Source organism: Procambarus clarkii, chromosome 54 (assembly GCF_040958095.1).
Source record: "Procambarus clarkii isolate CNS0578487 chromosome 54, FALCON_Pclarkii_2.0, whole genome shotgun sequence".
NCBI lineage: Eukaryota > Metazoa > Arthropoda > Malacostraca > Decapoda > Cambaridae > Procambarus > Procambarus clarkii.
This window is the reverse complement of record NC_091203.1, coordinates 22,370,312-22,442,400: the sequence shown is the minus strand read 5'-3', so window position 1 is coordinate 22,442,400 and position 72,089 is coordinate 22,370,312. Positions and strand designations below refer to the sequence as shown.

Sequence of the window (72,089 nt, the reverse complement as noted above, 5' to 3'; positions counted from 1 at the left end):
TTGGCTTCTAGCTGCGAAAATCGCGCTATTTTTGGCCGGTAGCGGCAAAAAAACCGCCAGCTGCGAAAATCGCATGGTTTTTGGCCGCTAGCGGCGACAATCGTGCGATTTTTGGCCGCTAGCGGCGAAATTTGCATGATTTTTGGCCACTAGCGTCTTAAATCGCGCGATGTTTGGCTGGTAGCAGCTTAAATAGTGCGATTTTTGCCCGCCAGCTGTGAAAATCGCACGGTTTTTTGGCCGCTAGTGGCGAAAATCACGCGGTTTTTTGGCCGGTAGCGGCGAAAATCGCGCTATTTTTGCCCGCCAACTGCAAAAATTGCATACTTTCTGGCCGCTAGTGGCGAAAATCACGCGGTTTTTGGCCAGTAGCGGCGAAAATAGCCCTTTTTTTGGCAGGTAGCGGTGAAATTCGTGCGATTTTTGCCCGCCAGCTGCAAAAATCCCATGGTTTCTGGCCGCTAGCGTCGAAAATAGTGCGGTTTTCTACCGTTAGCGCCCGATTTTTGGCCGCTAGCGGCGAAAATCGCACGGTTTTTGGCCGCTAGCGGCGAAAATCGCGCTATTTTTGGCCGGTAGCGGCGAAAATTGCGATTTTTGCCCGCCAGCTGCGAAAATCGCGCGGTTTTTGGCCGGTAGCGGCGAAAATCGCGCTATTTTTGCCCGCCAGCTGCAAAAATCGCATAGTTTCTGGCCGCTAGCGGCAAAAATCGTGCGATTTTTGTCCGCTAGCGGCGAAATTCGCACGATTTTTGGCCGCTAGCGGCGAAATTTGCACGATTTTTGGCCGGTAGCGGCTTAAATCGCGCGATTTTTGGCCGGTAGCGGCGAAATTCGCACGGTTTTTGGCCGCTAGCGGCGAAAAACGCGCTATTTTTGGCCGGTACCGGCAAAAATCGCGATTTTTTCCCGCCAGCTGCAAAAATCGCATGATTTTTGGCCGATAGCGGTGAAAATCGCGCTGTTTTTGGCCGGTAGCGGCGAAAATCGCGCTATTTTTGCCCGCCAGCTGCGAAAATCGCATGGTTTTTGGCTGCTAGCGGCGACAATCACGCGGTTTTTGGCCGTTAGCGGCGAAAATCACGCGATTTTTGCCCGCCAGCTGCGGAAATCGCATGGTTTTTGGCCGCTAGCGGCAAAAATCGCGCGGTTTTTGGCAGGTAGCGGCGAAATTCGCGCGATTTTTGCCCGCCAGCTGCAAAAATCGCATAGTTTCTGGCTGCTGGCGGCGAAAATCGCTCGGTTTTTGGCCGCTAGCAGCGAAATTCGCACGGTTTTTGGCCGCTAGCGGCTTAAATCGCGCGATTTTTGCCCGCCAGCTGTGATAATCGCACGGTTTTGGGCCGCTAGCGGCGAAATTCACGCGGTTTTTGGCCGGTAGCGGCGAAAATCACGCGATTTTTGCCCGCTAGCTGCGAAAATCGCATAGTTTTTGGCTGCTAGCGGCGAAAATCGGTCGATTTTTGGCAGGTAGCGGCGAAATTCGCGCAATTTTTGCCCGCCAGCTGCAAAAAATCTCATGGTTTCTGGCCGCTAGCGTCGAAAATAGAAATCGCCCGATTTTTGGCTGCTAGCGGCGAAAATCGCGCTATTTTTGGCCGGTAGCGGCGAAAATCGCATGGTTTTTGGCCGCTAGCGGCGAAAATCGCGCGGTTTTTTGGCCGGTAGCAGCGAAAATCGCGTTATTTTTGCCCACCAGCTGCAAAAATCGCATAGTTTCTGGCCGCTAGCGGCGAAAATCACGCGATTTTTGGCCGGTAGCGGCGGAAATCGCGCGATTTTTGCCCGCCAGCTGCAAAAATAGCACGGTTTTTGGCCGCTAGCGGCAAAAAAAAGGGGCTATTTTCGCCGCTAGCGGCCAAAAATCGCGCGATTTTTGCCGCTAGCGGCCAAAAAATGTGCAAATTTCGTTACAAGCGGCCAAAAATCGTGCGAATTTCGCCGCTAGCAGTCAAAAATCGTGCGAATTTCGCCGCTACTGGCCAAAAACCGCGCGATTTTCGCCACTAGCGGCCAAAAACCGTGCGATTTTCGCAGCTGACGGGCAAAAATCGCGCGATTTTTGCCGCTATCGGCCAAAAATCTAACGATTTTCGCCGAGAGCGGCCAGAAACAGCGCGATTTTCGCATCTAGCGGCCAAAAATGGGGCTATTTTGGCCGCTAGCGGCGAAAATCGCCCGATTTTTTCCCTCCACCGGCGAAATTCGCTCGATTTTTGCCCGCTACCGGCAAAAATCGCGCGATTTTTGGCCGGTAGCGGCGAAATTCGCACGATTTTTGGCCGCTAGCGGCGAAAATAGCCCCTTTTTTGGCCGCTAGCGGCAAAAATAGCCCCTTTTTTGGCCGCTAGCAGCGAAAATCGCCCGATTTTTTCCCTCCAGCGGCGAAAATCGCGCGATTTTTTGCCGCTACCTGCGAAAATCGCGCGATTTTTGCCCACTAACGGCGAAAATCGCTCGTTTTTGGGCGCTAGCGGCGAAAATAGCCCCTTTTTTGGACGCTAGCGGCGAAAGTCGGTCGATTTTTGCCGCTAGCGGCCAAAAACCGCGCGATTTTCGCTGCTAGCGACCAAAACCCGTGCGATTTTCGCCGCTAGCGGGCAAAAATTGGGTGAATTTTGCCGCTGGAGGAAAAAAAATCGGGTGATTTTCGCCGCTAGCAGCAAAAATCGCCAGATGTTTGGCCGCTAGTGGCGAAAATCGCGCGGTTTTTGGCCGGTAGCGGCGAAAATCGCCCGATTTTTGCCAGCCAGATGCAAAAATCGCACGGTTTTGGGCCGCTAGCGGCGAAAATCACCCGATTTTTGGCCGCTATCGGCGAAAATCGCACGGTTTTTGGTCGCTAGCAGCGAAAATCGCGCGGTTTTTGGCCGCTAGCGGCAAAAATCGACCAATTACTGAAAAATGCCAATTACTGAAAACGGCGATGGGTCATATTTTGCCCAAACCCCCCTGCAGTTTTGAAAATGTCCGAAATTTGACTCCTGAGCATGATTTTTGAGCCGAATTCTGACTCTCTGCACCTATTTTCAGTTTCAAATTACAACTTTTCATACCGAAAATATGCCAATTACTGAAAACGGCGATGTGTCATATTTTGCCCAAACCCCCCTGCAGTTTTTAAAATGTCTGAAATTTGACTCCTGAGCATGATTTTTGAGCTGAATTTTGACTCTCTGCACCTATTTTCAGTTTCAAATTACGACGTATCATACCGAAAATATGCCAAATTACTGAAAACGGCGATGGGTCATATTTTGCCCAAACCACCCTGCAGTTTTCCAAATGTCTGAAATGTTGGAAATTTGACTCCTGAGCGTGATTTTTGAGCTGAATTTTGACTCTCTGCACCTATTTTCAGTTTCAAGTTACGACGTTGCATACCGAAAATATGCCAATTACTGTAAACGGCGAGGTTATCTTCTTGAGGTTATCTTGAGATGATTTCGGGGCTTTAGTGTCCCCGCGGCCCGGTCCTCGACCAGGCCTCCACCCCCAGGAAGCAGCCCGTGACAGCTGACTAACTCCCAGGTACCTATTTACTGCTAGGTAACAGGGGCATTCAGGGTGAAAGAAACTTTTGCCCATTTGTTTCTGCCTCGAGCGGGAATCGAACCCGCGCCGCAGAATTACGAGTCCTGCGCGCTATCCACCAGGCTACGAGGCGATGGGTCATATTTTGCCCAAACCCCCCTGCAGTTTTCGAAATGTCTGCAATGTCAGAAATTTGACTCCTGAGCGTGATTTTTTATCCGAATTCTGACTCTCTGCACCTATTTTCAGTTTCAAATTACGACTTTTTATACCGAAAATATGCCAATTACTGAAAACTGCGATGGGTCATATTTTGCCCAAACCCCCATGCAGTTTTCAAAATGTCGGAAATTTGACTCCTGAGCGTGATTTTTGAGCTGAATTCTGACTCTCTGCACCTATTTTCAGTTTCAAATTACGACGTTTCATACCGAAAATATGTCAATTACTGAAAACGGCGATGGGTCATATTTTGCCCAAACCCCCCTGCAGTTTTCAAAATGTCTGAAATGTCGGAAATTTGACTCCTGAGCGTGATTTTCAGCGTGGAGCGTGAAAAATCGCGCGATTTTCGCAGGTAAAGGCCAAAAATTGCGCGATTTTTGCCCCTAGCGGCCAAAAATCGTGCGAATTTCGTTGCAAGCGGCCAAAAATCGTGCGAATTTCGCCGCTACTGGCCAAAAACCGCGCGATTTTCGCCACTAGCGGGCAAAAACCGTGCGATTTTCGCAGCTGGCGGGCAAAAATCGCGCGATTTTTGCCGCTACCGGCCAAAAAATCTAGCGATTTTCGCCGAGAGCGGCCAGAAACAGCGCTTTTTTCGCATCTAGCGGCCAAAAATCGGGCGATTTTGACCGCTAGGGCAAAAATCGCCCGATTTTTGGCCGCTAGCTTCGAAAATCGCACGGTTTTTGGCCGCTAGCGGCGAAAATCGCGCTATTTTTGGCCGGTAGCGGCGAAAATTGCGATTTTTGCCCGCCAGCTGCGAAAATTGCATGGTTTTTGGCCGCTAGCGGCGAAAATCGCGCGGTTTTTGGCCGGTAGCGGCGAAAATCGCGCTATTTTTGGCCGGTAGCGGCGAAAATCGCGATTTTTGCCCGCCAGCTGCGAAAATCGCATGGTTTTTGGCCGCTAACGGCGAAAATCGCGCGGTTTTTGGCCGGTAGCGGCGAAAATCGCGCTATTTTTGCCCGCCAGCTGCAAAAATTGCATAGTTTCTGGCCGCTAGCGGCGAAAATCGCGCGATTTTTGGCCGCTAGCGGTGAAATTCGCACGACTTTTGGCCGCTAGCGGCTTAAATCGCGCGATTTTTGGCCAGTAGCGGCTTAAATCGCGCGATTTTTGCCCGCCAGCTGTGAAAATCGCACGGTTTTGGGCCGCTAGCGGCGAAATTCACGCGGTTTTTGGCCGGTAGCGGCGAAAATCACGCGATTTTTGCCCGCTAGCTGCGAAAATCGCATAGTTTTTTGGCCGCTAGCGGCGAAAATCGGTCGATTTTTGGCAGGTAGCGGCGAAATTCGCGCGATTTTTGCCCGCCAGCTGCAAAAATCTCATGGTTTCTGGCCGCTAGCGTCGAAAATAGAAATCGCCCGATTTTTGGCCGCTAGCGGCGAAAATCGCGCTATTTTTGGCCGGTAGCGGCGAAAATCGCGATTTTTGCCCGCCAGCTGCGAAAATCGCATGGTTTTTGGCCGCTAGCGGCGAAAATCGCGCGGTTTTTGGCCGGTAGCAGCGAAAATCGCGTTATTTTTGCCCACCAGCTGCAAAAATCGCATAGTTTCTGGCCGCTAGCGGCGAAAATCACGCGATTTTTGGCCGGTAGCGGCGGAAATCGCGCGATTTTTGCCCGCCAGCTGCAAAAATAGCACGGTTTTTGGCCGCTAGCGGCCAAAAAAGGGGCTATTTTCGCCACTAGCGGCCAAAAATCGCGCGATTTTTGCCGCTAGCGGCCAAAAATCGTGCAAATTTCGTTGCAAGTGGCCAAAAATCGTGCGAATTTCGCCGCTAGCAGTCAAAAATCGTGCGAATTTCGCCGCTACTGGTCAAAAACCGCGCGATTTTCGCCACTAGCGGCCAAAAACCGTGCGATTTTCGCAGCTAACGGGCAAAAATCGCGCGATTTTTGCCGCTACCGGCCAAAAATCTAACGATTTTCGCCGAGAGCGGCCAGAAACAGCGCGATTTTCGCATCTAGCGGCCAAAAATTGAGCTATTTTGGCCGCTAGCGGCGAAAATCGCCCGATTTTTTCCCTCCACCGGCGAAATTCGCTCGATTTTTGCCCGCTACCGGCAAAAATCGCGCGATTTTTGGCCGGTAGCGGCGAAATTCGCACGATTTTTGGCCGCTAGCGGCGAAAATAGCCCCTTTTTTGGCCGCTAGCGGCGAAAATCGCCCGATTTTTTCCCTCCAGCGGCGAAAATCGCGCGATTTTTTGCCGCTACCTGCGAAAATCGCGCGATTTTTGCCCACTAACGGCGAAAATCGCTCGTTTTTGGGCGCTAGCGGCGAAAATAGCCCCTTTTTTGGACGCTAGCGGCGAAAGTCGGTCGATTTTTGCCGCTAGCGGCCAAAAACCGCGCGATTTTCGCTGCTAGCGACCAAAAACCGTGCGATTTTCGCCGCTAGCGGCCAAAAATCGCACGATTTTCGCCGCTAGCGGGCAAAAATTGGGTGAATTTTGCCGCTGGAGGAAAAAAATCGGGTGATTTTCGCCGCTAGCAGCAAAAATCGCCAGATGTTTGGCCGCTAGTGGCGAAAATCGCGCGGTTTTTGGCCGGTAGCGGCGAAAATCGCCCGATTTATGCCAGCCAGATGCGAAAATCGCACGGTTTTTGGCCGCTAGCGGCGAAAATCACCAGATTTTTGGCCGCTATCGGCGAAAATCGCACGGTTTTTGGTCGCTAGCAGCGAAAATCGCGCGGTTTTTGGCCGCTAGCGGCAAGAATCGACCAATTACTGAAAAATGCCAATTACTGAAAACGGCGATGGGTCATATTTTGCCCAAACCCCCCTGCAGTTTTCAAAATGTCTGAAATGTCGGAAATTTGACTCCTGAGCGTGATTTTCAGCGTGGAGCGTGAAAAATCGCGCGATTTTCGCAGGTAAAGGCCAAAAATTGCGCGATTTTTGCCCCTAGCGGCCAAAAATCGTGCGAATTTCGTTGCAAGCGGCCAAAAATCGTGCGAATTTCGCCGCTACTGGCCAAAAACCGCGCGATTTTCGCCACTAGCGGGCAAAAACCGTGCGATTTTCGCAGCTGGCGGGCAAAAATCGCGCGATTTTTGCCGCTACCGGCCAAAAAATCTAGCGATTTTCGCCGAGAGCGGCCAGAAACAGCGCTTTTTTCGCATCTAGCGGCCAAAAATCGGGCGATTTTGACCGCTAGGGCAAAAATCGCCCGATTTTTGGCCGCTAGCTTCGAAAATCGCACGGTTTTTGGCCGCTAGCGGCGAAAATCGCGCTATTTTTGGCCGGTAGCGGCGAAAATTGCGATTTTTGCCCGCCAGCTGCGAAAATTGCATGGTTTTTGGCCGCTAGCGGCGAAAATCGCGCGGTTTTTTGGCCGGTAGCGGCGAAAATCGCGCTATTTTTGGCCGGTAGCGGCGAAAATCGCGATTTTTGCCCGCCAGCTGCGAAAATCGCATGGTTTTTGGCCGCTAACGGCGAAAATCGCGCGGTTTTTGGCCGGTAGCGGCGAAAATCGCGCTATTTTTGCCCGCCAGCTGCAAAAATTGCATAGTTTCTGGCCGCTAGCGGCGAAAATCGCGCGATTTTTGGCCGCTAGCGGTGAAATTCGCACGACTTTTAGCCGCTAGCGGCTTAAATCGCGCGATTTTTGGCCAGCAGCGGCTTAAATCGCGCGATTTTTGCCCGCCAGCTGTGAAAATCGCACGGTTTTGGGCCGCTAGCGGCGAAATTCACGCGGTTTTTGGCCGGTAGCGGCGAAAATCACGCGATTTTTGCCCGCTAGCTGCGAAAATCGCATAGTTTTTGGCCGCTAGCGGCGAAAATCGGTCGATTTTTGGCAGGTAGCGGCGAAATTCGCGCGATTTTTGCCCGCCAGCTGCAAAAATCTCATGGTTTCTGGCCGCTAGCGTCGAAAATAGAAATCGCCCGATTTTTGGCCGCTAGCGGCGAAAATCGCGCTATTTTTGGCCGGTAGCGGCGAAAATCGCGATTTTTGCCCGCCAGCTGCGAAAATCGCATGGTTTTTTGGCCGCTAGCGGCGAAAATCGCGCGGTTTTTGGCCGGTAGCAGCGAAAATCGCGTTATTTTTGCCCACCAGCTGCAAAAATCGCATAGTTTCTGGCCGCTAGCGGCGAAAATCACGCGATTTTTGGCCGGTAGCGGCGGAAATCGCGCGATTTTTGCCCGCCAGCTGCAAAAATAGCACGGTTTTTGGCCGCTAGCGGCCAAAAAAGGGGCTATTTTCGCCACTAGCGGCCAAAAATCGCGCGATTTTTGCCGCTAGCGGCCAAAAATCGTGCAAATTTCGTTGCAAGTGGCCAAAAATCGTGCGAATTTCGCCGCTAGCAGTCAAAAATCGTGCGAATTTCGCCGCTACTGGTCAAAAACCGCGCGATTTTCGCCACTAGCGGCCAAAAACCGTGCGATTTTCGCAGCTAACGGGCAAAAATCGCGCGATTTTTGCCGCTACCGGCCAACAATCTAGCGATTTTCGCCGAGAGCGGCCAGAAACAGCGCGATTTTCGCATCTAGCGGCCAAAAATGGGGCTATTTTGGCCGCTAGCGGCGAAAATCGCCCGATTTTTTCCCTCCACCGGCGAAATTCGCTCGATTTTTGCCGGCTACCGGCAAAAATCGCGCGATTTTTGGCCGGTAGCGGCGAAATTCGCACGATTTTTGGCCGCTAGCGGCGAAAATAGCCCCTTTTTTGGCCGCTAGCGGCGAAAATCGCCCGATTTTTTCCCTCCAGCGGCGAAAATCGCGCGATTTTTTGCCGCTACCTGCGAAAATCGCGCGATTTTTGCCCACTAACGGCGAAAATCGCTCGTTTTTTGGGCGCTAGCGGCGAAAATAGCCCCTTTTTTGGACGCTAGCGGCGAAAGTCGGTCGATTTTTGCCGCTGGCGGCCAAAAACCGCGCGATTTTCGCTGCTAGCGACCAAAACCCGTGCGATTTTCGCCGCTAGCGGCCAAAAATCGCACGATTTTCGCCGCTAGCGGGCAAAAATTGGGTGAATTTTGCCGCTGGAGGAAAAAAATCGGGTGATTTTCGCCGCTAGCAGCAAAAATCGCCAGATGTTTGGCCGCTAGTGGCGAAAATCGCGCGGTTTTTGGCCGGTAGCGGCGAAAATCGCCCGATTTATGCCAGCCAGATGCGAAAATCGCACGGTTTTTGGCCGCTAGCGGCGAAAATCACCAGATTTTTGGCCGCTATCGGCGAAAATCGCACGGTTTTTGGTCGCTAGCAGCGAAAATCGCGCGGTTTTTGGCCGCTAGCGGCAAGAATCGACCAATTACTGAAAAATGCCAATTACTGAAAACGGCGATGGGTCATATTTTGCCCAAACCCCCCTGCAGTTTTCAAAATGTCCGAAATTTGACTCCTGAGCATGATTTTTGAGCCGAATTCTGACTCTCTGCACCTATTTTCAGTTTCAAATTACAACTTTTCATACCGAAAATATGCCAATTACTGAAAACGGCGATGTGTCATATTTTGCCCAAACCCCCCTGCAGTTTTTAAAATGTCTGAAATGTCGGAAATTTGACTCCTGAGCATGATTTTTGAGCTGAATTTTGACTCTCTGCACCTATTTTCAGTTTCAAATTACGACGTATCATACCGAAAATATGCCAATTACTGAAAACGGCGATGGGTCATATTTTGCCCAAACCACCCTGCAGTTTTCCAAATGTCTGAAATGTCGGAAATTTGACTCCTGAGCGTGATTTTTGAGCTGAATTTTGACTCTCTGCACCTATTTTCAGTTTCAAGTTACGACGTTGCATACCGAAAATATGCCAATTACTGTAAACGGCGATGGGTCATATTTTGCCCAAACCCCCCTGCAGTTTTCGAAATGTCTGAAATGTCAGAAATTTGACTCCTGAGCGTGATTTTTTATCCGAATTCTGACTCTCTGCACCTATTTTCAGTTTCAAATTACGACTTTTTATACCGAAAATATGCCAATTACTGAAAACTGCGATGGGTCATATTTTGCCCAAACCCCCATGCAGTTTTCAAAATGTCGGAAATTTGACTCCTGAGCGTGATTTTTGAGCTGAATTCTGACTCTCTGCACCTATTTTCAGTTTCAAATTACGACGTTTCATACCGAAAATATGGCAATAACTGAAAACGGCGATGGGTCATATTTTGCCCAAACCCCCCTGCAGTTTTCAAAATGTCTGAAATGTCGGAAATTTGACTCCTGAGCGTGATTTTCAGCGTGGAGCGTGAAAAATCGCGCGATTTTCGCAGCTGGCTGCCAAAAATCGCGCGATTTTCGCAGGTAAAGGCCAAAAATTGCGCGATTTTTGCCCCTAGCGGCCAAAAATCATGCGAATTTCGTTGCAAGCGGCCAAAAATCGTGCGAATTTCGCCGCTAGTGGTCAATAATCGTGCTAATTTCGCCGCTACTGGCCAAAAACCGCGCGATTTTCGCCACTAGCGCCCAAAAACCGTGCGATTTTCGCAGCTGGCGGGCAAAGTAAGTAAGTAATTATCAAAAGAAGGCACCAAACCGGGAACGCTATGTAGCACAGCTGGCGGGCAAAAATCGCGCGATTTTTGCCGCTACCGGCCAAAAAATCTAGCGATTTTCGCCGAGAGCGGCCAGAAACAGCGCTTTTTTCGCATCTAGCGGCCAAAAATCGGGCGATTTTGGCCGCTAGCGGCGAAAATCGCCCGATTTTTTCCCTCCACCGGCGAAATTCGCCCGATTTTTGCCCGCTACCGGCAAAAATCGCGCGATTTTTGGCTGCTAGCGGCGAAATTTGCACGATTTTTGGCCGCTAGCGGTGAAAATAGCCCCTTTTTTGGCCGCTAGCGGCGAAAATCGGTCGATTTTTTGGCAGGTAGCGGCGAAATTCGCGCGATTTTTGCCCGTCAGCTGCAAAAATCGGATTGTTTCTGGCCGCTAACGTCGAAAATAGCGCGGTTTTCGGCCGTTAGCGGCAAAAATCGCCCGATTTTTGGCCGCTAGCGGCGAAAATCGCACGGTTTTTGGCCGCTAGCGGCGAAAATCGCGCTATTTTTGGCCGGTAGCGGCAAAAATCGCGATTTTTGCCCGCCAGCTGCGAAAATCGCATGGTTTTTGGCCGCTAGCGGCGAAAATCGCGCGGTTTTTGGCCGATAGCGGCGAAAATCGCGTTATTTTTGCCCTCCAGTTGCAAAAATCGCATTGTTTCTGGCCGCTAGCGGCGAAAATCGCGCGATTTTTGGCCGCTAGCGGCGAAATTCGCACGATTTTTGGCCGGTAGCGGCGAAATTTGCACGATTTTTGGCCGCTAGCGGCTTAAATCGCGCGATTTTTGCCCGCCAGCTGTGAAAATCGCACGGTTTTTGGCTGCTAGCGGCGAAAATCACGCGGTTTTCGGCCGTTAGCGCCCGATTTTTGGCCGCTAGCGGCGAAAATCGCGCTATTTTTGGCCGGTAGCGGCGAAAGTCGCGATTTTTTCCCGCCAGCTGCGAAAATCTTATGGTTTTTGGCCGCTAGCGGCGAAAATCGCGCGGTTTTTGGCCGGTAGCAGCGAAATTCGCACGATTTTTGGCCACTAGCGGCGAAATTTGCACGATTTTTGGCCGCTAGCGGCGAAAATCGCCCCATTTTTGGCAGCTAGCGGCGAAAATAGCCCTTTTTTTGGCCGCTAGCGGCGAAAATCGGTCGATTTTTGGCAAGTAGTGGCGAAATTCGCAAAATTTTTGCCCGCCAGCTGCAAAAATTGCATGGTTTCTGGCCGCTAGCGTCGAAAATAGCGCGGTTTTTGGCCGCTAGCGGCGAAAATCGTGCTATTTTTGGCCGGTAGCGGCGAAAATTGCGATTTTTGCCCGCCAGCTGCGAAAATCGCATGGTTTTTGGCCGCTAGCGGCGAAAATCGCGCGGTTTTTGGCCGCTAGCGGCGAAAATCGCGCTATTTTTGCCCGCCAGCTGCAAAAATTGCATAGTTTCTGGCCGCTAGCGGCGAAAATCGCGCGATTTTTGGCCGCTAGCGACGAAATTCGCACGACTTTTGGCCGCTAGCGGCTTAAATCGCGCGATTTTTGGCCAGTAGCGGCTTAAATCGCGCGATTTTTGCCCGCCAGCTGTGAAAATCGCACGGTTTTTGGCCGCTAGCGGCGAAATTCACGGGGTTTTAGCGGCGAAAATCACGCGATTTTTGCCCGCTAGCTGCGAAAATCGCATGGTTTTTGGCTGCTAGCGAAGAAAATCGGTCGATTTTCGGCAGGTAGCGGCGAAATTCGCGCGATTTTTGCCCGCCAGCTGCAAAAATCTCATGGTTTCTGGCCGCTAGCGTCGAAAATAGCGCGGTTTTCGGCCGTTAGCGGCAAAAATCGCCCGATTTTTGGCCGCTAGCGGCGAAAATCGCGCTATTTTTGGCCGGTAGCGGCGAAAATCGCGATTTTTGCCCGCCAGCTGCGAAAATCGCATGGTTTTTGGCCGCTAGCGGCGAAAAACGCGCGGTTTTTGGCCGGTAGCGGCGAAAATCGCGTTATTTTTGCCCACCAGCTGCAAAAATCGCATAGTTTCTGGCCGCTAGCGTCGAAAATCACGCGATTTTTGTCCGGTAGCGGCGGAAATCGCGCGATTTTTGCCCGCCAGCTGCAAAAATAGCACGGTTTTTGGCCGCTAGCGGCCAAAAAAAAGGGGCTATTTTCGCCGCTAGCGGCCAAAAATCGCGCGATTTTCGCAGCTGGCTGCCAAAAATTGCGCGATTTTCGCAGGTAAAGGCCAAAAATTGCGCGATTTTTGCCGCTAGCGGCCAAAAATCGTGCGAATTTCGTTGCAAGCGGCCAAAAATCGTGCGAATTTCGCCGTTAGCGGTAAAAAATCGTGCGAATTTCGCCGCTACTGGCCAAAAACCGCGCGATTTTCGCCACTAGCGGCCAAAAACCGCGCGATTTTCGCCACTAGCGGCCAAAAAACCGCGCGATTTTCGCCACTAGCGGCCAAAAACCGTGCGATTTTGGCCGCTAGCGGCCAAAAATCGGGCGATTTTTTCCCTCCACCGGCGAAATTCGCCCGATTTTTGCCCGCTACCGGCAAAAATCGCGCGATTTTTGGCCGGTAGCAGCGAAATTCGCACGATTTTTGGCCGCTAGCGGCGAAAATAGCCCCTTTTTTGGCCGCTAGCGGCGAAAATAGCCCCTTTTTTTGCCGCTACCTGCGAAAATCGCGCGATTTTTGCCCACTAACGGCGAAAATCGCTCGTTTTTGGGCGCTAGCGGCTAAAATAGCCCCTTTTTTGGACGCTAGCGGCGAAAGTCGGTCGATTTTTGCCGCTAGCGGCCAAAAACCGCGCGATTTTCGCTGCTAGCGACCAAAAACCGTGCGATTTTCGCCGCTAGCGGCCAAAAATCGCACGATTTTCGCCGCTAGCGGGCAAAAATTGGGTGAATTTTGCCGCTGGAGGAAAAAAATCGGGTGATTTTCGCCGCTAGCAGCAAAAATCGCCAGATGTTTGGCCGCTAGTGGCGAAAATCGCGCGGTTTTTGGCCGGTAGCGGCGAAAATCGCCCGATTTATGCCAGCCAGATGCGAAAATCGCACGGTTTTTGGCCGCTAGCGGCGAAAATCACCCGATTTTTGGCCGCTATCGGCGAAAATCGCACGGTTTTTGGTCGCTAGCAGCGAAAATCGCGCGGTTTTTGGCCGCTAGCGGCAAGAATCGACCAATTACTGAAAAATGCCAATTACTGAAAACGGCGATGGGTCATATTTTGCCCAAACCCCCCTGCAGTTTTCAAAATGTCCGAAATTTGACTCCTGAGCATGATTTTTGAGCCGAATTCTGACTCTCTGCACCTATTTTCAATTTCAAATTACAACTTTTCATACCGAAAATATGCCAATTACTGAAAACGGCGATGTGTCATATTTTGCCCAAACCCCCCTGCAGTTTTTAAAATGTCTGAAATGTCGGAAATTTGACTCCTGAGCATGATTTTTTAGCTGAATTTTGACTCTCTGCACCTATTTTCAGTTTCAAATTACGACGTATCATACCGAAAATATGCCAATTACTGAAAACGGCGATGGGTCATATTTTGCCCAAACCACCCTGCAGTTTTCCAAATGTCTGAAATGTCGGAAATTTGACTCCTGAGCGTGATTTTTGAGCTGAATTTTGACTCTCTGCACCTATTTTCAGTTTCAAGTTACGACGTTGCATACCGAAAATATGCCAATTACTGTAAACGGCGATGGGTCATATTTTGCCCAAACCCCCCTGCAGTTTTCGAAATGTCTGAAATGTCAGAAATTTGACTCCTGAGCGTGATTTTTTATCCGAATTCTGACTCTCTGCACCTATTTTCAGTTTCAAATTACGACTTTTTATACCGAAAATATGCCAATTACTGAAAACTGCGATGGGTCATATTTTGCCCAAACCCCCATGCAGTTTTCAAAATGTCGGAAATTTGACTCCTGAGCGTGATTTTTGAGCTGAATTCTGACTCTCTGCACCTATTTTCAGTTTCAAATTACGACGTTTCATACCGAAAATATGTCAATTACTGAAAACGGCGATGGGTCATATTTTGCCCAAACCCCCCTGCAGTTTTCAAAATGTCTGAAATGTCGGAAATTTGACTCCTGAGCGTGATTTTCAGCGTGGAGCGTGAAAAATCGCGCGATTTTCGCAGCTGGCTGCCAAAAATCGCGCGATTTTCGCAGGTAAAGGCCAAAAATTGCGCGATTTTTGCCCCTAGCGGCCAAAAATCATGCGAATTTCGTTGCAAGTGGCCAAAAATCGTGCGAATTTCGCCGCTAGCGGTCAATAATCGTGCGAATTTCGCCACTACTGGCCAAAAACCGCGCGATTTTCGCCACTAGCGGCCAAAAACCGTGCGATTTTCGCAGCTGGCGGGCAAAGTAAGTAAGTAATTATCAAAAGAAGGCACCAAACCGGGAAGGCTATGTAGCACAGCTGGCGGGCAAAAATCGCGCGATTTTTGCCGCTACCGGCCAAAAAATCTAGCGATTTTCGCCGAGAGCGGCCAGAAACAGCGCTTTTTTCGCATCTAGCGGCCAAAAATCGGGCGATTTTGGCCGCTAGCGGCGAAAATCGCCCGATTTTTTCCCTCCACCGGCGAAATTCGCCCGATTTTTGCCCGCTACCGGCAAAAATCGCGCGATTTTTGGCTGCTAGCGGCGAAATTTGCACGATTTTTGGCCGCTAGCGGTGAAAATAGCCCCTTTTTTGGCCGCTAGCGGCGAAAATCGGTCGATTTTTTGGCAGGTAGCGGCGAAATTCGCGCGATTTTTGCCCGTCAGCTGCAAAAATCGGATTGTTTCTGGCCGCTAACGTCGAAAATAGCGCGGTTTTCGGCCGTTAGCGGCAAAAATCGCCCGATTTTTGGCCGCTAGCGGCGAAAATCGCACGGTTTTTGGCCGCTAGCGGCGAAAATCGCGCTATTTTTGGCCGGTAGCGGCAAAAATCGCGATTTTTGCCCGCCAGCTGCGAAAATCGCATGGTTTTTGGCCGCTAGCGGCGAAAATCGCGCGGTTTTTGGCCGGTAGCGGCGAAAATCGCGTTATTTTTGCCCTCCAGCTGCAAAAATCGCATTGTTTCTGGCCGCTAGCGGCGAAAATCGCGCGATTTTTGGCCGCTAGCGGCGAAATTCGCACGATTTTTGGCCGGTAGCGGCGAAATTTGCACGATTTTTGGCCGCTAGCGGCTTAAATCGCGCGATTTTTGCCCGCCAGCTGTGAAAATCGCACGGTTTTTGGCTGCTAGCGGCGAAAATCACGCGGTTTTCGGCCGTTAGCGCCCGATTTTTGGCCGCTAGCGGCGAAAATCGCGCTATTTTTGGCCGGTAGCGGCGAAAGTCGCGATTTTTTCCCGCCAGCTGCGAAAATCTTATGGTTTTTGGCCGCTAGCGGCGAAAATCGCGCGGTTTTTTGGCCGGTAGCAGCGAAATTCGCACGATTTTTGGCCACTAGCGGCGAAATTTGCACGATTTTTGGCCGCTAGCGGCGAAAATCGCCCCATTTTTGGCCGCTAGCGGCGAAAATAGCCCTTTTTTTTGGCCGCTAGCGGCGAAAATCGGTCGATTTTTGGCAAGTAGTGGCGAAATTCGCACGATTTTTGCCCGCCAGCTGCAAAAATTGCATGGTTTCTGGCCGCTAGCGTCGAAAATAGCGCGGTTTTTTGGCCGCTAGCGGCGAAAATCGCGCTATTTTTGGCCGGTAGCGGCGAAAATTGCGATTTTTGCCCGCCAGCTGCGAAAATCGCATGGTTTTTGGCCGCTAGCGGCGAAAATCGCGCAGTTTTTGGCCGCTAGCGGCGAAAATCGCGCTATTTTTGCCCGCCAGCTGCAAAAATTGCATAGTTTCTGGCCGCTAGCGGCGAAAATCGCGCGATTTTTGGCCGCTAGCGACGAAATTCGCACGACTTTTGGCCGCTAGCGGCTTAAATCGCGCGATTTTTGGCCAGTAGCGGCTTAAATCGCGCGATTTTTGCCCGCCAGCTGTGAAAATCGCACGGTTTTTGGCCGCTAGCGGCGAAATTCACGGGGTTTTTGGCCAGTAGCGGCGAAAACCACGCGATTTTTGCCCGCTAGCTGCGAAAATCGCATGGTTTTTGGCTGCTAGCGGCGAAAATCGGTCGATTTTCGGCAGGTAGCGGCGAAATTCGCGCGATTTTTGCCCGCCAGCTGCAAAAATCTCATGGTTTCTGGCCGCTAGCGTCGAAAATAGCGCGGTTTTCGGCCGTTAGCGGCAAAAATCGCCCGATTTTTGGCCGCTAGCGGCGAAAATCGCGCTATTTTTGGCCGGTAGCGGCGAAAATCGCGATTTTTGCCCGCCAGCTGCGAAAATCGCATGGTTTTTGGCCGCTAGCGGCGAAAATCGCGCGGTTTTTGGCCGGTAGCGGCGAAAATCGCGTTATTTTTGCCCACCAGCTGCAAAAATCGCATAGTTTCTGGCCGCTAGCGTCGAAAATCACGCGATTTTTGTCCGGTAGCGGCGGAAATCGCGCGATTTTTGCCCGCCAGCTGCAAAAATAGCACGGTTTTTGGCCGCTAGCGGCCAAAAAAAAGGGGCTATTTTCGCCGCTAGCGGCCAAAAATCGCGCGATTTTCGCAGCTGGGTGCCAAAAATTGCGCGATTTTCGCAGGTAAAGGCCAAAAATTGCGCGATTTTTGCCGCTAGCGGCCAAAAATCGTGCGAATTTCGTTGCAAGCGGCCAAAAATCGTGTGAATTTCGCCGTTAGCGGTAAAAAATCGTGCGAATTTCGCCGCTACTGGCCAAAAACCGCGCGATTTTCGCCACTAGCGGCCAAAAACCGCGCGATTTTCGCCACTAGCGGCCAAAAACCGCGCGATTTTCGCCACTAGCGGCCAAAAACCGTGCGATTTTGGCCGCTAGCGGCCAAAAATCGGGCGATTTTTTCCCTCCACCGGCGAAATTCGCCCGATTTTTGCCCGCTACCGGCAAAAATCGCGCGATTTTTGGCCGGTAGCAGCGAAATTCGCACGATTTTTGGCCGCTAGCGGCGAAAATAGCCCCTTTTTTGGCCGCTAGCGGCGAAAATAGCCCCTTTTTTGGCCGCTAGCGGCGAAAATAGCCCCTTTTTTTGCCGCTACCTGCGAAAATCGCGCGATTTTTGCCCACTAACGGCGAAAATCGCTCGTTTTTGGGCGCTAGCGGCGAAAATAGCCCCTTTTTTGGACGCTAGCGGCGAAAGTCGGTCGATTTTTGCCGCTAGCGGCCAAAAACCTCGCAATTTTCGCTGCTAGCGACCAAAAACCGTGCGATTTTCGCCGCTAGCGGCCAAAAATCGCACGATTTTCGCCGCTAGCGGGCAAAAATTGGGCGAATTTCGCCGCTGGAGGGAAAAAATCGGGTGATTTTCGCCGCTAGCAGCAAAAATCGCCAGATTTTTGGCCGCTAGTGGCGAAAATCGCGCGGTTTTTGGCCGGTAGCGGCGAAAATCGCCCGATTTTTGCCAGCCAGATGCGAAAATCGCACGGTTTTTGGCCGCTAGCGGCGAAAATTGCCCGATTTTTGGCCGCTAGCGGCGAAAATCGCGCGGTTTTTGGCCGCTAGCGGCAAAAATCGACCAATTACTGAAAAATGCCAATTACTGAAAATGGCGATGGGTCATATTTTGCAAAAACCCCCCTACAGTTTTCAAAAAGTCCGAAATGTCGGAAATTTGACTCCTGAGCATGATTTTTGAGCCGAATTCTGACTCTCTGCACCTATTTTCAGTTCCAAATTACGACTTTTCATACCGAAAATATGCCAATTACTGAAAACGGCTTTGTGTCATATTTTGCCCAAACCCCCCTGCAGTTTTTAAAATGTCGGAAATGTCAGAAATTTGACTCCTGAGCATGATTTTTGAGCTGAATTTTGACTCTCTGCACCTATTTTCAGTTTCAAATTACGACGTATCATACCGAAAATATGCCAATTACTGTAAACGGCGATGGGTCATATTTTGCCCAAACCCCCCTGCAGTTTTCAAAATGTCTGAAATGTCGGAAATTTGACTCCTGAGCGTGATTTTTTATCCGAATTCTGACTCTCTGCACCTATTTTCAGTTTCAAATAACGACTTTTTATACCGAAAATATGCCAATTACTGAAAACTGCATTGGGTCATATTTTGCCCAAACCCCGCTGCAGTTTTCAAAATGTCTGAAATGTCGTAAATTTGACTCCTGAGCGTGATTTTTTATCCGAATTCTGACTCTGCACCTATTTTCAGTTTCAAATTACGACTTTTTATACCGAAAATATGCCAATTACAGAAAACGGCGATGGGTCATATTTTGCCCAAACCCCCCTGCAGTTTTCAAAATGTCTGAAATGTCGGAAATTTGACTCCTGAGCGTGATTTTTTATCCGAATTCTGACTCTGCACCTATTTTCAGTTTCAAATTACGACGTTTCATACCGAAAATATGCCAATTACTGAAAACGGCTATGGGTCATATTTTGCCCAAACCCCCCTGCAGTTTACAAAATGTCTGAAATGTCGGAAATTTGACTCCTGAGCGTGATTTTTGAGCCGAATTCTGACTCTCTGCACCTATTTTCAGTTTCAAATTACGACGTTTCATACCGAAATATGCCAATTACTGAAAACGGCGATGGGTCATATTTTGCCCAAACCCCCCTGCAGTTTTCAAAATGTCTGAAATGTCGGAAATTTGACTCCTGAGCGTGATTTTTGAGCCGAATTCTGACTCTGCGCCTATTTTCAGATTCAAATTACGACGTTTCATACCGAAAATATGCCAATTACTGAAAACGGCGATGGGTCATATTTTGCCCAAACCCCCCTGCAGTTTACAAAATGTCTGAAATGTCGGAAATTTGACTCCTGAGCGTGATTTTTGAGCCGAATTCTGACTCTCTGCACCTATTTTCAGTTTCAAATTACGACGTTTCATACCGAAAATATGCCAATTACTGAAAACGGCGATGGGTCATATTTTGCCCAAACCCCCCTGCAGTTTTCAAAATGTCCGAAATGTCGGAAATTTGACTCCTGAGCGTGATTTTTGAGCCGAATTCTGACTCTCTGCGCCTATTTTCAGATTCAAATTACGACGTTTCATACCGAAAATATGCCAATTACTGTAAACGGCGATGGGTCATATTTTGCCCAAACCCCCCTGCAGTTTTCAAAATGTCTGAAATGTCGGAAATTTGACTCCTGAGCGTGATTTTTGAGCCGAATTCTGACTCTCTGCACCTATTTTCAGTTTCAAATTACGACGTTTCATACCGAAAATATGCCAATTACTGAAAACGGCTATGGGTCATATTTTGCCCAAACCCCCCTGCAGTTTACAAAATGTCTGAAATGTCGGAAATTTGACTCCTGAGCGTGATTTTTGAGCCGAATTCTGACTCTCTGCACCTAAGAACAAAGGTAACTGCAGAAGGCCTATTGGCCCATTCGAGGCAGCTCCTATTCTATAACCACCCAATCCCACTCATATACTTGTCCAATCCGCGCTTGAAACAATCGAGGGACCCCACCTCCACCACGTTACGCGGCAATTGGTTCCACAAATCAACAACCCTGTTACTGAACCAGTATTTACCCAAGTCTTTCCTAAATCTAAACTTATCCAATTTATACCCATTGTTTCGTGTTCTGTCCTGTGTTGATACTTTTAATACCCTATTAATATCCCCCTTGTTATGTCCATTCACCCACTTGTAAACCTCTATCATGTCGCCCCTAACTCTTCGCCTTTCCAGTGAATGCAACTTAAGCTTTGTTAATCTTTCTTCATATGAAAGATTTCTAATTTGGGGAATTAACTTAGTCATCCTACGCTGGACACGTTCAAGTGAATTTATATCCATTCTATAATATGGCGACCAAAACTGAACTGCATAATCTAAATGGGGCCTAACTAGAGCAAGATATAGCTTGAGAACCACACCAGGTGTCTTGTTACTAACGCTGCGATTAATAAATCCAAGTGTCCGATTTGCCTTATTACGAACATTTATGCATTGATCCTTTTGTTTTAAATTCTTACTAATCATAACTCCCAGATCCCTTTCGCAATCCGACTTCGCAATCACAACACCATCTAGCTCGTATCTTGTAACTCTATCATCATTACCTAACCTCAGAACTTTACATTTATCAGCATTAAACTGCATCTGCCAATCCTTTGACCATTTCAAAACCCTATCTAGATCAACTTGAAGTGATAGTGAGTCCTCCTCCGAATTAATTTCCCTACCGATTTTCGTATCATCGGCAAATTTGCAAATGTTGCTACTCAAACCTGAATCTAAATCATTTATATATATTATAAACAACAGAGGTCCCAGGACAGAGCCTTGAGGCACTCCACTTACAACATTTTCCCACTCTGACTTGATTCCATTTATACTAACTCTCTGTTTCCTTTGGTATAGCCATGCCCTAATCCAGCTTAATATAGCACCCCCAATACCATGAGACTCTATCTTTTTAATCAGTCTTTCATGTGGCACTGTATCAAAAGCTTTGCTAAAGTCAAGGTATACAACATCGCAATCCTTACCACTATCAACTGCCTCAACAATGCTAGAATAAAAAGATAAATTTGTTAAACATGAACGGCCATTTATAAAACCATGTTGAGACTCAATTATTAATTTATGTTTTTCAAGATGAAGACGAATTTTATTTGCTATTATAGATTCGAGTAACTTTCCCACAATAGACGTTAGGCTAATTGGTCGATAGTTAGACGCAAGTGATCTATCTCCTTTCTTAAAAACTGGTATCACATTAGCAACTTTCCAAAACTCTGGCACTCTGCCTGACTCTATTGATTTATTAAATATGGTTGACAGTGGGTCACAAAGCTCCTCTTTGCATTCTTTAAGCACCCTGGCAAACACTTCATCCGGCCCTGGGGATTTGTTTGGTTTGAGTTTTACTATTTGTTTAAGAACATCCTCCCTGGTAACTGCTAAACTCGTCAACCTGTCCTCGTCCCCACCCACAGAGACTTGTTCAGCTGAAGGCATATTGTTAAGTTCCTCTTAACAATATTGTTAAGTTCCACCTATTTTCAGTTTCAAATTACGACGTTTCATACCGAAAATATGTCAATTACTGAAAACGGCGATGGGTCATATTTTGCCCAAACCCCCCTGCAGTTTTCAAAATGTCTGAAATGTCGGAAATTTGACTCCTGAGCGTGATTTTTGAGCCGAATTCTGACTCTCTGCGCCTATTTTCAGATTCAAATTACGACGTTTCATACCGAAAATATGCCAATTACTGTAAACGGTGATGGGTCATATTTTGCCCAAACCCCCCTGCAGTTTTCAAAATGTCTGAAATGTCGGAAATTTGACTCCTGAGCGTGATTTTTGAGCCGAATTCTGACTCTCTGCGCCTATTTTCAGATTCAAATTACGACGTTTCATACCGAAAATATGCTAATTATTGTAAACGGCGATGGGTCATATTTTGCCCAAACCCCCCTGCAGTTTTCAAAATGTCTGAAATGTCGGAAATTTGACTCCTGATCGTGATTTTTGAGCCGAATTCTGACTCTCTGCACCTATTTTCAGTTTCAAATTACGACGTTTCATACTGAAAATATGCCAATTACTGAAAACGGCGATGGGTCATATTTTGCACAAAACCCCCTGCAGTTTTCAAAATGTCTGAAATGTCGGAAATTTGACTCCTGAGCGTGATTTTTGAGCCGAATTCTGACTCTGCACCCATTTTCAGTTTCAAATTACGACGTTTCATACCAAAAATATGCCAATTACTGTAAACGGCGATGGGTCATATTTTGCCCAAACCCCCATCAGTTTTCAAAATGTCTGAAATGTCGGAAATTTGACTCCTGAGCGTGATTTTTGAGCCGTATTCTGACTCTCTGCGCCTATTTTCAGTTTCAAATTACGACGTTTCATACCGAAAATATGCCAATTACTGTAAACGGCGATGGGTCATATTTTGCCCAAACCCCCCTGCAGTTTTCAAAATGTCTGAAATGTCGGAAATTTGACTCCTGAGCGTGATTTTTGAGCCTAATTCTGACTCTCTGCACCTATTTTCAGTTTCAAATTACGACGTTTCATACCAAAAATATGCCAATTACTGAAAACTAAAACAATTACTAAATTGATTACAGAAAACTGTCAATCTTTTAAGATCACCATCCACTCTTTTGAACTTAATTTACTAGTTTTCTCTTGGTCAACTTTCATTCTTTTACTTTCCAAATCATTGAGATATTACCACCCTCACCGTAACCTAATCTTACATAGCCCAACACGTGAATAAAAACAGTAAATGCTCTCTTATCAACACATACTGTTCTACTGGCTCCAGGTCGCGATTTGGAAGCAACACCCTCTTGAACTTGACTGCAGGTACAACACTAACAAGTACATAGTGATTTATTTAACTACACTTAAAACACATGTGAGTATTTAATAAAGCTGCATCAAGTAACTACATACGACTAATTTACTGCGACTAATTTACCGCCAAAGGTTGATAAGAATAAAAATAAGGCTTGGGAAGTTAGCTCTCCATATCCACCCACTTATATTCTCCTTGTGAGCAGATCTCATCTCTGGCCTTCAGTTCAAACAGTGCATGTAGTATCACACTCAAACCCAGTATTATATAGAAATAACAGAAGCTGCACAAGAACAATTGGCCCATACAAGACTAGATTAATTTGGCAGAGTTTCAAATAATACTTTCGTCTACACAGTACTGTGACAGTCAGCTGTCACGGGCTGCTTCCTGGGGGTGGAGGCCTGGTCGAGGACCGGGCCGCGGGGACACTGAAAGCCCCGAAATCATCTCAAGATAACCTCAAGATAACCTGACACCGAGGTATACTCCAGCCTGAGGAACCAGACACAACCAACAGTCCAGAACTGACCTGCCAGTGCTAAATGGTTATCTTTAGATGATTTCGGGGCTTAGCGTCCCCGCGGCCCGGTCCTCGACCAGGCCTCCTTTTTGTAACACACACCCCAGGAAGCAGCCCGTAGCAGCTGTCTAACACCCAGGTACCTATTTACTGCTAGGTATAGAAGGGCATCAGTGTGAAAGAAACTCTGCCCATTTGTTTCCACTTCCACTGGGGATCGAACCAGGAACCTCAGGACTACGAATCCGAAGTGTTGTCCACTCGGCTGTCAGGCCCCCAAATGTCTTCCTTTGCTCGCTGCAAGTAACGTAGAATCGTATAAAAATAGAGCTTGCGCCTCACACACACACACATACATATGGGGCCCACAATTCATGTCTCCTAGAGCCCAAGTGAATGGAGTGTAGAATCTTGTCTGGACAGAATCATTATGAAAACAGCTTCCAAAACCCCATCCCCCATTTGGAGCACTCAGTACCCAGTACTGTATAATGTCACTGTAAATGTTTTAAACAAATACAATACATGTCAGTTACACCAAACATTATATAAATGTTGGATGAACTCGAGATGCAATGATGGTCTTCACTTGCAACACAAACCACTTGGTTACACAGCCTCTGGCCCCAACTGTTCCAGGAACCAGACGACATCTCGCTCTACTCCAATTTCCTGTAACTATTACGTTTAGCAATATGCCTGTGAATCTAACACAGATTTACAAAGCTATACTGTGCCGATCACATGGAACACACAAAAATCACCACGAGGCATATGAATCAATAAATGATAATTTGTCAAGTTAAACAATTAACGTTTTATACAATAATTAAATTTATTAAAAAAACTGTAAATACACAGCATTTACAAAACCATTTATAGCACGATCCATCTCATTCAATTAAATGAAGTGGAGTAATGATAAAAATGTTACAAAACAAACTTACTGTACTCTAACTTCAGTTGTCTTCTTCACGGCGGCAGGCACCAAGCCGGCAACACATCCCTAAAGGTTCATCAACCTCCTACTGAACGTGTATATTGTATTTACAAACATTCTGCTTGAAGACAATGAAAAATATACTTTAATTTCAACCTTGCAAGAAGAATACTGCATACATAGTTTATTTGCCAAACTCTTTGTTAGGTTTTACTGACATATTCATGCTTTGCACTTTGACATTAAATGTGGAACTAATGATGATATTCATACCTGGAGAGGGTTTTGGGAGTTCTTCTATTCCGAGCTCGACCTGGCCCCCGATTCATACACTACGAATATCACCAACTCATTCATACACTGTAATTTATAATGAAATCCTCTTGAACAGATCAGTTCAGAACTGAATCATTGTACAACAGTAAATCTAAATATAGAAAGCATAAATAACCACAGCGCTATTAGGGAGATGCTTGTAGCCTTCACACGGCCACGTTCAGATGACGTCCCAGCTGTACCGCGTGGGGGTTCGGTGTTCATTATGCTATTCAAACTACAGCTTGCACTCATGGATGACGAGAACATCACGCTAGTAGTAAAGTGACTCTGTTCTGTGATACTTGCTCCAGTTCTTGACGATACACCTTCAGCCGGTGATTTAGTTGATCTGACAACTGTGGAAAAAAATATTATCAGTACTGTATTTAATAATGCAAATACACTAAACATTTTCCAATTGAAAGGGCTAGAACTTTCAATGAACATTTAAAAAAAGTAAAATATACCGACAAATTAAATAATGTTAGTTTGCATACTTTATAGTGGAACTTCACTAAAATAAAACTCCTTTGTAGTCACCTAGTTGTGCTTGCAAGGGTTGAGCTCTGGCTCTTTGGTCCTGCCTCTCAACTGTCAATCAACTGGTGTTCAGATTCCTGAGCCTATTGGGCTCTATCATATCTACATTATAAACTGTGTATGGAGTCAGCCTCCACCACATCACTGCCTAATGCATTCCACCTGTTAACTACTCTGACACTGAAAAAGTTCTTTCTAACGTCTCTGTGGCTCATGTGGGTACTCAGTTTCCACCTGTGTTCCCTTGTTCATGTACCACCCATGTTAAACAGTAAATTTTTATCTACCCTGTCAATTCCTCTGAGAATTTTAAGGTAGTTTGTCCAAGTCTTGTTTTTCACAAATTGTGGTTTAGTAATAAGAAATCCCCCACAATGATGTAATGATGTTCAATGCATTTATGAATTCAAGCTACAGTTATAGCTGTGTGTCCAGCCCATCCTCCTGTTTAGGTAGTACTTATAATAACGACGAGGACCAGTGTACATACACAGACCAATTGCATGCCCAGGGAGGGTGTTGGGAGTTTTTTCTTCTATTCTGCAAGCCTGACCCGAGGCCAGGCTCGACTAGTGCCTTATAAGACACTAGTACACCTAACAGGTGTACTAGCACTAGTACACCTAACAGGTGTACTAGCACTAGTACACCTAACAGGTGTACTAGTGGCATATTAGAATGTTTGTTTAAGGAGTCGAGCGGACAACACACTGGACTTGTGATCCTGTGGCCCCGGGTTCGATCCCGGGCGCCAGCGAGAAACAATGGGCAGAGTTTCTTTCACCCTATGCCCCTGTTACCTAGCAGTAAAATAGGTACCTGGGTGTTAGTCAGCTGTCACGGGCTGCTTCCTGGGGGTGGAGGCCTGGTCGAGGACCGAGCCGCGGGGACACTAAAGCCCCGAAATCATCTCAAGATAACCTCATGATAACATGTAGTCCTATGGATTGCCTGTCACTAGCACATATTGAAACCCCCGAATGTAGCTGAAGAAACAGAGCCACACCGCCATTGCTCCGTCGTCCTTGTCTCTTTCCCAGTTATCTGGAATCCACTTTGGAAGATTGCATGCAGTATTACATTTGTTAACTCCACTGTGTTTGTATGACTGTATTCATGCATTTTTACCATACCTTTGAGAAATATTTGCTCTGCTGCACCTCTCTCATCTCTAGCAGCAGCTTGTCAAGGGCGGTGTATGGCAGCCACACTGGCGGCGAGGCAGCATGAAGACCACTACTCAAACCCACCTGCAAAATACAACTTATATTTCCCACCTGTGGCACAATCCACTTGTAATCTGCTTGCTGAATGCAACATTACCCATCCAGTGATCAGGGGCCAGATTCACGAAAGGACTTACGCAAGCACTTACGAACGTTTACATCTTTCCTAAATCTTTGACGGCTTTGGTTACATTTATTAAACAGTTTACAAGCATGAAAACGTCCCATTTAACTGTTGTTATTGTTATAAACAGCCTCCTGGTGCTTCGGAGGTCATTAGCTGTTTAATAATTGTAAACAAAGCTGCCAAAGATTGAGAAAAGATGTACAGGTTCGTAAGTGCTTTCGTGAATCTGGCCCCTGATCAATTAACTGAGAACATGATACAAGGTCACTCTACAAATATGTACGCTCACGAGATGAAACACGGTTGGAGTCCACACTTCCGTGGAAAAAGTGCTCAATAGCTCGGTTGAGAGCTTGGGCCTCACACACACGTAGGGTCCACAGTTCGAGTATCCTAGAGCCCAGATGAATGTAGCTGAAGAGGCCTGGGACATGAGGCATGCTCTCCTATTGTACCATCCTAATGTTGTTAGATAGGAGGAGTTCAGCTGACAAGAGATGGACAAATATTCAATTCCTGTTATCAATGCCTTTTAGAAAAAAGATAATCAGTGCACACCTGTGCAATGATTATTTGATATGTAAATGGCACAATGAATGTAGCCTATTCAATGCCCTTTAACTGAAACTGTGGTTGACAAAAATAACAGCCGGCATACTGAAAAAGACGTCTTGACATGATACACATGTGCGGAGTGAATCATGAGACTTGAAGGCATACAGTACTGCATGTTGTTGTATAGTATACATTCACCCAGTTCTCACAACAATTTTCCAACGTCCAGAAACTATGGTACTAAAGTGCCCTCATCCTAACCTACCAGAGGATCCACATACAGGGAAACAGGACAGTATGTCAATTTCACAAGTACAACGGTGCTAAATTTCATCAGGGTAATGACCAGATTAAATCCACTGCCTAAATTAACTCAAGAATTAAATAAATAATCCAATACAGGAAAAAGGCATCAATGGCTGTATTATTTGACTGGGCTGACAAAGATATGTGTCCCCCACACACACACTGGCTTGACCACCGAGCAGCGCTTCACGTGCACTGTAAAATAACACTACAGAACCAGGAAGAGTAAATGTACAGTATATACACAATATGAAAAATGCAATCAATAAATTATTGAACAAATTTAGATGAAAGAGGATAGCAGTGTTCACAATACATGTGGCATGTATAACAAAAATCTATGAACAAGATACTCATAGCTGTGGCGTCTGCGTTCATCTTGCAACCACAAAACATGCACATTAGGTCGACCACACCCATATGCAATTTGTTCGCTTTAAGGCCTAAACTGGGTGGCTATGCAGAACACACTTGAGGTACAGGCGCTCGCAAGTGTGCACAGTGACACACGTGAAAATATTCTATCACAATGATTACCAATCATTGTGGCCGCCACTTTGAAGTACATAATACAGAGAGATAACACAACACAACCCGTTCTCGCAAATTCGTAAAGTCAATATTGACTTATTAACTACGTGCATAGGTGATATACTAAACATAATAGATACCCTTAAAAAGCTTCATAGAAAACACCAACCTTACCTAACCTTGTTAGTATCTTAAGATAAGCATCTTATTGCTTCGTAATTACAATTATTACTTAACCTATACCTATTATAGGTTAGGTAATAATTGTAATTACGAAGCAATAAGATGCTTATCTTAACATACTAAGTAGGTTAGGAAAGGTCGGTGTTTTCTATGAATCTTTTTAAGGGTATCTATTATGTTAAGTATGTCACCTATGCACATATTTAATAAGTCAATATTGACTTATTAAATTTGCGAGAACGGGTTGCACAACACCCTGGTAGGTGACCAGTTGTCACATGTGTCACGGTATGACATGATGTCACGGTATGACATGATGTCACGGTATGACATGATGTCACGGTATGACATGATGTCACGGTATGACATGATGTCACGGTATGACATGATGTCACGGTATGACATGATGTCACGGTATGACATGATGTCACTTTCTGTGTAAAGGAGCTGCGTTCATGCACACACAAACACACCGAGTGCCAGGGCAGGTCTACACTGCACTGTCATTATGGTTAGCAATACAAGTTCCTGATCCAAGTGTCTTGAATGCAGGAGCTGATAATAATAATTGGGACACTGTAGTAAGAAACACAAACTTTTACTTGTGAGATATCACAGCAATAGACCCCATGGTACATGCACATTGTGAAGTCCAAAGCCAACTACAGTACGATACAAAGACAGGCCACGGTACATTTTGCATTGGGAGTTCAGTACATTTGTTGCCACGAATGAAGACAGAAGATAGCTTGAAGCAGCAACACAGCAACTTCTTGTGGGGGATAAGGGGGGGGTTTCTTTCACCCGAGAACTCTATACGTAAAACTTCACCAGGTCATGTAAACCCTACAGCCATGTAGTGTACCATCAAGTTAGCCTTATCATATCTCCAACCTCTGACATTCTTCACAACACAGTGAACTTTGACTCACCTGCTTTGTACCATGACCCAAAACACCATCAATGTACTGACAAGCTGTCTTCACCGCCTCCTCCAACAGCCCGTGGCTCACGTACAGCTGCAGTAACTCTCCACAATTGCGAATCTGTGTAACAAGGAAATACTTGTTCATGCAAGTCATTTATATAACATTGCCAAAATTCACAGACATACTTTCTGGATTATGAACTCCATTACTTATAGCAATAAATAGTGTCACAATAACATGACTGAAAATTAGACACCCGACTCACACATCTGAAAATAGTTCTGAGGTTTCGGGCCATCCTGAACCATCATTAAATTTTGTTTGAAACACTGTCACTTCTTTGTTTTCAAACATGTGTGTTGGGTGTCCAACAACATAAGTATGGATGGCAGGAGAGTAATCAAGAAAAGTATCCTCGGAACACAAAAGGAGTGATGTAAAGAGTACAGAGGATGCAGTGATGGCAGCATAATGTGAGGAGTTCAGCAAGTATAATGTGTACGGGCTGGTGTGCAGCGTACGGGCCGGCGTGCCGAGTACAGGCTGCGATTATGTGCACAGGTTGGTGGTGGTCTTGTTAATAATTGGAGCTATGGTAGGTGTGGTGGTTGTGGTGTAAAGGTACTTAAGGTGGTGGTAGTTGCAGATGTGTTGACTGTGGTTGTCTTATGTATTGTGGTGACTGAGTAGTTCAAGTTGTGATTGTGATAAATGTAGCTGAAGTGGTGGTGTGTGTGTGTTTGTGGTGGTGGTTTTAATGCCTGCATCAGTGGTTGCAACAATGGTTATATTGGTTGTGTACAGTTGTGTACAGTAGTAGTGGTTATTGTATGCCATTATATTGGTTGCAGTGTTTGTAGCTATGGTTGTGTAGGTGGTGATGACTGTAGTGTGGTGAACTATGGTGGTAGTAATAGCGAGGGAAGACAGATCATATGGCACTTGACTTTACAGAGAGAGATTAAGATGTAATCATTAGCACCGTCTTAGTACTGAACACTGGGCAATGTCTCGGCTATATAAATCTGGCAAAATACAATTCCCTGGCTGCTGACCTACATCAGGTCACATGCGGTACTCAAGTGTCTCGAGGGTAACAAGAAGCAACATGTGAAAGACAAAGACCTGCCATAAAAAATAAACAGCAGTACTGTAGTATGACAAGATACAATAACTGTTGTGTACCTTGTAGGAGTTGACGAGCCACGAGGGAAGTGCGGCAGTGTTCTGGAGAAGCACCGACGCTACTGCATGATGGAGCACCGACTGGTTAGCACGCTCCTCTTCCTCCAACAATTCCTTTAGTAGACACCACCATTTTTCACACTCGTTACTCTCTCCTAGAAATGCAAATGATGCTTTATAATGTAGAATTCTGAAATAATGTGCTCAAATGTACACGAAATAACTAAATTCTCCTGTGAATTTAGGTGTATTATTTAAACAAATTTACCCGTTTCATTAGACGTTTGCCCAAAACGCTATGCGTATTAGTGGCTTTAGGTATTGTATGTACTACCTCTGGTTAACCAAGTATGTAATGTTTGACCTTTTAAAACTGGCACCTGAACCCAGTACTTGCTGCCACCAAGTTTGGAAACAGCACTATAGTATATTGTTTGAAAATTCACATGTAATTTCTTTTACTTCTAGTACAAGACTTATTGCCCAGCCATAATTAGTATCTTTTCTGCAAACTGACTGAAAGATCATATTCCAGGAAAAGTAGTGGGAATGATAAGCTCTGAGCCTGCTAACAAGAGTTTAGAAGTCATCTTCTCTACCCATCTGTGTATTAAAAATTAAAAATCAGTTTGAAAGAAAACAAAAATTGCTAAACATTTCATTTTCTACTCACACACAACTTTCACTTAGTACCATTCATTGTCACTGCTGCACAGTAAAAGTGTGTCAAGTCCGAAAATATCCACACATGATCAATTCCCGAGACACAGTACTCACTGACTATGCCATTTTCCTCTTGAGAGTTGCCGACGGCGTTACGTGGAACGTGAGGATGTAGACACGCATGGGCCAACCCTTTCAGGACAGGTGCCACAGGATGCTCAAATAGCCTAGCAAGACGCACAGCCTCCCGGAACAGTCTTCCGTGGGTCAGCAAGCTGATGGTGTCGGCAGCACTCAGTGGACCTCCTGAAAGATGTGTGCATGTTCATACTTGTCTGTCTACTTAAATCATCAACCCTACTTTGAAATTTTGTACAACTCTTACTAAATTCTCTTTCCATCTGTCCACACTTATTACATTTAAATCTCCAATAACTTTTCAGTCTTTCTCCAGTGACTCAGGGTATGACTGCATTGATTGGGAAACTGCATTGTCAAAATTATAATTTAATGTCATCAATGTTTTTCTGTTAGAACTCTTACCAACCCTGCTCTCTAAAAAAAAAAAAAAAAAAAAAAAAAAAAAAAAAAAAAAAAAAAAAAGTTGAATGTAATGAAACACCATTTTCTGAGCGAGACTTGGAGCTTCCTGGATCTATACCGGACTGATGTGTATATATTACTGTGGTAAGAGTCAATCGATAGAGTTCTTAGCCAATCAGGGACCACGAGCCAGAACTTGACCCCCTCTATGTCTGCTGACTACCAGGTCAGCCACCCAGAAAGGTAGGAATCCCAAAACAAAGTACAGTTGGTTAAAAATTGCAAACCGAAAGCCGAACGAGCAAGCGGAAATCTCCAATCAGAAAACAAGCAAATAAGCACATCACCACCAAAGCCACCGCGCCGTTGTCTGCGCAGCTCCCCCTTTCCTGGGAGGGGGGGGGGGAAGGGGGGGGGCCTAGACCTCCCGCACCGGCAACCCAACCCAAATTCTGAGGCTGAAGTGTTGGGTAGCCGTCAATCGACTCTGGCTCCAATCCTTGAGCCTTGGATCAAGTTTTTTACCAACCCTAAATTTTCAAGTTGAATCAAGTCTTTATATTTATATATAAAGATACAATGTCAGCTACAAAAAAAAAAAAAAAAAAAAAAGACCTACTGACTTTTTTGCGAACGCTTTGTATGGTGAAACAAGTGGGAGAGCAATATATATTTTTTTGCCATATCTATAAGCTTATTTCATTATATTTGTCACCTTTGTTCTCCGAGTGGATAATTCCCTACCTGGTATATGTGGGAATGTGGGCACTGGTACCGAATGTTCGTATACATGTAATACTCAACGTAAAAGACTTCGCTACCTCCAAGCTTGCTTATTTGGAAAAAACAAGAATATGTAAAGAAGCCCCACTGCCTGAGCATGCACTAGAGAGACTGGGAAGAGTATTAACACAGGCGATGATGCTGACAAACTCTAGCAGACACTCAAATAGCTTAGCAAAACAATCAAAGGGATACATTTGGGGAAGGGATTACCTGCCCGAAACGCTTTGCGTAATAGTGGCTTTAGGCATTGTATGTACTAGCTCTATCTATAAAGCCAACAAACTTTGTAAAATCTCTTTATGTATGTACCTTACCTAAATAAAAATTATTATTATTATTATTATTTGTTTTTCACAACCCACCGAGAATCCCAGGTTCAATTCCCAAACTGGACACAAATGGTTGGGCAATTTCCCTTTCACTTAATGCCTCTGTTCACCTAACAGTAAGTACTCAGGAGTTAGGCAAGTGTTGTGGGGTTGCATCCTGGGAAAGGTCAATAGTTGACCTTGGGGGAGAGGGGAAAGGGTTAGGACCACAATACAAGACAGGGAAATTATGCAGTAAATATATATTTTATATATTACTGAAAACTCCACACCCCAGAAGGATTTCAGTTGCATATTGGCTTGGGGACCATTCAAGCTTGTTCACACTATATATATTATATATACACACACACAAGCTTCTTGTCCCCAACAACAATTACACTAAGAACTTGATTTAGTGTCTAAAACAGAATAAGATATCCATCACACAACCTCAGCACTAATAACATATTGAATTTGGTCGTTTTGCTCAACTTGAACGAAAAACTATCAAATTTATACCCAGAAAGCATGAAACTCACCCGATGATGGAATATCTGGTTGCGTTTTGACCATCTTCAGCCTGGCATGAACCAACTCATACTCTCGCTCTATGTGCATCAGCTCCAGCACTTTCACCTGTGGACGCCGTCGAGAAACTGGAGGAGCGACTGATGCACCATCACTGTTGCGTTTAGGACTCACGCCATCTATTATCACAAGTTAACATCATTACAAATACAAAATGTTAAATGCTACAGGGAAATAAACTTAAGAAGTTATTCAAAATAATGTATTTTCTCCATATCTTGCATAACAATATTTAATTAACACCGGTATCTAAATATTACACTCATTCCCCCAGCATAAAAACTTACCAGTCACGGGGCTTTCATGTTCATCTTCAATTTGGTCGTGTGTCGGTTTGGGAAGAGGCTTAAGTATCCATGCCTGCTCAGGTGGAATGTGTCGTAAGCAGTTGAGGCACGCTAGATAACATTTGGCCTGCTGTCGAAGACCCTTTTCCCCTACACCTTCAATATTGAGTCGCAGAGCACACTCGTACATCACACATGCAGCTGCAAAAAAAAAAAAAAAAAAAAAAAATTGTTGCATAACATTTCCAATGCACTCTACAGCTATAAGTTTGCAAAAAAAATACAAATTAAGTTTGGACAAAGATGTTACAAATCACATTTTCCTTTAAACAAAATCAAAGTTTTAGGCAGTGCAGCACTCAAAACCGAGAAGGTGTGGTGACAATTCAGTATTAATAACTGCTATATACCTATTGCTTTCAAGACCCTGAAAACAGCAATTCACTACACTAAAAGCATGGCAGAACTTCAAGTTCATAACACTGTCTTAAGGTCCTCCGTAACAACAAGTATCAGACAGTCTTCACAGTCACAAACATGGACACACACCAAGTTATCCTTCACAGTCACCAGTCACAAACATGGACACACACCAAGTTATCCTTCACAGTCACCAGTCACAAACGTGGACACACACCAAGTTATCCTTCACAGTCACCAGTCACAAACGTGCCCACATACACCAAGATATAATTTGTAGTCATCAATCACAAAGTACTTGAGAAGAATGTTACCTTTCTTATAATTGTGTTTGCTGATGTGGAAGGCATAGAGCAAGTCATAGTAGTTGTTGATGAGAATATCTGCCGACCGGGCACGATTCTCCAAGATGGTGATCACGTCCGACTCCAAACTGCCGTACTGGTAGCTCACCAATGTTGTCAGGCACCTGCAAGTGAGATACTGTAGAGATCCAATCTTCCTTACTTGCTGAAATTCTCACTGGTGGTATTTAACCTGTTTGCAGTACTGCAATGGTACTGGTATAATTTGTGTCCATACTACCGGCATTGTGACGTATTCGATAAAATACAACAACGGGGAACACTTTGACAATGTTAACATAAAATACAGGAAATGTTGGAAATGAATGAGTGTAGGGTTATTGGTTTCAAGTGAAGAGACTAGACAACTATTACACTTCAATAACCAGAATTAAATATTGTCAAAGGATGACTCCCTAATAAGAATACTGAATTCAATAAATTAATGAACACAGTAACAGTCTCCTCCGCCTACAAAATAACATCCGAGTAGCCTGATGTCAATTGTGGGAATGATCCTCAAGGCTATAACAGCAAATTCAGTAAGAAAACACCCTAACACAGGTCTATCCATACACACAAGAGAATGTGTGTGTATATTCAAGTGCAGAAGCCAGACAAATGGGTCTAGCCTCACCCAACTAGGAAGGGGAAAATGGTTTGGGGATACAGGATAGACTTAGGCTGGTCAGAGCCAGCCTAAATTAAATATTTGAAGAAATATTAGCATTTACCAAGACTCCCATGTGATTTTCATAGTTGTGTGTGAAATATGTGGTTATGTTCCCCCTAGAGTTTTTCCACTGCTTCCTAATAAAGTTTCCCCGAGAGATACAAGGAGTTGTTTCAGTTCTACTTAATACATTTTCTGAGACAAGGGTGAGAGGGGGGAAACAAAAAGAGAGGGAGAGAGAGGGGGGAAAAGAGGGGGATGAGAAATGGGAGAGATGAAGTGGGGGATCAAGGGAAGGAGGGATGAAGTGGAAGACCAAGGGGAGGGGGATGAAGAGAGATGGGGCCTTACAGACAATGTACATTAACATGTGAGCTACAGCATATCCACACACTGAAATTTCTCCATTATCTTTATCATCTGATGTCCCCCATGTATACAATTGCTTAGTACTTATGCTAAATTAGTTGAGATAATTTAAAATCATCTTGGACATACTTTCTGTCATGGAGCGATACAATCAGCTGACGTAGACAGTTGCGTCGACGATGCTGGTCAGGACAAGCCAGGAGAGCAGTGAAGGCCTCATCATGATGGTGCAATTCCAAGTGATGCTTGAACACAACAGAGTAGAGTGCCGACATAGACGCCTGGTCGGTGGAGGCCATGGTCACTCCTTCTTGGGCCACTTGCAGTGCTAGAGCTGGCTGTCCACTCTGCTCCAGTAAACGAATCACACGCAGGCAATACATCACTCTCAGTTGATCTGACGGAGTCTCTGGCCCTCCATTGGCTACTTTCATGCCAAGAAAATCTTCAGTGATGACACCCTCCATGGCAGCCAGGAGGAGGCGTGCAGCCTTGGTAGCCTCGCCTTGATTGAGAAGTGCTACTCCTAACAAGAATTTCCTAGAGCAACTATTCCATTCACACCAAGGTTGCAGAAGCCTGACATACTCCTGTACAGCTCCATGTTGTCCTCCCCACACAAGCCACTCCACCAGTACCAGGCAACGACTTATGGGCCATGCCAACTGGGCCACCGTCATGGTTAGAGGCATCAGCAACTCGGCCCACCCACCACTGAAGCAACCTTCGGCACTGCCGTCATCTAGAGATGGCCCCACTAGTGCACGAGCTTGATCACCTCCACTGCTTAGGAAGAACAGCTCTAATACAGTGGCAGGGTGACCCGGGACCGGGAGAGCACTAACCACTCCTGGTCCATTGCCGAGGGATAATGCCGCTAGCTGACGCTTCCCGGCTTCCAATGTAGCCTGACTGGGCTGGATAGCAGGTGCTGTTGACACATGCAAGAGGGCAAAATATGCTTGAGTAAGGAGGGCCGTCTTTGGCAGTAATGTAGAGCGCAGCTGAGCAGCTGCATCGGAAGTAAGGCGACACTTGTGACCCAGGTGTAATGCCATCTGCTGTAGGAGTAACAGGTCTCGACATAACTCCAGCCTGACCTTAGCCACTTGGGCCACTACTGCACTGACAATGGCTGCCCCTGTACGCCCAGAGAGAGCCCCAGATAAGCTTCCTGGTGATGATTTGATGCCATTTTCTAAAGTGAGGGCATCTGGCATACCCATATCCAGCTGTAAAGCATGAAGATATGCCCATAAACCAGCCACCAGGCCAGACACACTCGCTAGCTGCTGTCCCAACTCTTTTGAAGGCAAAGCACTTTCAGCCAAGAGTGAGGCAGTGATGGATGCTCCAACTTGGTCTGGAGATTGAAGGTGATGAAGGTCAAGGATGAATGCAGAAGCCACTTCTAATGGTATCATCTCCTTCACTGAACGTAGAGGCTTGGCCAGTGCCACGACGGCAGCAGTTACAACGGAATCTTCACTGAGCACGCCCTCCAGACTGCTTGCATTTAGGCTGTTGAGAGATGCCAGAGCCAGTACCTCGAGGGCATCCATGGGCCGCACCCACGACACCACTTGCTTCCTTACCACCCCAACCAGGCGATCACTGCCAACACCCACAATACCTACTGGCTTGTGTCCAACCTGATGAATAGAAAAGGATGAAAGATGATAATATAACAATACAAAGGATGGTACAATATAAATATCACACACACATTAAATAAATAACACGATGAATATCATGAAGTGCAAAATTCAACTGCATTTTTGGCGACGTACATCTGCCTGGTGACGAGAGTCAGGGTGTTCAGAAAGACAACAAACTCTGGGTGTTACCTAGTCTACTTCTTGTCGATTCCAGGAATCAACGTCCCCACAGCCCAGTCTTTGACCAGGCCTCCTGATTAGTGGCCTGGTTAACCAGGCTATTAGATGCCTCTATTTGAAGTCTAAAATACAAATCACAGCCTTATTGATCATATATCCATGGGAGGCATTTATCAAGTTTTCTTCTGAACACGGCGAGAGGTTGGCTTGTTATACCACTTATGTTTAGAGGGAGTGTGTTGAAAAATTTTGGTCCCCTTAATGTTGATAAAATCATCTTTCAGCATGTCTAGTGCATCACCGTTTTTCAACAGTGCTATTTTTGCATTTCCTGCCATCATTTTTTTTTTTTGCAACACCATAACTTTTGCGTGTACAGTATAGTATTGTGAGTTACTAATTCACAGTGTCTTCAAATTTGTAGGATTGTGCACAAGCAGGGCATTGGAGTTGATTTGTAGCCTGATTTGCACAGGATGCTTACGCACTTGTGTGCAAAGTCCTTGCATAGGGCCAGGATAACAGTTTAGGGCATCATCAGATAGCCCCTGATGTAAGCCAATTACTGGCACCATCATGGCACTTCACTGCAAGCTTTGTCAAGCACCAGAATTCTGTCTGGAAAATGCATGTATTCAGCCGGTCGGCCGAGTGGACAGCACGCTGGACTTGTGATCCTGTGGTCCCAGGGTCGATCCCGGGCGCCGGCGAGAAACAATGGGCAGAATTTCTTTCACCTTATGCTCCTGTTACCTAGCAGTAAAATAGGTACCTGGGTGTTAGCCAGCTGTCAGGGGCTGCTTCCTGGGGGTGGAGGCCTGGTCGAGGACCGGGCCGCGGGGACACTAAAAAAAAGCCCTGAAATCATCTCAAGATAACCCCTTTTCAACATATTCCAGCATTTTCAGGGATGCATGAAATTGCATTTTGTGCCTTTGGGTCCATATATGTATATTCAGCATGGGGCAATCTCAGCAAGATAGCTCCAAGAAGTCACTGCAGTGCTCCCTCCCAGAAAAGGTAGTTTTCAGTTGTAAAAATTTTTTATACACTTGATAACTTTTTTCACAACTTTCAAGAAATTCGTTGGGCAGTTCCTGGTGTCTCGCCAAACCTTATTGTTGTCAATCTAGCTAGCTAGGCTGTTTGAGAAAGCAGCCTTCAAGCCAAAAAACATACTACGGGATCACCATAGCCCGTGCTACTTGGAACTTTTTGTTCCAGGTAGCGAATGTTTAACAACAACAACAGCCTTCAAGCCAATTTGAATACTACAGCCTGCTGATTCAACACAGTGAAACAACCAAGTTTTCCTATGGAAATTAATCTACTCATAATATTTTACAAACTAGTTGGCAATATATACACATACATAATCCAGTACAGTTTAAAATAAATAAGTTTGGGGAGGAAATCTATTTGGCATGCATGATGCAGTCAGCCATACATACCAACCACATGGCCATGAGGAGCTACAAGAAATACAACCAAATATATCTACTAATAATATACAGTACAACCTTAATACAACGGACTACATGGGCCCAACCAATTCGTTGCATCTGGAGATTCCTTCAGGATGTATTTCCCGTGCATCCTGGCTAATTTTACTAAGCAAAATTTTCTTTTCAATCTATAATATCTTGAGTTATCTTGAGATGATTTCGGGGCTTTTTTAGTGTCCCCGCGGCCCGGTCCTCGACCAGGCCTCCACCCCCAGGAAGCAGCCCATGATAGCTGACTAACACCCAGGTACCTATTTTACTGCTAGGTAAATGGGGCATAGGGTGAAAGAAACTCTGCCCATTGTTTCTCGCCGGCGCCCGGGATTGAACCCAGGACCACAGGATCCCAAGTCCAGCGTGTTGCCCGCTCAGCCGACCGGCTCCCTATATATATAAGAGAACTATCAAAAGAACATGTCTGTACAAAATTTTGACTGTACATGTTTTGCCGAACAAAAACCTCTAACTGGAAATTTAAGAGCCATAGAATTTGGTTTTAAATATGCTCAGTGGCTTTCCCAAGGCCCCAACTATTTCTTGTTGCATCCATCAGTAAACTTGGTCCCAATATCTTAAGCAAATCCACACATCCCCCTACTTCAGCAAACTCACTTTTGTTCATAAAATCGGGCAAGTAAATATAGCGTGGAAAGTGTTTTCCAACCAGAGATTCACCAAACCGAGGTCTGATGAATGTACGGTGTGGGGTGTACCTGCTGGCACCCAATGTACGGTGTGGGGTGTACCTGCTGGCACCCAATGTACGGTGTGGGGTGTACCTGCTGGCACCCAATGTACGGTGTGGGGTGCACCTGCTGGCACCCAATGTACGGTGTGGGGTGTACCTGCTGGCACCCAATGTACGGTGTGGGGTGTACCTGCTGGCACCCAATGTATGGTGTGGGGTGTACCTGCTGGCACCCAATGTACGGTGTGGGGTGTACCTGCTGGCACCCAATGTACGGTGTGGGGTGTACCTGCTGGCACCCAATGTACGGTGTGGGGTGTACCTGCTGGCACCTAATGTACGGTGTGGGGTGTACCTGCTGGCACCCAATGTACGGTGTTGGGTGTACCTGCTGGCACCCAATGTACGGTGTGGGGTGCACCTGCTGGCACCCAATGTACGGTGTGGGGTGCACCTGCTGGCACCCAATGTACGGTGTGGGGTGTACCTGCTGGCACCCAATGTACGGTGTGGGGTGTACCTGCTGGCACCCAATGTACGGTGTGGGGTGTACCTGCTGGCACCCAATGTACGGTGTGGGGTGTACCTGCTGGCACCCAATGTACGGTGTGGGGTGTACCTGCTGGCACCCAATGTACGGTGTGGGGTGTACCTGCTGGCACCCAATGTACGGTGTGGGGTGTACCTGCTGGCACCCAATGTACGGTGTGGGGTGTACCTGCCGGCACCCAATGTACGGTGTGGGGTGTACCTGCTGGCACCCAATGTACGGTGTGGGGTGTACCTGCTGGCACCCACTATATACTTTAGACTTACTTCATCACAACAAGAGTAGGAGATGATAACACAAGTTATAGCAGGTGGTAGTCTGTTGTGTAGAACATAGCCCGTACTACTTGTAGAACTAGGAACAACCCGGTTGTTACTTAAAAATGCTCCTCGCTGTCAGGTGGTTGGCATGTATAACTACATATTGGTTGACCAAAGAGCCAGAACTCAACCCCCAGAAGCACAACTAGGGGTGTACATGGCACTCATTCCTAAGTAGCTAACTCATGTGCAGACCCAGACCAAGGTAGATGGAGACAGACCTGCTGGTACTGCAGGGTGTGAGAGTAAAAAGTGGCCCAGGCCTCCAGAGTAATTTGCATGACCTCCTCTTCAGAAAGGTTGGCATTAAGGCGGGCCTCCACCTGGTCCCGCAGTGCTGCTTCCACTTCCTCTTTCAGCCTCCACATACCCCTGTCTGCTAAGCTGGAAAAGTCTACACTGCGGCGATAAATCTGAAATAAAAATGAGAATAGACATTTTGAGTTAACACTCCCATTCCAAGGACTAACCACTCATCATTTTCTATCAAGGTCTACCCACTCATCATGATGAGTGGGTAGACCACAGGGAGTCCAGGAGGGGGGGGGGGGGTTAAAGTAGTGTTATTAACATGTGACTGTTTTACTTATTAAACAAAATTTAACACAACTAGACATTTTTTTTGTCTTAAGAACAGAATTTTCATACTTTCCCAAACTGGCTACATAAATGATCTACCAGAGGGAACACAGAATTATATGAACATGTTTGCCGATGATGCTAAGCTACCGGGAATGATGAGACCACTTTGCCGACTCCAATGCTCTTCGCGATGACCTGGACAAAATAAATGTACGGAGCAACACTTGGCAAGCAGAATTCAATATGAATGAATGAATTGATGAATTGAATATGATGAATTCAATATGAATGAATGAATTGATGAATTGAATATGATGAATTCAATATGAATGAATGAATTGATGAATTGAATATGATGAATTCAATATGAATGAATGAATTGATGAATTGAATATGATGAATTCAATATGAATGAATGCCATGTTATGAAATGTGGAATAGGAGAGAAAATAGGACACACAGAATGTACAAATTACGTGAAAAGGCTTTAAAGAACTTTGACAAAGGAAGAGATCTAGGGAAAGGGTTGTGAATTGCAAACTTTCCCCCGAAGACCACGTAAGACATTGTGCAAGAAACACTTTCCAACTTCAGAATCACTTTTAAATACATGGAATATGAAATACTAAAATTATTCATGACTTTCGTGAGATCAAACTTGGAATATGCAGTGGTCAAGTGGTTCCCATATTTCAAGCAGCACATCAACAAACTGGACAAGGTGCAACGATGTACTAAATGGCTTCCAGAACGGAAAAACAAGAACAAGGAAGAACAAGAACATGAACAAGAGCTACAAGGAAAGATTAGTAGTGTTAAATTTGCCAAAGCTCAAAGAGAGAGATACAGTCAGAAGATATGATCATGACAAACAAAATAGTAGCAAGAATCAACAAAATTGACAGAGGAAATCTTTACGCTACAACTACAAGAAAAAGGATCATAGATTCGAGCAAAGACAGCAAAGATGCAGAAAAAATATTAGAAAGTTCTCTTTTGCAGAGTGACAGACAGTTTGAACAAGTGAGAAGATAGTGGATGCCAAAACCTTCAGTAGTTGCAAAGCATCATGTGACAACAAGTAGGTGCTTACCAGTTGATTGAAGGTCAAGAGGCAGGAACAAATAGCTGAAGCTCAACCGCTGCAAACACAATTAGGCAAATACAATGTATACATCCAGTGAGCCGGCATAATCACAGTGTAAATCTAATCAACTTTCCCAGGTTACACACACGAGATACTCACCCCTAGAGCTTTGCGAAGGGTGTGCATAGAAAACCGGTTTGGCATGAAGAGCTCTCGTAGGTAGATTTCCCGAGGATCAAGGAACGGGTCAGTCAGAGGAACTTCTTTCTCTAGGGGTGCCTCAAGCACCACACTAGACAATCCGGGTGGATCTTTTGATCCCTCTCCATCATTCACTGGGGCATACAGTACCTTCACATTGACACAAATGAGAATTAATATGCCATCAGAAGACACCTAATATTGTACAACAATTAAAATATTTTAAACATATTTTAAGAAACACCACATGAACTCCAAATAAACATTCCATTGTGAACATTTATACCTTTATATACCTCTAGCTATACCTTACCTAGTGTTTACCTGTTTTGTAAATTAACTCATGAACAATAACTTAAGTCAAGGTAAACTAAGGAATAAAATCAGGGAATGGAATAAAATGCAACAGTAGTAGTAGTCATCCATCAGTCTCAGGAGACTATGGAATTTGGCTCTGGTTGTCGGTCTAGAGTGGCAGCAATACAGTATATAATTATCTTATTTCCCGGGTATAACCCCAGATATTACCCCATTACCCCTGCTATTACCCCCAGGGAAGATGAAGCTTGATGGCAAAAAGAGTTGCAATGATATTAGAAATAAAATCAATTATTCACCACAAGACACATAGCCTAAGATACAAGGACAGATTAGGGAAGACCAACTTAAAACCTTAGTGAGGCTATCATCACACGTTGATGCAGGGAGGTAATGCAGTTATCATCAGATGACGATTTAAGTTATTATTAATGGATTTTACATGTATGATAGAAATAAGGATATAACAGCTAAGTGGATGCGAGACAATAGCCAGGTTTGGCTGGGAGACGATAGCCAGGTGTGGCTGGGAGACGATAGCCAGGTGTTGTTAGGAGCCGGTCGGCCGAGCGGACAGCACGCTGGATTTGTGATCCTGTGGTCCTGGGTTCGATCCCAGGCGCCGGCGAGAAACAATGGGCAGAGTTTCTTTCACCCTATGCCCCTGTTACCTAGCAGTAAAATAGGTACCTGGGTGTTAGTCAGCTGTCATGGGCTGCTTCCTGGGGGGTGGAGGCCTGGTCGAGGACCGGGCCGCGGGGACACTAAAAAGCCCCGAAATCATCTCAAGATAACACTTTTTTTTTTTCATCTCAAGATAGGAAACGATAGCCAGGTGTTGTTAAAAGATATTGTGTTTACCTTGACACAAACATCCTGCTATCGTGCCACGGTTGCATTACTATGTGAACGCAGTTATCACCAATATTAGCAGGCAAATGTGGTCATCACTGTATAATTACATGATATGAATACCAGGGAGGTTCATGTTCATATGGTGTTTTCAACTCGTATAGTTGTAATAAAGTACATCAGGTCAACCAATCAATTGAACATAATAATAAAGGTGCTATTGAAGGCCAATCCGTTTTAGAGAGTATTCCATCTCAGTTTTTGTGAATTATAAGCTCGTAAATCAAGTTATTCAACATTGATACTATCGTAAATATATGAAAACAAATAGTATGTGATCAAAGAAACAAGCAAGGTGAACACTGGAGTTGTATCTTATAAACAACAGTGTCAGGAAGGTTATTATCAAGTGTGAACAGATGCCACCACCACACACCGCCACTTTCTGTGGCGGTGACTGTCATGCAACCTGTCACAACTCTTCCAACCAGTAAAAATGCCTCTATTTATATACTTTTATCAGTTTGTCTTCCATTTGGCATTCAAATTAATAGTTCTATTAGAAGAAAAAATATTTTTGGGGAATTTTTTATTTTTGTGTGGGAATGACTATTTTTCAATAGAGGTACTAGACGGAAACATGACGTCCAGGAGGAGGATCACAACATTAAAGATAAAGAGGAAAAATAGGTGTGAAAAGACACACACACAGCATCCAAATGAGAAAAAAAGAATGGGAAGCACAGGTAGAAACTTGTTAAGAGGGGTAAAAAAAACATATCACTCATGGTAGTGAATGTTGGGTATGGAAAGGGGAAAGTGCTCAAAAAGAACAAGCACTGGAAATTACCTCTTGAGAGAAAGCAACTGTAAAATATGAGGAATGAGTATAGCATTGACAAAGAATGAGAGATGTAGTACAAGTAAAAAGCCAGCACTGAATGTAATGAAACACCATTTTCTGGGTGAACCCCGGAGGCTCCCTGGAGTTATTAGGCTGATGTGTGTTATGTTAGTCTGGGGCATTAAACAATTGGGGTTCAGCCTACCATGAGCAAGAATCTGGCCCCCTCAGAGAGGCAAAGGGAGCAATAGCCTATGGAAACCCTCAAGTATTTGAATGCATTCCATGTCTGCCATTGACCGGGGTTGGCACCCAGAAAGGTAGGCATAACAAAACAGATCCCACATGGTAAGAAAATTGCAACCAAAAACTGAACAGAGGCAGAACTCCCCTTACCTAAAGAAACAAGCAAGACCACATCAGGCAATGGGCTGAAGTTGTTGAGGAGCTTGAGCAAGGGGTCTGGGGCTCCCCCCTCCCGGGGAGGGGGAGGGCTGCACGGACAAGCGGCGCAGTGGCAGAGTGTGGCGCTTGCTCGTTTCTTTAAGTAAGGGAAGTTCTGCCTCTCTGTTCGGTCTTTGGTTGTAATTTTCTTACCATGTGTGGTCTGTTTTAGTATTGCTTACCTTTCTGGGTGCCAACCCTGGTCGATGGCAGACATGGAATGCCTCCAAATACATGGGGGTGTCCACAGACCATTGTTCCCTCTGCCTCTCTGAGGGGGCCAGGTTCTGGCTCATGGTCTCCGGTAGGCTGAACTCCAATTGACTGATGGCCCCCAGACTAATATAACATATGAGCCTGATAGCTCCAGGGAGCTGGAGGGGCTCCCAACAGAAAAGGTGAGGAAAGGAAGTGTGGAGTGGAGGAGACGATGTGCAACACAGACGAAGGCCGTGTGCACATCAACATAGATGTGTTGATGTGCAACACACAGGTACTGTAATGACATGTTGTAAGGATGCCTGAAAAATTGTTTAACAAGAAAGGCTAAATGAGGGGTCTCGGACGGTCGCTGCCTTGAAAGGGAAGAATAAAATATTATACGGAAGAAAGGGTGGTAGTAGTACTGTAGTTACAACTTAAAAGAAAAAGATTAGAGTAGCAACATGAACCTCCTGGAGAAAATTCTACTGTGAACGCTCCTTGATCTCAAGCTCCCGGGGGGGACATAAGGCATCCGGGCTTTACAGTAGATAGATTACGTCTAAGCAGAACAAGTCATTAAAATGAATACCGTGTGTTTCATCAACTCACCTGTGTCTCGTTATTCGCATCTGTCCACAAAGTCCAAATGTACCACGACGTGAGGCTGAAGTCCACAAGGTCGTACTGAAAAGAAAGTAAGCACCAAGTCTTAATTCCCATCATCTAACCCAGTTACCTGTGAAAAGAAAATTGCTTAAGAAATGCTTATTGTATGCCTAATAGACAATTTTAAATAAAACTCTGTATAAATAGTGCAAATAAGAAATGATCAGCTTTTAAGTTTTAGAATACGTTGAGTAGCTTGTGTGCAATAGTCACTTTTAGCTGAAGACAGGTACAGCAAAGTTTTCTATAATTGGTTTCAAGTCTTCACCACTTTCATGTGTTAAGATCGTCAAATATGCTTATGAACCTAACAAAATCTATACACCTCTAAATGAGAACATTCTCCAGTCAAGCATTGTTGAGAAAACCACACAATGATTACACAAACAGTTCAAACAGTCCTACAATGGCAGTGTATAATACACAATTATACATAGTGATAACAGTGGTGCCAAATGACTGCCATGATTTAGACAAGACAGGGAATATATCCATGAGAGCAGCTGGACGCCTGCTGGATGTGGTGCTGGGATTTGTTCTACTCTTGGAAGCCCGGCCCAGGGCCAAGCTCGACTTGTGATGCCTAATGACAGCATTATAAGGCAAAACAGCGATGTATTAACACTATCGCCCGCGCCATGTGAGCATCGCAGACTTTGACATCATGGGGCTAATGGTGCGGGCGAGCGTGAGGCAACACTAAATGTGTACAGTATACTCTTTTCAGTTTTCTCACCTTAATTCTCTTGCTACGTCGTTCCTTTTGGTATCATTGTGTTCGCAATTAAATTCCCTGCAGATGTACATGCATATAATGTCCAAAAGCCTGGCGAAACTCCCTGCAGGAAAGCCTAAAATTACCCGTGAACGGGCACCAATTTGCACACCACAACCTAATGTGTATACTCGTTCAGTTTGATAACATCAATTTTCATGTTACATCGCTCGTTTTGGTATCAAATTGTTCGCAATATAAAGGCGCGCATTGTAAAACTAGTCCCATAATAATAGCACAGTAGAATTTTAACAAATATTTTAAAATTTAAAATTTAGACCCAAAAACGTATTTATAATCTTTCAAGTGTTCTGACATCAAGTTTCGTGTTTCATCTTTCATTTTGGTATCAAATTGTGCGCATTCTAAAGGGGCTTATTTTGAAACTATCACGAGGTTGATCGGATAAAATATGAATTTTATACAAATATTTTTGCAGTGGATGCGAGTCCTGTCCAAGGATTGGACGAGAAAAAAAATGGACGTGATCAGTGTCGAAAGTGAGTGATACTGTTAACATTACCAAATTAATGTACTATACTTGGATGACTTGTTAGTGTAATACTGTTCCATTCCACAGGAACAGGAAGGGGTCAGGATAAGGATCTGGGATGGGACGGGGGGGAAGGAATGGTGCCCAACCACTTGTGGTGGCCGGTCGGGGATTGAATGCTTACCTGCATGAAGCAAGACCGTCGCTCTACCGCCCAGCCCAGGTGAATGGAATTTTCAGATTATCTTTGCTAGTTACAAATTTTATGACCTGTAATGGCCAGTTAAATATTTGTTTAAACATTCTACATTTTGATTTTTTTGACGGCTCTACAGAGGCCACGACAAGACGGAGCGTCACACCGCTGCCCAGATCAATTACTTTATTCTACATTCACATTAAACAAAACGAGTCTTCTGGCAAGGTAACAGTGGGGTCAGTGGCACGATTTACGACACCAATGATGCTACATCAAATTTTGCACGGACAAATTATAGGCAAAACAGTATATATACCGTATACATCTTCCAACAATTATGGGCAAGACAGCACACTACAATGATTGGAAAACACAGTACTACATCTTCCCTCAATTATGGGTGGAAAAAAAAAATAAAACTGACAAAGCAATAGGAGTGTACATCACATGGGGACACGGTGCAAATATTCAGTATTTTAACACACTCCAGTAGTAGTGTAAAGCACGTAGGTGTATAAATATAATACTATAGTCACCCCTCACCTGCGGTGGGTAAAGGGTCTTGATGTGGCTGAGTGTTATCTGACCAAGGTTCAGTGTAGGCTGGTAAACAATGAGCAAATGTTTCTCGGTGAAGTTGAGGAAGACGCCCAGGATGGTCTCCTCTCCCTGCCCACAGCTGCGGATTTGGTGCCGCTGAGCTGAAGAAGTCAACAACACTTGTCAGGCTTTGAATATTCACATGTGAAGCAAGCACAATCTTTCCACATCACTGTACATCATTACTGATGGGCGATGTACCATTACTGATGGGAAGTATTCATGATCACTCATTATTAATGGGGAGTATTCAATCACTATACTTGCCCTACATTTGAGAGCATTACTGTGCTGCAGCAAGTCTTTTTAGTAATACATCCATAATTAAAAGTATTGTCCGACTAAGTCAAATCCTTTTAAATCAATACTTTATCATCGTGTTCAAACTTACCTCCAGGATTTAACTTCCGTCCAGCCTCGGCCGTGTTCTCGAGCGTGTCATGTGCAAGAACACACTGGAGGCGTGAGCATGACCACGCCCGAACTTTACCATCACGGCACACCCCCACCGCCAGCACATCTCCTGCTAGTTCCTTTATCACGAGGCTTGTCACCGTCTCGCACCCCTCAAGACCTCTGCTGTGGATACAATATTCAATCAATTATTCCAACCATCAACCTTAATAACTAACATTTTCTAACTGCCAGAAGAATGAGGGCAGTGTATCAGACTGGAAAAGGGTTACTAGCAGAGTGCCACAGGGTTCAGTTATCTTGGTTATCTCGAGATGATTTCGGGGCTTTAGTGTCCCGCGGCCCGGTCCTCGACCAGGCCTCCACCCCCAGGAAGCAGCCCGTGACAGCTGACTAACACCCAGGTACCTATTTTACTGCTAGGTAACAGGGGCATAGGGTGAAAGAAACTTTGCCCATTGTTTCTCACTGGCGCCTGGGATCGAACCCAGGCCCACAGGATCACAAGTCCAGTGTGCTGTCCGCTCGGCCGACCGGCGAGTTCTTGTATGAGTACTGGTCAGTTTATATCAATGATCTACCAGAAGGAACACAGTATTACGTGAACAAGTTTGCTGATGATCCTACGCTTCTAGGAAAGATAAGAGACAGACCATCGGCATGCCCTTCAAGATGACCTAGACAAAGTAAGTGTATGGAGAAACTCTTGGGAAATGGAATTCACTGTGAATAAATGCCATGTTATGAAATGTGGACTAGGAGAAAATAAGCCACACACAACCTACAAATTTATGTGGCAAGGCATTAACCCTTCAGTGGCAGTCATACCTTCCTATGCACAAAAAAAATACAATTATTTTTCATTTTTAATGAAAATTTTTTTATAAATCTTACAACCAAATACATCTTCATAAATAATTTTTAAAGATTTTTAAAGAATTATAAATTTGTATGCAAAATGTACTGTAATAAAAACATAAAAATAAGTGAGTATTTATTATTTCACTGGGTGGAGGCGCTCAGGAAGGGTGTGTAGTGATGTGTCTGGCGCCTGTCAACACCCGGTGCCCAACGGGGCGAGAATAGCTTCAGCTAGCTCATCCCTTTTGTGTGTATTTATACATCAATAAACCGATTTCAATTTCAACTCTGCTGACGCTCCCTGTGTTATCCTCAGATGTTTCACCGATTGTTTATCACTCATTTCTCTTCATTTACACGAGTGTGTTGAATAACGTGATAACACGCATAATTCACCTAACACAATTGTCTCAATAACACATGTTTCAACTGATTGGTTTGCCTGGTATACTCCATTACAACCATAGAGTAGTAAAATGAATGTGAAAATATGCAATGGTGTTGAGCTCTGGGTGATGACATATGGCCTAATTGGCACCATATGGGTGAGAGTATAGTGAAAGAAAGGCCTCAGCCTCCAATGTGGCACATAAATATCCCAAAACTAGATGACAGAAAAAAGGTGGCGATATGATCACTACGTACAAAATAATAACAGGAATTGATAAAATTGATAGAGAAGATTTCCTGAGACCTGGAACTTCAAGAACAAGAGGTCTGATTTAAACTAACTAAACAGATGCCAAAGAAATATAAAAAAATTCACTTTCGCAAACAGAGTGGTAGACAGTTGGAACAAGTTAGGTGAGAAGATGGTGGAGGCTAAGACCATCAGTAGTTTCAAAGCGTTATATGACAGAGTGCCGGGAAGACGGGACACCACGAGCGTAGCTCTCATCCTGTAACCTGGGAGTATACCTGGGAGTTAGGTACCGTCTAACACCCAGGTACCCTAGGTACCTGAGAGTTAGACAGCTGCTAGGGCTGCTTCCTGGGGTGTGTGTGTGTGGGAAAAAGTTAGTAGTTAGTTACAGTTGATCAATTGACAGTTGAGAGGCAGGCCGAATGAACAGAGCTCAACCCCCACAAGGCACAACTAGGCGAATACAACTCGGTGAATACATATGATGGCAGGCACCTCTTAGTACAGTACACATAACCGTGAAATGGTAGCAGGATTTTGTTCATGGGAGTCAATCGGCCGAGCGGACAGCACGCTGGACTTGTGATCCAGTGGTTCTGGGTTCGATCCCGGGCGCCAGCGAGAAACAATGGGCAGAGTTTCTTTCACCCTATGCCCCTGTTACCTAGCAGTAAAATAGGTACCTGGGTGTTAGTCAGCTGTCACGGGCTGCTTCCTGGGGGTGGAGGCCTGGTCGAGGACTGGGCCGCGGGGACACTAAAGCCCCGAAATCATCTCAAGATAACCTCAAGATGGGGTCAAGGTAAACTACATTACATCCACAGAGAGCCATTATATCCATATTTGCATCATACATATAAAACCCAGACAGTAATTGTTCAAATCGTCATATGACGATGACCACATTACCCCATGAATCAACAAATGACGATAACCACTGCCTAAGGGTTAAAGAACTCTGACAAAGAAGAGAGATCTAAGGACAGTTCTGGATAGTTGAACATTACCAGGGGACCACATAAAAGTCATTGTGGGAGGAGCCTATAATACGCTTTCCAATTTCAATAATGTATTTGCTATTAAATACACGCATGGTGAAATATTAAAAAATTAAATATAGCTATGCATTCAACCTAGCATCCAAGGTGCTATAGAGCTCCTGTCTATGTCCATCGTACTTTCATATCTTCATAAGCAACATTCCACAACTACTATACAATGATACCATTGTCAATCAGTGTATTACCAACATAATCCATGTCATAGCAAAATCAAACCCTGAAACTACCAAATACATCTCAAGCAAACGAAAAAATATTATTAACAGCCATATGGAACAAAGGGATAATTGCCACTAGCCCTGACAAAATCCAAATCAGCACAATAGATTGTAAAGAAATTCCGGACCAACCGGGCTGTGATTGGTATGTGGGCCTGCGGGCCGCTCCAAGCAACAGCCTGGTGGACCAAACTCTTACAAGTCAAGCCTGGCCTCGGGTCGGGCTTGGGCAGAAGAAGAACTCCCAGAACCCCATCAACCAGGTATATGTGGGCCTGCGGGCCGCTCCAAGCAACAGCCTGGTGGACCAAACTCTCACAAGTCAAGCCTGGCCTCGGGCCGGGCTTGGGCAGTAGAAGAACTCCCAGAACCCCATCAACCAGGTATATGTGGGCCTGCGGGCCGCTCCAAGCAACAGCCTGGTGGACCAAACTCTCACAAGTCAAGCCTGGCCTCGGGCCGGGCTTGGGCAGTAGAACTCCCAGAGCCCCATTAAGCAGGTATCAAGCAGATTACACATATGATAAAGATGGGGGGATAAAAAGAGGGGAGTTCATTGCAATCAAAACAGTACCAATAATGGCATGTGTAATAAATAGCAAGGGTGATAAACTCTACCTAGTATGTGAGAAAGTAAGGATGGCCAAAAGTAACCTAACCCATCTGATCACATTCGTGTTAGCATCAATACACACAAAGCTATACTTCTGCAAGACCATCACCAGACCAAAGCTAGAATACACAATCACCTCATTTACTCTTAAAACAGTCAGATATACAGAAATTAGAATCCAAAATATGGCTTTTCCCATTACACCAAAATGTCCCCTAAAATGACAATAAGAACACACCAATTGTTCATGACCCTGAATAATTGCTTCCACTTTTTCTCCAAAAATCAGCTCATGGGAACGAAGGTAATGTACATCCATACAGTGAATTATGTACGGGCTCGCCATAGCCCGTGCTACTTGGAACTTTTTGTTCCAGGTAGCAAATCTTAAACAACAACATACAGTGAAACGCCACTATAACTACAAAGTCCAGGAACCTCTCTACACAACTAGAGGATAAACACCACAATACCTAACAAAGACGAAGTAGCATAGTTAACAATGAAGATGACAGTCCGACAGGACCCTCACAACAAGGTCACACACCTCGGTTATCCTAGGAAAAAGCCACCGTTGTCGACTTGAATTGTCATAACACCAGCGATCTCCAGCCATATTACTACAGCACTGCCAACTTCCCTTGCTACGAGAATAATTCATTAAGCAAACAAGAAACTCCCTTAACAGTAACATCAACACACACAAACCCTTTGTTAAGGGGTTCCTAAACTTTAACTTCCCCAAAGTCCCTTACCCCTATCTAAAATTTTCTGCCTCGGCATTTGATAAAAACATTCCAAACAAAAAGCTTCCATTAGCCTAATTTTTTTAAAATAAATGCATAAAATCTGCTAACAGTTCATAAGCACTTACAAAACATTCTTACACTTTATGAAGAGAGAAATTTTAAAGTCCTAACAGCAGCAGCACAGTTCATCCACACACAGTAGAGCAAGACAATAACAAACCGAGATCAACATGCAATACTTGTACACATACGTCACACTAACCTGAACCTCCCAGGAACAAAGCCAGTAAACAGTCTGTTCATTAGAGAAGCATTTTTGATGATTTCAGTGAACACCGAAAATGGCGAGTCAATCATCTTGACGACCAGCAACGTACCACCGGTCTGGCCCAACACAAACACTGCATCTCCGCCCTTCTTAAGATGTGTCCCTGCTGTGTGCGGTAAACCTTCGCCTACTGAAATACAAGGAGTGCAAAGTGCAAGATTCAGAACCATTTTTTTCTACAAAGATGAGAGTACTGTAGACTGTCTATACTGTACCAGCTGCTGTAGTTATATTTGACATACTTTGAACAAGTCTTGCACAATAGTTATGTTACATGATTCAATTTCTTTGCTATCTAAAAAGTATTTTTAATGAATATTACATGGCATACATGGGAAAGTGCATGATTTTTCTTATTAGAAATGCAATAAAAATGAAGACAAAAAGGATGCATTGACAATATTATATCCCTTGGTAATAATGCCTGTTATTTGAACCATTTTTTTTTAATTTAACTAAAATCCTCTATACACATTCCTATAGCATATGTATAACGCTATAGGAATGTGTGTGTGTGTGTGTGGAGGATTTTAATTAGCAATAAAACACAATAGCTTCATATATAATAAAAAAAACTCCTACAGTATAGCACTGTACTGTACATACAGAGATGTGTGACCTCTGTATTGAACAGTACTTGAGAAACAACAACAAAGGATTCGAGGAGTGGAGGCCTGGTCGAGGACCGGGCAGCGGGGACACTAAAGCCCCGAAATCATCTCAAGATAACCTCAAGATAACTTGCCTCTACCTGAAAAGCTGTGCAGCCTTCTTACCCACAGAAATGGCCGAAGGCTGTATGCAAAGCATCATTCCAGTACTGCTTTCCAAGTAAGTGATGCACAGACAATCGATAAACAATTTTTCTTAATCGTTTCCTAATATATTCTCAATTTTTAATCTGCTTCATTAAATTGTATTTTAATATTTGAGACTTAATTTACGACTCTCTGATGATCAAGGTCAGTGGCCGTTTACCGGCTCCCAGACTATGCCGTGTGAGGGGTGCCGATGCCAGAATAAACCTAACAGCAGCCTCCAGTTTAGCTAGTGCCAGGCTCAGCAGCCTCCAGTTTAGCTAGTGCCAGGCTCAGCAGCCTCCAGTTTAGCTAGTGCCAGGCTCACCAGCCTCCAGTTTAGCTAGTGCCAGGCTCAGCAGCCTCCAGTTTAGCTAGTGCCAGGCTCAGCAGCCTCCAGTTTAGCTAGTGCCAGGCTCAGCAGCCTCCAGTTTAGCTAGTGCCAGGCTCAGCAGCCTCCAGTTTAGCTAGTGCCAGGCTCAGCAGCCTCCAGTTTAGCTAGTGCCAGGCTCAGCAGCCTCCAGTTTAGCTAGTGCCAGGCTCAGCAGCCTCCAGTTTAGCTAGTGCCAGGCTCAGCAAGCCTCAAGTCACCACTTTCCACACCAACCAGACTCTAAACCAGAGCTCCTCATACTGAGTGAATACTACATAGCTTAGTCTTCCTCTCTTTCTTCTCCCTGCTTTCAATAATTTGTAGATGTGCTCCCTATAATACATGTGCTCCCTATAATACATGTGCTCCCTATAATACATGTGCTCCCTATAATACATGTGCTCCCTATAATACATGTGCTCCCTATAATACATGTGCTCCCTATAATACATGTGCTCCCTATAATACATGTGCTCCCTATAATACATGTGCTCCCTATAATACATGCACTGCAGTAGATTCTCAGCTGCCGTATCTTTCATCGAGCCAAGAAAAGAATACTGTACATTATTGTCGTCTTCCACAGCACAGCCATCGTAATAGATAGACAACCAACCTTATATTTTTCTGACACCTGTGATCTTTAATCTATCAAGAACTGCGTATTCTTTGAGAGGACAAATTTCATATAGGCATCCAATTTCAAACCAAATTAGAGAGTTACAGTGAAGCTATACCTATCAGGCACCTTCAGTTTGAATGTCACAACACTGAAGCGAGCAAGAGAGCCCCAATAACTAGTACAGTAGTCCCTCACCTGCTGCAGTACTGTTCAAGATGTGGAGGTTGTGGTACTCTTTCAGAGTCTGGAATGTCAGGTCCCTCAGGATTGACTGTGGTTTACTTCTAGTTGCCTGCAATGTGGTAAACATTAAATAATGGACACAGCTTCAATTTACTTCATACCTTGAACAAATTAAAAATATTATATACACATTTTCCTTTACCTTTGGCCACTTAAGAATTATACTATCTCAGCCTAGCAGAAGGACAGACTTCCCTGGTGACTAATAGATACTTGCTGGTGCCAAGCATTATCATATCCTCTAGAGCCTACCATCATTTTTACTGAAACAAGGATTTTTTGCAAGCCATCAAATTGAGTAGCCCTTGGTTCAAGCATGAAAGAATTGCATGGCATTGCCATGCCATGGAAGAAAGAGGTAGGACTAGAAAACAAATTACATCTCTGATCACGGAGGACAACAGAGATGCATTAAAGCGAGACAAAGGAGTATAACAAATGAAAAACAACTTTAAAACATCACATCAGCAAAACGAACAACCAGACAAAGCCATTGTACAGCCTTCACAAGGCCATAAATAATGGTAAAAGATCAATAATCAGGCTGAGGAGACATGGAATCATACTCAGAGAGGTGGTGGTAGTGTAAGGCCGAGGAGACGAGGGATCATTCTCGGGGAAAGAGGTGGTGGTGGTGGTGTAAGGCCGAGGAGACGAGCGATCTTTCTCGGGGAAAGAGGCAGTGGTGGTGGTGGTGTAAGGCAGAGGAGACGAGGGATCATTCTCGGGGAAAGAGGAGGCGGTGGTGGTGGTGTAAGGCCGAGGAGACGAGGGATCATTCTCGGGGAAAGAGGCAGTGGTGGTGGTGGTGGTGTAAGGCCGAGGAGACGAGGGATCATTCTTTAGGAAAGAGGCGGTGGTGGTGGTGGTGGTGGTGTAAGGCCGAGGAGACGAGGGATCATTCTCGGGGAAAGAGGCTGTGGTGGTGGCGGTGTCTGTAACTCTACCTGAGATTTCAGCAAGATTACAAAACTAAACCAAAGAAAAAACCATCAAAAGGGAATGACAGGACAATGCTGGGCAGTATACTAGTCACTGAGGAGGAAGTTAAAGACACCTGATGTAACATGTAACCATGGCTGTTAAAGGGGCTACTTTACTTAATAATACAAAATACTTTATTAACTATTAACCAAAATCTTCAGTAAAACATCAGACTGGCTCTCCCAGAAATCTGGAAAAATTCTGCTGTACAGTAATGCCAATCTTAATTTTTTTTTTTTTTTTTTTTTTTATACAGAGGATGGTTATCTTGAGGCTATCTTGAGATGATTTCGGGGCTTGGCGTCCCTGCCAAGGCCTCTTTTTTGTTACCCACCCCCAAGGAAGCAGCCTGTAGCAGTTGTCTAACTCCCAGGTACCTATTTACTGCTAGGTAACAGGGGCATCAGGGGTAAAAAACATTTTGCCCATTTGTCTCCGCCTCCACCGGGGATCAAACCAGAACCTCAGGACCATGAATCCGGAGCGCTGTCCACCCAGCTGTCTGGTGCCCTGCTCTAAATTACAGACCAATCTTGTACGTATTTTGTGCAAAGTATAGGAAATGATAATTGATAACCAATGTATAGAATCTAGTCACATCAACCTATATCAAACCCAGTTCACAAATGCAGCATGCTAATACGTCTCTCTCACGAAGGGTGACTACGAACCTGTGCAGTCTGTGGGTGAGGGAGCCGAATACGATGAACAGAGGACACGGTTGCCAACAGAATATAAACATATTGACGAGTCTCGTGAACACTCAGCCCTTCCAGCACAGGTGTGTCAGCAAATCTGCAAATGTAAACATTTTTTATTGGCCTTAGGAAGTAATATCTCAAAAAATTTGTTTAATGAAAATGCCAACATACCGTAATTTTTACTGCCACTTGACCTAACCGAGAAGCAAATTCTTTTTAAAAGGAAATATAATCGAACAAAATATTAGCCAAAATAAAAGACAAGACAGATTCCCCAAGTTGACTAACAAGTGCAACCTCCAAAATCGAGACATTTACTCAAGATATGCAAAAAATTCTGAATCTTAGTAATTTCTGGGAGGGGCCTCCTCCTCCTTTAATAGCTCCTTGCAGCTAGTTTCTATGCTGATCTTGAGAAGATACACAAGGCCCCACAGCCCTGGGGTGGGCAACCCTTGGCCTACAAACAACTTTTGTCTGGCACACGAAACCCAGGGCTCGCCTTAAAAAAATAATGAAATAAATAAATGTCCAACTTCTAGGCCAAGTTGTATATTTTCACTTGCATACAACTTTATTATGCTGAGCAATACCAAATAAAAATGCAACACTGACAACTGTTTTAGTATTAAGAAAATGAAACTCGCATCCTATTTCCAAGCCATCTGTCTCCACGGTATAAACATACAGGTTTTGTCCCATTCTGTGGTTGCACCATTCACAAGGCGGCCAGATGTTGTGCGACGCCTTTATCATCATTTTAGGAAGTCTTGCTGTAGTAAATTTTAGTTTGGGGTCGCGTGGTTGCAACCACAGTCGCCAGTAGGCTTAGTTTCCAGTGAGCAACCATGGCCGACTCACACACTTCTAGCGCCTAGTCTCCCGTGGGTCGTGTGGTTGAAACATTAGAGGATGAAATTCAAGACGTAATCTTTGAAGAGGAACATGGGCTTTGGGTTATCAATGTTGATGACCCAAAGCCCAATAAAGACCCTACACAACCTCTAGACAAGAATGGTAGTTAGACCTAGAACCTGACACTGCCAATTGTCTAGGCATTACTCCCACTGTGGGTCATCCTAAAGCACACTTTCAACTGAAATTTGAGACTAGCTGTGTAAATGCCACAAAGTGCCACCCTAAACTTAAATATTTGTGGACCATTTGTGCCATGATGAGCTTCGAGGAATGCAAGGTCCATAACGTACTGGCAAACATCAAAACAAAACTCCACACTTTCATGGTCCAAGGATGCACTCGTGCAGAGAGGCTGGAAAAAGTTTGATTAAAAGATAGACTGTGGGTTTAGACATAATACACACAACTTTGTGTCACTAGACTTGCACAATACCTGAGCTGAACATGGTTGTGCGTGAAGTCATGGTCGAGGCTCTCCTCCCACAGCTCCACAACATCGTGACATACGCGCCTGGAACAACAGTTTCTCTTACATTACAGGTTATCGCAGTTAATATCTTCAAATTAAGTCATTAAATATTTCCTTTGCAGACTAATGTAGGTTACAAGTAGTACATGTTAAGTATTGTAGTGCTTGATTCACTATCTAATATTCACTCATTACCTGTGGATTACAACAGCATACAGTATGTATATAGCTCTCACCTCTAACGAAATTAAATTCTTTTAAATCACATTTTTGTACAGAAACCAATGCTACTGGCTAGATTAATATAAAATTAATAACAGTAAAAACACACACATGGTACGACTCACATTATCAACCAACCAACCTTCCCTAAACTAGACAAGGAAGGCATATAAGGATTGTTACACCTCATAAATACAGTACATGTCAAGTCAACTCCATTTGGAAATTCATTGTCAACTCACCAAAAGAGATAGCGATTACATGTGACGGGTGAGAGTGGCTTGAAGGAATACCCTCCTCCATATTCAGGAACTTTGATATCCTGTAGTGTGCTCTGTGCTGCTCCTGGTGAGAAAAATATATTTATTTATTCAAGAGAAGCAATATTCGCTAAGCAACATTATAAGCAAATAAGTGGAATGGAAGAGTCGATAGATATGGTCTGTCAACAGCGTAGGATAGCAAAGACCATCTCAGATGTACAGTAGTACAGTACGCTAAGTGATATCGGTCCAACAGACAAAATTCATCATTAAAAATTGCAAAAACTGCTATTTTTTATTATTGTTATTGGGTTAAGAGGCAGCTACAGCACAGTCCCTGGTGGTCTAGTGGAAACAACCGCTCTGCGTCTTGCAAGTGATTTCATCTTGGATCGAATCCTGGCCAGGGAGGATTGACTGGCTGCTAATTCTTAACTGTTTGCCCCCATTCACCCAGCAGTAATTGGGAATCCGGTCATTAACACTTTCGTGCACCCGGTACACGCACCACAGCCCAGATTCTTGAGATTATCTTGAGATGATTTCGGGGCTTTAGTGTCCCCGCGGCCCGGTCCTCGACCGGGCCTCCACCCCCAGGAAGCAGCCCGTGACAGCTGACTAACTCCCAGGTACCTATTTACTGCTAGGTAACAGGGGCATTCAGGGTGAAAGAAACTTTGCCCATTTGTTTCTGCCACGTGCGGGAATCAAACCCGCACCACAGAATTACGAGTCCTGCACGCTATCCACCAGGCTACGAGGCCTACGAGGGGGGTGATACAAGGCTCAAGAAAAATTCTAGAGAACTTGAATATTCTAAAAATTTCTACCAGAATCGAGAGCAAGAAAAGTGCAGCTATATAAAGTGTTGCGATTCCCAAGGAAGTCAGTTCAGGGTACGTGCATATCTGACGTATCCAGAAAATATCCTGAACTAAAGAAAACTCGTCTCAATTTTCAGCACAACGTACTGTTGTGATCCACTGTACTCTGTCATTAAGTTTGGGAAATCAAAGCATCGTACAATCCTTTTTTTTATAAATCAGAATTAAGAATGAAATGCCCATTGTCCGGTCGCCGAGCGGCTGAGCCGGTCGGCCGAGCGGACAGCACACTGGACTTGTGATCCTGTGGTCCCGGGTTCGATCCCAGGCGCCGGCGAGAAACAATGGGCAGAGTTTCTTTCACCCTATGCCCCTGTTACCTAGCAGTAAAATAGGTACCTGGGTGTTAGTCAGCTGTCACGGGCTGCTTCCTGGGGGTGGAGGCCTGGTCGAGGACCGGGCCGCGGGGACACTAAAGCCCCGAAATCATCTCAAGATAACCTCAAGATAACCTGCCCGAGATGGCCGAGTACGGTGTAATACACTACAACTACCTTATATTATATCCAAATACGTATATCCAATGATTGTCATTGGACATTGCAGTTAACATTTAAGGAATGTTATAATTGAAATCTAGATCATAGTATATAATTATGATTGTTATGCCATTACAGGGTATTATGACGTACTGTTATAATTGAGTTAGTTGGCAACCATTTATAAATAGCTTTTGAACTTAAATTTGGCATGAAGCTGTGGATGGTATTGTATGGTATACCAATTATACCATACCGTAGATGGTATTGTATGGTATACCAATTATACCATACCGTAGATGGTATTGTATGGTATACCAATTATACCATACCGTAGCTGATATTGTATGGTATACCAATTATACCATACCGTAGATGGTATTGTATGGTATACCAATTATACCATACCGTAGCTGATATTGTATGGTATACCAATTATACCATACCGTAGATGGTATTGTATGGTATACCAATTATACCATACCGTAGCTGATATTGTATGGTATACCAATTATACCATACCGTAGATGGTATTGTATGGTATACCAATTATACCATACCGTAGCTGATATTGTATGGTATACCAATTATACCATACCGTAGATGGTATTGTATGGTATACCAATTATACCATACCGTAGATGGTATTGTATGGTATACCAATTATACCATACCGTAGATGGTATTGTATGGTATACCAATTATACCATACCGTAGATGGTATTGTATGGTATACCGATTATACCATACCATAGATGATATAGTATGGTATACCAATTATACCATACCGTAGATGGTATTGTATGGTATACCGATTATACCATACCATAGATGATATAGTATGGTATACCAATTATACCATACTGTAGCTGGTATTGTAAGGTATACCAATTATACCATACCATAGATGATATAGTATGGTATACCGATTATACCATACCGTAGCTGGTATTGTATGGTATACCAATTATACCATACCATAGATGATATAGTATGGTATACCGATTATACCATACCGTAGCTGGTATTGTATGGTATACCAATTATACCATACCATAGATGATATAGTATGGTATACCAATTATACCATACCGTAGCTGGTATTGTATGGTATACCAATTATACCATACCGTAGCTGGTATTGTATGGTATACCAATTATACCATACCATAAATGGTATCGTATGGTATACAAGAGACAGGGATCGAGCTCGTCCGGTCTAGACAAGTCGAGGAACCTCTAGCCATGGACAAAACTGTCCTCACGGTCACCCAACCAGTTACTGGCCACACCCAGAGGATACAAGTTAACTAACTTTAACTAAGTTAGATAACTTTTAACTAAGTTCTTTGCCAATGGACAATAAAACCTAACCTAACCTTTAAGGGAATCCCGGGCGGGGACAGAAATGGTTGGGCACTTTTTCCCATCACCCTAATGCCCCTGTTCACCAAGCAGTAAGGAGGGTATAGGGGATTTTTTGGTAATAATTAATGATAATATGGTGTGAATTAAGTGTTATATTGGCCATGACATCAAGTCTGGGGTACGAGACCAGGTGTGTGAGGGAGGGAAGGTTGTACACACCTGCCTCACAGGACAGGTGTATGGGGACATTTTTGGTAATAATTAATGATAATAGGGTGTGAATTAAGTGTTATATTGGTCATAACATCAGGTCTGGGGTACGAGACCAGGTGTGTGAGGGAGGGAAGGTTGTACACACCTGCCTCACAGGACAGGTGTATGGGGACATTTTTGGTAATAATTAATGATAATAGGGTGTGAATTAAGTGTTATATTGGTCATAACATCAAGTCTGGGGTACGAGACCAGGTGTGTGAGGGAGGGAAGGTTGTACACACCTGCCTCACACCACAGGACAGGTGTGTGAGGGAACACCACAGGTAGTAACAGGGCCCTGCTGGGGGATATACCTGTGTCGACGGTGATGTTCCTCCACTGGACGAGGGCTGCCTGGTGGGGGAGGACCTCCCTGAAGCCCAGCTGGTGGTGGTGGTGGTCCGCCATGCTGCCCTCACCCTTCACAACTGCCGCCACTCCAACACTCCTCCTCCAACACTTCCTCCTCCAACACTCCTCCTCTAACACACATCTACATTAATATTAACATTAATTTATATCTATATAAACTGTGCTACTTTACTGCCCATTATATATATATATTTTTTTTTGTTTTTTTAAAATATTGTTTACATTTATTTTCAAGTTTACATTTTTTTTAAGGGACTACTATACTACTCGTTCTTATAATTATTTATTTATTTAGGTATTTATTTATTTATATACAAGAAGGTATATTGGGGGGTTTAACAGAGAACATGGAAATTAAGTTAATTTTACCTTCTTGTAAAGCCACTAGCAAGCATAGCTTTTGGGGCAAAATTCTAGAGTTTACCTGAATTTACCTGACTGTCACTATCTATCTAGTGGCTTTGACGAGGATAGGATGCCGGCCACTTGTTAAAGTTACTTTATCCTGGATGATTATATCAAATTGAATTTTGACATTCAACAGAGAGTTGGCATTTACGGCTTCGGCGGGTAGGCGGTTCCACGCGGTCCGTCTAATTACCACAAGCTACCACAGGCTTCACAAAGCTTCCTGGCAATATGTTAGTAATAAATAAATATGATATATTTACTCATTATAATGTTGGTGCTGAATGTACAACACGAGAAAACATAATTTTAATCTGAAAAAGTATCTTTTTATAAAGAAATTAGACGAAAATAAAAAGCTGGTGACGCCAAATCAAGTCGACGATCCAAGCTTCGGTTAGGTCAGGTTAGGTTAGGTTAGGTTAGGTCAGCCTAATCTAACATATCATATTTATTCATTATTAATTGCCAGGAAGCTTTGTGTAGCTTGTGGTAGCTTGTGGTAATTAGACGGACCGTTTCGGGCAGGTCCCTGGAATACGATCCCCGCCGCGAAGAATCGTTGTTACAACCAAGTACACATTTTTACTGTTGAGTTAAACAGAAGCTACAGTTAAGGAATTGCGCCCAGTCAATCCTCCCCGGCCAGGATACGAACCCATGACAAAGCGCTCGCGGAACGCCAGGCGAGTGTCTTACCACTGCACCACGGGGACTGGTATCTCTGTGGTGAAATGCACAACATAACAGGATATGCAAATCCAGCTGGGCATTTGGAACCTTATTTATAGGTGATCCGAGTATATAGAGACTGTAATGAAATCTATAGTTAGTTGTGTGTAATTTGCATAATTATTTTAAAGAACATCTGAGTTGTGTTATTAATATGTAATTGTTATATGTGTAAGCTAAGAAAGAGTTGGATAATTAGGAAATAAAATTGTGTCTGGGATACGTGTGTATAGTCTGAAGTAATGGTCTTATGTCTGGTGGACAGCCATAGGCAGGAAGCTGTTAGTTCAGGGTGAGATAACATTGAAGGGGGGGGGGGAGAGGAAGGAAGGAATTGTCACGGGGAAAGCGCCAAGCCATTACCACTATATAGCACTGGGAAGGGATCAGAATGAGGATTTGGGATGGGACGGGGGGAAGGAATGGTGCCCAACCACTTGTGGACGGTCGGGGATTGAACGCCGACCTGCATGAAGAGAAACCTTTGCTCTACCGTCCATCCCACGTGATTGGATTAAGGAAGGGGGGGTGTTGTCCTATTTGTAGTTATGAGTTAAAGGGATCAAGTGAGAAGCACACCATTTTGATAGCTATCTAGTATTGGAAGAATGTTCTATGGTGTCAGAATTGTTTATGCATACATGTGACGGTATGTTAAAGGCTTGTAAAGTTGCTTAACTTATTTCAAAGAGACAAGCTGTCTATACATAGTGGTTATGGAAGTTTGGCATCACCTGGAGGGCGAGAGCTGCAGCTGCCTCCTTACCTTGCATCACAGGTTGCCATAGTTACATATAGTTAACGCGGGCAATTTAATTGTTGGAGATATGGTGTAACTGTAGGCTCTGTTATCTTGGTTTACTACCCAAGCGTTCCTGTAGGTTACATCTGGGAACTCTTTGGCACAGTTTTGATTTACTCAATATTTTAGTTAGTTTAGCTCATTTATTATCAAATAATGGATTATAAGGATTTTGAAGAAGCCAAAGACAGTATGCTTATGCACTCTGCATCAGGCTCTGATTCTTAGAATTCTATATATTCATCAAGAACTGTAAAAACACTATCGCAGGCCATTCACATTCTTTGGAGAAAGCCTAGATACTGGCGTTATCAATGACATACTAAAAACAGCAGAGATAGCACCACTCCATAAAGGAGGAAATAAGGCAGAGGCAAAAAATTACAGACCGATAGCACTAACATCACACATCATATAAATCTGTGAGAGAGTGCTAAGAAGTAAGATCACAAAATACATGGAATCACAGCATCTCCATAACCCCGGACAACATGGTTTCAGAACAGAACATGGTTTCTCTTGCCTGTCGCAGTTGCTGGACCACTATGACATGGCATTAGATGCTATGGAAGACAAACAAAACGCTGATGTAATTTACACAGATTTCACAGAAGCCTTCGACAAATGTGACCATGGTGTTATTGCACACAAAATGCGTTCAAAAGGAATTACCGGAAAAAATAGGCAGATGGATCTACAATTTCCTGACTAACAGAACTCAGTGTGTAATAGTCAACAAAATATGAAGGAGGTATGATATGTAAGAATAGGATAAAGGTGAGAATAAGTAGGAAAGGTAAGAATTAAAACAGGGATAAGAATGAGAGACGGGGGTAAAACTAAGTCAGATCACGTTTGTTAAGAAGGTTGGAGCATTTGGGTATGTACTGTGAAAGGGAAGAGTCCAGAGCAACACAGCCAGGACTCAGGTTCATGTTGGGCAGGTTGTATATCAGAGCGGACTCGACTAGACGGCGTCTGTGAAGAGCAGAGGCAGGAAAGATGATTTTAAAAGAAAGTCAATCTTAGTACGATGATTAAGAGTACCTAAATACTACAGAATCACTAGATAATAATCCAGGATGGATTGAGACGTCGTCTCAGAAAATTTTTGTCATTTTCTGGTTATGTGGTGTGTTTATCATATCTTCAGCCCCGTTATTATGACTCGTCGTCTGCTTAGTAGCCTAGTGTGTCTCTTAATGTTTCTTGGACAACTTTGTCATTTAAGATTAATTCATTATTATAAGCTGGATTGGGTTCCTTAAGGAGACTGTTGACCATACAGTAGATGAACAATGGCCATAGCTGCCTACCGTAATGTGTGTGTAGTGTATAGTAGGCTCACGGGGATGTAGGCCTATCTTATATGTTCCTTTTTATTATTAGGACAATAAAATAATGAATTACTTTACAAAATTTATATGAGAAACTTTAACATATAAAACATGTACACAACAGCCAGAGATTTATTCCCCAGGGGATTATTGAAGAGATTTATTGCCCCTAGGGAATTATTCGAATGTATTCCCAAAGGTGTATTGATAGATTAGTTGCTCGAGGGATTTATCCAAATATTTATTGTACTAGAGACTTTTGTAAAGATTTGTATTTTGTAAATACCAGAGTGGTGTATTTATATGGATACTTTTCCTCACTGTTTATTGAAAATATATATTCTGAATCATTGTTCCGTAGAATACATTAAGATGTATTCTCATTTAGATTTAATACAAGGTTCAATCGTCTTTGGCTTACATTTTATATTTAATTTCATGTTATTTCTGGAGAAATGCGTTCTTGGAGACTATTTATTCAAGAGATATTAACTACTGATCTCGGATTCAATTCCAGAGTGCCAAAGACATAATTCCAGAGAGCCTAACATTACCTTCCCAACACACACACTTTCTGGAGATTAAATTGCCGAGAGTCTAAGATTTGCCGTCATCAATCAGCGATATATTTCCCACATAAATCCATTTCTGGCAGCCTGTAATCACTTCTTCCCGACATTCAGGAATAAAACGGGTCCTTCACCTTCTAACTTCGCTCTATTAGAAAATTATCCATTAGAACCAGTGACCACAGGAACTATGTAAAATTATCGTTAACTAGAGAAGTGGAAATATTGCAGGCCTAGTCTTGTGAAGTCGGAACATAGGCTTAGTCTTGTGACATCAGAACATGGGCTTAGTCTTGTGACATCAGAACATAGGCCTAGTCTTGTGACATCAGAACATAGGCTTAGTCTTGTGACATCAGAACATGGGCTTAGTCTTGTGACATCAGAACATAGGCCTAGTCTTGTGACATCAGAACATAGGCCTAGTCTTGTGACATCAGAACATGGGCTTAGTCTTGTGACATCAGAACATAGGCTTAGTCTTGTGACATCAGAACATAGGCCTAGTCTTGTGACATCAGAACATGGGCTTAGTTTTGTGACATCAGAACATGGGCTTAGTTTTGTGACATCAGAACATGGGCTTAGTCTTGTGACATCAGAACATGGGCTTAGTCTTGTGACATCAGAACATGGGCTTAGTCTTGTGACATCAGAACATAGGCTTAGTCTTGTGACATCATAACATAGGCTTAGTTTTGTGACATCAGAACATAGGCCTAGTCTTGTGACATCAGAACACAGGCTTAGTTTTGTGACATCAGAACATAGGCCTAGTCTTGTGACATCAGAACATGGGCTTAGTTTTGTGACATCAGAACATAGGCCTAGTCTTGTGACATCAGAACATGGGCTTAGTTTTGTGACATCAGAACATGGGCTTAGTCTTGTGACATCAGAACATGGGCTTAGTCTTGTGACATCAGAACATGGGCTTAGTCTTGTGACATCAGAACATGGGCTTAGTCTTGTGACATCAGAACATGGGCTTAGTCTTGTGACATCAGAACATGGGCTTAGTTTTGTGACATCAGAACATGGGCTTAGTCTTGTGACATCAGAACATGGGCTTAGTCTTGTGACATCAGAACATGGGCTTAGTCTTGTGACATCAGAACATAGGCTTAGTCTTGTGACATCAGAACATGGGCTTAGTCTTGTGACATCAGAACATGGGCTTAGTCTTGTGACATCAGAACATGGGCTTAGTCTTGTGACATCAGAACATGGGCTTAGTTTTGTGACATCAGAACATGGGCTTAGTCTTGTGACATCAGAACATGGGCTTAGTCTTGTGACATCAGAACATGGGCTTAGTCTTGTGACATCAGAACATGGGCTTAGTCTTGTGACATCAGAACATGGGCTTAGTCTTGTGACATCAGAACATGGGCTTAGTCTTGTGACATCATAACATAGGCTTAGTCTTGTGACATCAGAACATGGGCTTAGTCTTGTGACATCAGAACATGGGCTTAGTCTTGTGACATCAGAACATAGGCTTAGTCTTGTGACATCATAACATAGGCTTAGTCTTGTGACATCAGAACATAGGCTTAGTCTTGTGACATCATAACATAGGCTTAGTTTTGTGACATCAGAACATAGGCCTAGTCTTGTGACATCAGAACACAGGCTTAGTTTTGTGACATCAGAACATAGGCCTAGTATTGTAACATCAGAACATAGGCCTAGTCTTGTGACATCAGAACATAGGCCTAGTCTTGTGACATCAGAACATAGGCCTAGTCTTGTGACATCAGAACATAGGCCTAGTCTTGTGACATCAGAACATAGGCTTAGTTTTGTGACATCAGAACATAGGCCTAGTCTTGTGACATCAGAACATAGTCCTAGTCTTGTGACATCAGAACATAGGCCTAGTCTTGTGACATCAGAACATAGACCTAGTCTTGTGACATCAGAACATAGGCTTAGTTTTGTGACATCAGAACACAGGCCTAGTCTTGTGACATCAGAACATAGACCTAGTCTTGTGACATCAGAACATAGGCCTAGTCTTGTGACATCAGAACATAGACCTAGTCTTGTGACATCAGAACATAGGCTTAGTTTTGTGACATCAGAACACAGGCCTAGTCTTGTGACATCAGAACATAGACCTAGTCTTGTGACATCAGAACATAGGCCTAGTCTTGTGACATCAGAACATAGACCTAGTCTTGTGACATCAGAACATAGGCTTAGTTTTGTGACATCAGAAAACAATGACACTCCTGTAATAAGTAGGCCTAATGATACATTAAAGAATGCTATAAATTAATAATGATATTTTTCACAGCTACTGAAATTGTCAACATTCAACAATAAATAGATAAACATTGCGAATTTCAGTAAACATGACAATTCAGTTTTAAAATGACATAAAACCAAACCGATTTACAAAGCATAATAATTAGCAATTATTATTATTATTAATCTAATTATTCACGTTGATAAACTTATTACAATTCCGTAGTGCTTGAATGAAGGTGAAGGAAGGGGGGGGGGGATTATCAGGGGGAAAGCGCCAAGCCATCACGACTATATAGCACTGGGAAGGGGTCAGGATATAAGGATTTGGGATGGGACGGAGGGAAAGGAATGGTGCCCAACCACTTGTGGTGGACGGTCGGGGATTGAACGCCGACCTGCATGAAGCGAGACCGTCGCTCTACCGTCCACCCCAAGGTGAAGGAGAGAGCCAATATATATGTGTAAGTGTATTAAAAAAAATAAGATGTCATGAATACATGTTCTATATGTATAATGCATACATGGTAATATATACCTGTTCCACAATCCTGAACATTGCATATTGGAAGGTATAACAGGGTATAACACTGGTATAACAAGGTATAACACTGGTATAACAAGGTATAACACTGGTATAACAAGGTATACCATTGCTATAACAAGGTATAACACTGGTATAACAAGTATAACACTGGTATAACAAGTATAATACTGGTATAACAAGGTATAACAAGTATAACACTGGTATAACAAGTATAACACTGGTATAACAAGTATAACACTGGTATAACAAGGTATAACAAGGTATAACACTGGTATAACAAGGTATAACACTGATATAACAAGTATAACATCGCATACCTTGAGAAAGAATGGAGGTTGGATCCAAAAATAAATTTTTGAATACACTTAACACATATAATGAATCTATCCTTCACTTCATTATTCTTATTGTATTATAATGATGATAATCAGAGGAAAACTAAACAAAAATAATGACATTGAATATAGAGGAAAAAAAACCATTAATATAGTTTCGAGAGAGGCTGTGTGAGGGGCAGTAGCACTCAAGGTTGCAATTCTCTTTACCCTGTCGTAGCGCAATCGACTAAAGGCGCGTCTGGGATTATCTCGGGACGTAGGTTCGAACCCCTCATCCCGGCCCTTGTGGATTTGTTCAAGTATATGGAGGTGAGAGTTCCTTGGGTAACGGTAACTAGTCAGAAATTATTGCCTGTTGTATGTCAAGATTATTATATCATATATTTTTATGATATTATATGTCAATATTTTTATGATATTTTTATAATATTTGTTATGATATTATATGCCAAGACAAATGAGATTACTGTAAGAATTGTCGTAGTTGTTGTTAAAGAATATTTTGATAACTTGGAATAGTAACTTAAGGCAAGATTAGTTAGGATAGGTTAAGTCAGTGGTGTGTGTGTGTGTGTGTGTGTGTGTGTGTGTGTGTGTGTGTGTGTGTGGTGTGTGTGTGTGTGTGTGTGTATGTGTGTGTGTGTGTGTGGTGTGTGTGTGTGTGTGTGTATATGTGTGTGTGTGTGTGTGTGTGTGTATGCAGCTATCTGTGCTTGATGGATCGAGTTGTAGCTCTTGGACCCCATATTTCCAGTAGCTGGTCATCTACTGAAATGATTTCAGATCTATTTTTCTATCAAATCTACTTTTTAAATTATGAATGGCGCTCACCTCTACACCCTACTCATTTAGTTCAACTTTCCACTATTGTTAAGCCATAGAGAAAAAAAAACGTTCCATACCTGTTTTTCCATCTTTCTTCTATGTCGTCTCATTCTATTGGTGGTATTCGTCGTGAACATTTCCTCGTGTCCACTCTGTCAGTGCTAAGTACTTTGGACGTCTCTACCACGACTCCTCTCTGTCTTTCATCTGGTGTCATGTAAGCAGTGAAGCGTGTTCTCAATACAACTTTACTGAACCTCCTGAATGATGTTCTAACTTTTGAAGTATTGCCACTGAACGCCGACTTTTATTATTTATATATGCCTCAGAGGTTAGGTTAGGTGTCATGGACACTCCCAGGTCTTTTTCTCTAGTAGTTACATAGTACTAGTTTCCCTTCATCGTGTAGAATGCTTCTAATCTCCTGGTACCTGTTCATATTTCCATCACCTTACATTTGCTTGTGTTGAAATCCAGAAGCCACTTCTCAAGATCAGTTATGCAGCTTGTGTAAATCTTCTTACAAAAGTATCTTACAATCCCCAGCTGTCTCAACTCTTCATATTAATTTTGCATCATGTGCAAACATTGATGTGTAGGACTCAACCTCCTTTAGTTAGCTCATTTATATACATTATAAATAGTATGGGGCCTAAGAGTGATCCTTGAGGTACTCCACTTAATACCCTACACCACCTCCACTTCTCTCTCTCTTCGTCTCTCTCTCTCTCTCTCCCTTCTCTCTCTCTCCCTTCTCTCTCTCTCTCCCTTCTCTCTCTCTCTCCCTTCTCTCTCTCTCTCCCTTCTCTCTCTCTCTCCCTTCTCTCTCTCTCTCTCCCTTCTCTCTCTCTCTCCCTTCTCTCTCTCTCTCTCCCTTCTCTCTCTCTCTCCCTTCTCTCTCTCTCCCTTCTCTCTCTCTCTCTCTCCCTTCTCTCTCTCTCTCCCTTCTCTCTCTCTCTCCCTTCTCTCTCTCTCTCCCTTCTCTCTCTCTCTCCCTTCTCTCTCTCTCCCTTCTCTCTCTCTCCCTTCTCTCTCTCTCCCTTCTCTCTCTCTCCCTTCTCTCTCTCTCTCTCTCTCTCTCTCTCTCTCTCTCTCTCTCTCTCTCTCTCTCTCTCTCTCTCTCTGTCTGTTTCTCTCTCTCTGTCTGTCTCTCCCTCTCTCTGTCTGTCTCTCCCTCTCTCTGTCTGTCTCTCTCTCTCTCTCACCCATACCAGTGTTCTTCCATTGACTCCCGCCTGACTCTCATGATCTGAAATAAGCAATCTGTGTTACTGTGAGCCCTTCACATGCCCAGTTACTATATTGAGAAACACATTGTCCCTATTAACAACAAAAAAATGACTCTAAATCCCTTATTATTCAGAAATTTATTCAACAAAAATATATACAATATTTTACATACATTACACAAATATATATAGACACCCGACACCACTAAACAAGTGTACTTGCTTTTGGTCCTATCATATGATCCTTGGTTTACTCTGGTTTACGTTTGTGTACACTGTACTCAACGCCTCTGCGTATCTGTAACCCAGCGTGATGGGTTACACTGTATGGGTCTGACTGGCATGGGCATATGTGGTATGGGGGCATATGGGGAATCCATAGAGGGGTAGACAGTGTGGTAAAGGGGGTATAGGGACACAGTGGGTAAGGGTTAAGGGTAGGGCATATGGGGTATCCATTGAGGGGTAGACAGTGTGGTAAAGGGGGTATAGGGACATAGTGGGTAAGGGTTAAGGGTAGGGCATATGGGGTATCCATTGAGGGGTCGACAGTGTGGTAAAGGGGGTATAGGGACATAATAAGTCATCTATTGAGAGCTCGACAGTTCCGACTGTTCCTACTTCAACAGCCACACCACTGTTCCCGCCCCTGTTATAATAACACGTAACCAATGCTGACAATTATCCTTCAAATGCTGACTGAGGACTCCAGCAGCAGCAGCAGATGGAGGCCCGCGCTGCGAGCACCTTTACTATACAGGACCAGCAGCAGCAGGTGCAGGTCAGCGCTGCGAGCACCTTCACTATACAGGACCAGCAGCAGCAGGTACAGGTCAGCGCTGCGAGCACCTTCACTATACAGGACCTTCACAACACACCACAGGCCCTTACTGGACTCTTCACAGGCACGTCAGAAATTTTGATTGAATTTTGTTCATAAATTGTAATTCCATTGTGACATTTCATGTTAACTGTTATTACACATTTTTATCAAATTATACAGATTTTCTAAACATTTTAACAACAATTGTTGTAGCTAAGGAAATTGTAAAAGATTGTTTAAGTTGTCCATTTAACGGGAAAATTGGTTAATTTGGTGTCACCGAAATTGTTGAAGTAACACGAACTGTACTTTTCTATAGTTGCTGAAAAAAATCACAGTCGTTTTTCACATATATTTAACAAAAATCACTTTCTCTAACCCACTGTCTTGATTATTCTGGACATGTTTACACTGTCGACTGATATCTTCTTTATTGGGGGGGGGGAGGGGGGGGGGGAGGAGAGATTCACGATAACAGATCCCTTAAACATGTCATTGTTGATGTGTTGTATAAGGGCTGCAGAGCTTGGTGTGGGGGGTGGGGGTGTGTGGGGGGGGGGTGTACTGTCTCGGTGTTGGGTCTATACTGTCTAGTGTGAGGTGTTGTGTACTGTCTAGTGTGAGGGTCCATTTACTGTCCGGTGTTGGGGGGCATTTACTGTCCGGTGTTTGGGGCATTTACTGTCTGGTGTTTGGGGCATTTACTGTCTGGTGTTTGGGGCATTTACTGTCCGGTGTTTGGGGCATTTACTGTCCGGTGTTGGGGGCATTTACTGTCCGGTGTTGGGGGGCATTTACTGTCCGGTGTTTGGGGCATTTACTGTCCGGTGTTGGGGGCATTTACTGTCCGGTGTTGGGGGGCATTTACTGTCCGGTGTTTGGGGCATTTACTGTCCGGTGTTTGGGGCATTTACTGTCCGGTGTTGGGGGCATTTACTGTCCGGTGTTCGGGGCATTTACTGTCCGGTGTTCGGGGCATTTACTGTCTGGTGTTTGGGGCATTTACTGTCCGGTGTTTGGGGCATTTACTGTCCGGTGTTTGGGGCATTTACTGTCCGGTGTTTGGGGCATTTACTGTCCGGTGTTTGGGGCATTTACTGTTCGGTGTTTGGGGGCATTTACTGTCCGGTGTTGGGGGCATTTACTGTCCGGTGTTGGGGGTATTTACTGTCCGGTGTTGGGGGCATTTACTGTCCGGTGTTGGGGGCATTTACTGTCCGGTGTTGGGGGCATTTACTGCCCGGTGTTGGGGGCATTTACTGTCCGGTGTTGGGGGCATTTACTGTCCG

At 44.3% G+C, this 72,089-nt stretch overlaps 1 protein-coding gene and 1 long non-coding RNA gene across 3 annotated transcripts; both read right to left on the bottom strand.

The window, feature by feature from the left end:
• Nucleotides 1-23,926: 23,926 nt before the first annotated feature.
• Nucleotides 23,927-61,035, bottom strand: Nup160 (nuclear pore complex protein Nup160). 2 transcript variants are annotated; one of them, XM_045763694.2, is made up of 20 exons: nt 60,880-61,035; nt 57,559-57,661; nt 57,059-57,136; nt 55,678-55,801; nt 53,975-54,071; nt 51,922-52,117; nt 47,492-47,679; nt 47,044-47,201; nt 44,977-45,051; nt 41,664-41,855; nt 40,057-40,248; nt 35,064-36,586; nt 33,863-34,017; nt 33,129-33,329; nt 32,793-32,960; nt 30,728-30,919; nt 29,951-30,105; nt 28,769-28,882; nt 26,042-26,158; nt 23,927-24,724 (listed from the first exon to the last, which is right to left on the bottom strand). In XM_045763694.2, the coding sequence occupies exons 1-20, from the start codon at nt 60,971-60,973 to the stop codon at nt 24,635-24,637; spliced, it is 4,212 nt and encodes a 1,403-aa protein (XP_045619650.2). In that variant the 5' UTR covers nt 60,974-61,035; the 3' UTR covers nt 23,927-24,634. The 2 variants fall into 2 exon arrangements, with proteins under 2 accessions (XP_045619650.2, XP_045619651.2); XM_045763695.2 differs by having other exon boundaries at nt 47,492-47,676.
• A 9,061-nt stretch (nt 61,036-70,096) lies between these two features.
• LOC138352559 (uncharacterized) lies at nt 70,097-71,915 on the bottom strand. Its single transcript, XR_011222829.1, has 2 exons — nt 70,827-71,915; nt 70,097-70,775 (listed from the first exon to the last, which is right to left on the bottom strand). It is a non-coding gene; the product is annotated as an uncharacterized lncRNA (long non-coding RNA).
• Between the last annotated feature and the right edge of the window lie 174 nt (nt 71,916-72,089).

What these genes read in the sequence shown, in the direction of transcription:
- Nup160 (XM_045763694.2), bottom strand. Translation starts at nt 60,973, where the DNA reads ATGGCGGACCACCACCACCACCAGCTGGGCTTCAGGGAGGTCCTCCCC. An exon ending in AGACCCTTTACCCACCGCAG is followed by an intron (nt 45,052 to 47,043) that starts GTGAGGGGTGAC and finishes CTTTCTTTTCAG; the next exon opens with TACGACCTTGTGGACTTCAG. An exon ending in GGCTCGTCAACTCCTACAAG is followed by an intron (nt 28,883 to 29,950) that starts GTACACAACAGT and finishes CTTGTTACACAG; the next exon opens with ATTCGCAATTGTGGAGAGTT.